This window comes from Punica granatum, chromosome 1 (assembly GCF_007655135.1).
Source record: "Punica granatum isolate Tunisia-2019 chromosome 1, ASM765513v2, whole genome shotgun sequence".
Taxonomy (NCBI): Eukaryota; Viridiplantae; Streptophyta; class Magnoliopsida; order Myrtales; family Lythraceae; genus Punica; species Punica granatum.
In genome coordinates, this window is record NC_045127.1 from 47,444,276 (window position 1) to 47,515,575 (window position 71,300).

At 36.0% G+C, this 71,300-nt stretch overlaps 8 protein-coding genes and 1 pseudogene across 9 annotated transcripts; 5 read left to right on the top strand and 4 right to left on the bottom strand.

The window, feature by feature from the left end:
• Positions 1-4,437: 4,437 nt before the first annotated feature.
• On the top strand, positions 4,438-7,029 carry LOC116193171 (uncharacterized protein At4g22758-like). Its single transcript, XM_031521964.1, has 3 exons — positions 4,438-4,906; positions 5,921-6,128; positions 6,552-7,029. Exons 1-3 carry the CDS (start codon positions 4,568-4,570, stop codon positions 6,794-6,796), a joined length of 792 nt encoding a protein of 263 aa, XP_031377824.1. The 5' UTR covers positions 4,438-4,567; the 3' UTR covers positions 6,797-7,029.
• An 886-nt stretch (positions 7,030-7,915) lies between these two features.
• LOC116210881 (protein cornichon homolog 4) lies at positions 7,916-10,109 on the top strand. The gene is made up of 4 exons (XM_031544998.1): positions 7,916-8,253; positions 8,778-8,959; positions 9,511-9,633; positions 9,727-10,109. The coding sequence occupies exons 1-4, from the start codon at positions 8,182-8,184 to the stop codon at positions 9,764-9,766; spliced, it is 417 nt and encodes a 138-aa protein (XP_031400858.1). The 5' UTR covers positions 7,916-8,181; the 3' UTR covers positions 9,767-10,109.
• A 549-nt stretch (positions 10,110-10,658) lies between these two features.
• Positions 10,659-14,406, top strand: LOC116210888 (general transcription and DNA repair factor IIH subunit TFB5). Of its 2 annotated transcripts, none has more exons than XM_031545020.1 (3): positions 10,659-10,855; positions 13,807-13,869; positions 14,013-14,406. In XM_031545020.1, the coding sequence occupies exons 2-3, from the start codon at positions 13,835-13,837 to the stop codon at positions 14,188-14,190; spliced, it is 213 nt and encodes a 70-aa protein (XP_031400880.1). In that variant the 5' UTR covers positions 10,659-10,855; positions 13,807-13,834; the 3' UTR covers positions 14,191-14,406. The 2 variants fall into 2 exon arrangements, with proteins under 2 accessions (XP_031400880.1, XP_031400870.1); XM_031545010.1 differs by lacking the exon at positions 10,659-10,855 and adding an exon at positions 13,221-13,430.
• LOC116210873 (pentatricopeptide repeat-containing protein At4g22760) lies at positions 10,709-13,429 on the top strand. The gene is made up of 2 exons (XM_031544988.1): positions 10,709-10,855; positions 11,541-13,429. The coding sequence occupies exon 2, from the start codon at positions 11,646-11,648 to the stop codon at positions 13,419-13,421; it is 1,776 nt and encodes a 591-aa protein (XP_031400848.1). The 5' UTR covers positions 10,709-10,855; positions 11,541-11,645; the 3' UTR covers positions 13,422-13,429.
• Positions 14,407-15,568: 1,162 nt separating the features above from the next.
• Positions 15,569-16,983, top strand: LOC116206879 (annotated as a pseudogene).
• A 201-nt stretch (positions 16,984-17,184) lies between these two features.
• On the bottom strand, positions 17,185-17,736 carry LOC116206886 (nonsense-mediated mRNA decay protein 2-like). The gene has a single exon (XM_031539722.1). The coding sequence runs from the start codon at positions 17,734-17,736 to the stop codon at positions 17,185-17,187; it is 552 nt and encodes a 183-aa protein (XP_031395582.1).
• Positions 17,737-19,421: 1,685 nt separating this feature from the next.
• On the bottom strand, positions 19,422-23,466 carry LOC116192358 (AT-hook motif nuclear-localized protein 1-like). The gene is made up of 5 exons (XM_031520894.1): positions 22,677-23,466; positions 21,508-21,575; positions 21,158-21,289; positions 20,462-20,623; positions 19,422-19,935 (listed from the first exon to the last, which is right to left on the bottom strand). Exons 1-5 carry the CDS (start codon positions 23,035-23,037, stop codon positions 19,702-19,704), a joined length of 957 nt encoding a protein of 318 aa, XP_031376754.1. The 5' UTR covers positions 23,038-23,466; the 3' UTR covers positions 19,422-19,701.
• A 28,119-nt stretch (positions 23,467-51,585) lies between these two features.
• Positions 51,586-54,795, bottom strand: LOC116192898 (ACT domain-containing protein ACR8-like). The gene is made up of 7 exons (XM_031521596.1): positions 54,456-54,795; positions 53,902-53,947; positions 53,658-53,772; positions 53,434-53,501; positions 52,760-53,329; positions 52,560-52,664; positions 51,586-52,459 (listed from the first exon to the last, which is right to left on the bottom strand). The coding sequence occupies exons 1-7, from the start codon at positions 54,515-54,517 to the stop codon at positions 52,094-52,096; spliced, it is 1,332 nt and encodes a 443-aa protein (XP_031377456.1). The 5' UTR covers positions 54,518-54,795; the 3' UTR covers positions 51,586-52,093.
• Positions 54,796-65,747: 10,952 nt separating this feature from the next.
• On the bottom strand, positions 65,748-67,585 carry LOC116194581 (protein DETOXIFICATION 56). The gene has a single exon (XM_031523434.1). It carries the CDS (start codon positions 67,313-67,315, stop codon positions 65,834-65,836), a length of 1,482 nt encoding a protein of 493 aa, XP_031379294.1. The 5' UTR covers positions 67,316-67,585; the 3' UTR covers positions 65,748-65,833.
• Positions 67,586-71,300: the final 3,715 nt, after the last annotated feature.

Genomic DNA, 71,300 nt, shown 5'->3' on the forward strand with positions numbered 1-71,300 from the left:
TTTCCTTTATAGTCTTTCCAGTTGGCTGAATCTCTTTAATGGCGAATTCTATTAGAGCCATTTTTGGTCTAAAAAATATACATGGTCATATTCCTCATGTTGCAAGGAAGTTACAGCAACTAGCGGCATGTAATTTTACTTTACAATTTGAGAGATATAGTTCCCTATATTTTCTGCCTTTTGTTATGAAAACCGAACTTCAACCGTAGTTCTCTAGTTGTTTATTCGCTTTTTTACTCGAAATTTGCTTGTAAATGTAGTCCTACATATGATCTTTCCGTTGCATCCAAGAACTTGCAAGTTGGTGATCTAATCGATGAGAACAATCAGCTCAAAGTTGGCCAGATGATTTGTTCGATTATCGTGTCAATGGGAGGGGCCCACACACTCTCCACGTCGGAACCATTACACCCACTAACGGGCCACATTAGATTTTCCTTCACAAAATGGATGGAAATTGAGGGCATGCTATATTTGACAAAGAACCCTAAAGGTTAGACTGCCTCGTGTCAATTTTGAAGGTTGGAATAAATTTGAGAAAACATTAAAAGGATGGGATATATGAGTGTTGTTAACCTTAATATTTATAAATGATGGATATAATGAAATTTTTATTTCCTTGTTTATAAAAAAGAAAAACTCAGTTATTTGTTGGTACAAGCTCACTGAGATCAAGGGAACGATGGTTGTGTGGTAGAGAAACGGTGGCGGGGCGCACCCCCGGTGAGGGAATGAAGAGCAATGGTGGCAGGGCGGACTCCGCCGCCTCTATCATCACAGCCCCTGTCCCCTAGTCACGACGGGTATCGGGTGATACCGCGCTTCGTGTCTTCTTTTGGATCCAAGCCTTTTATTAGCTCTCTGGGCTGTAGCCAGAACTGGGGAAAAAGGATTTGCAATCCCCCGCCTTACCACTTGGCCATGACGCTGCAAAGAGTTAAACGAACTTTACAATGTTACAAAGAACTTCAAGACATCATAGCTATCCTTGGGTTGGACGAATTATCCGAAGAGGATTGCTTAACTGTAGTGAGAGCACGAAAAATTGAGTGTGTCTTATCACAACCCTTTTTCGTCGCCGGTATTTCGAGCCCATCTTGTCATTAAGCCCAGTCCATTTGGGCTCCGTCCATATCACAAACGAGACCTTTATGGCGTGGCAATTCACGTTGCCTAGAGTGCGTTTGGATTTAGAGTTGAATTGAGTTGAGTTTTGATTTTAATTGGTTTGTAATGATTGTATTATTGAATTATAAGAAAAAGTGTGAAAAAGTAATAAATAATTGAGAGAAAGTAATGATTAAGTAATGATTGTATTGTTGAATTGCGAAAAAGTAATGAATAGTTGAGAGAATTTAATATTAAAAATTGAATTGAATGGTTAAAAAAATTTTAAAAATGAAAAAAGTAATGATTGTGATGTTGAATTAAAGATAAGTTGAGTGGAGTTGAGTTGAGTTGAAAATTTTTTTAAAAACAAAGACACCCTAATCATTATCAAGCTTCAGTAACCTAATTTGTCTGAATTATCAACAGAAAAAAAATGCATAACTAGAGAATTCTGAAGTAGCTTTTATTGCAACAAGCTCATTGTTCATTTCCAAATGTTAGCCCTATCCACCAGTAATTTTTTTGGATAATTGATTGCCTCAACCAAAATATGTACAAAGTCCAAGGAAAATTACATCAACTCTTTCAATCGAAAAGAAGTAGCAGAAAGATGGCAACCAACTAATTTAAAACCAAAATTAGGCTCTGATGCAATCCGAAGTCCAACAATTAAGGTCGATAATCTGTTGAGTTAAACTAGCAAAGTAACTACCCTTCCCCCCAGAAAATTCTAAGATTTCGTTCTTTCCATACTAGATCAAGTGAGCAACACTAGTCTGTCTGAGATCAGTATATACCAGACCAATTTCTGCCCATTTGGACTCATGTCCTTGCTCACCATTGAAACTGTTAAAGGAGCTTTGGAATTCCATTCTAAAAAAAAAATATACTTTCTAATTATATGGATGGAATTATTCTGTCCTTATCCCTCTCTCTTTTTTTTTGAGTTGATGATAGAATTATAGATAAATTCTCTATCCATGATTTTCTTTTTTCTTTTTTTATAACAACAAGAAGATGACTCATGCTACGCCCAGATTAAATATAAATAACCAGATTGTACCTGTGAAATACTTCGACTTGTAAATATTTTACGAATAATGAGTATCATTTTGAGGCATATTTTGAGGATAGATATTATTCTTTTTGGTGAGTTATAGATATTATTGTTTCAGTAATGTATATAGTAGTTTCGCTTGAATAATAAAGTTGAACCCGTGTTATGTACAAAAGCTTTCTTTATTTTATATAAATTTTTAAAAAATTTAATTTTAAATTGGAATAATTAAATACAATTACAAAATAATTCTTAGATTTAGTGGCTGTCAGTTTTTAAAATGATTTGACTTAGAATAATTTTTGGAAATAGAAAAGTTTGAAAGAATTCCGGACAGGAATTTTGTCAAAAATTATAGGTGAAATTTCCATGCGTATAACTCCTCCAGAATCTTCCAGTTGAGTCCATCTGTAAGATTTTCTCCACAATAGATAATTCTTGTAGTGATTGGGCCTCGACTAGGTTTTTATGGATGAGAACATTATTAGATTTATGTTTGTAAGATTTCCATTGAAATTACGGTCGTGCAAATTTTATTAGGGATAAGTAAATGAGTCAACCTCCGATTTGAAAGCTCGAACGAATAGATTCTGGTATTTAATTTCTTTTAAATCCAGGGATTTATTTTCAGTTTTTCGACATGAGATAATTGCCTTTTTTTAATGTTATACGAAATAAGTGTTTCCATCTTCTAAGAAGCATCTCAAACAAAATACGAAAAATAATTTTGTATCGTGAAAAACTTAATGTGGTAATTTAATACATCACTATAAATTAATCTTTTTTTGTCTTTTATGATGCAAGCCGTTTCAGATATGAAAAATAAGATGATATCACAATATCTCGTCACTTTGTAGTGTTGTTATTAGCAGTAACACGAAAAGTCCTGACAAGAAAAGCTTCCTTCACTCAACGTGACGCTTCTTAACTCTTCGCCTCGGCTTTTAGTATATTGTATATACGTATAGATACAACTGTAAATTCAGGAACGCGTTGTGGAGACACATGGTCTACTGCAATTTAATTTGTGGAAAATGACATGTTTTACATTTACTTTTTGGATAAGCATGGAAAACGACACGTTAGAAATTAGTGATTGTGGGACCCTTTTGTGAGCTTGTCTCAAGTAGGGTTGATAAAAAAACCGACCGTCTTGAAAATCCGATCCAAACAGCGCCAACCGTCCCGATTTTTCAATTCTTCTAGAGCACATTTTGATTTTAGGGTCGGTTTCTCATCCTTTTATCTGTTCCGATTATGAGTTCGAATTTGAAAATTATTGCTGCGTTTGGTTTCAAAGTAGAATTTTAAAATTATATTTTAATTTTGAAAAATAGTGGTGTAAATGAGGTCCATCATTTGGCTTTGTATGGATTATTTTATTTTATTATTGAAAAGGAGTAGTATAAATGAGATCCAATCTATGACTTTATATGAATTATTTTATTTTATTGTGGATAAAATTAGGTTAAAATTGTGATTTTAAAATCACATTTGCAAACTAAACAAGCCATACATATCTTAATACCGTGACCCTAACTGAGTTTACATAATGTATAAAAAATTTACAAGATGTTATGTTTAACATTTAATATATAATATATAAGCCCAAATTAAGCCCAGCCCAATAGCTCCGTCAACCAAGTCAATCAAAACATCACGAATCACATTTTACTTCAAACTTGCCTTCTCTCTTTCCCTCTGATTGTTGATTGTTCTCAGTTTCATTAAAAACCATACCCTTCTTCGTCTCCTCTTACCTTTACTACTTGACTGGGCCTCACAATTACAAAGGCCGAATGGGACAACTCTCGATCCGTGAAGATCTTTTTCATTTTTTCATTCACTGTTAGATTTTAGTTTTATTCTTATATTATTTTTTTCTCGAGGTAATCCGAGAACCGACTTGTAAGAGTCAATTATTTTCTTAATTTCAATTTCGGTTCTCGAGGACTAGTTTTAAAGTTTCTAAATCGATGAAAGCAGTGCGCGGAAATTTTACCCCAAATTGACCCAAACCAAACGGTGATGACCCCTGGTCTCAACATCGTTTTCGGATCGCTTCTTGTACCTACTGAGGAATCAACGGCCCCTACTCTCCCAAGCAACTGCTAGCAACTACCGGTCAACTCCACAAAACGGTACACAGTAATGTAAACCCGGTGCAAGTAAGCCTGAAGGACTATAAAGTAGGTCCTACATTACAAACATCTTGGGGCTCATATGCTCCGGGCGTTTGTTAACATCGAGGAAAGCTAGTCGGAGCTCCTTTGCTTCCACTTGCCCCTTCTCTAGATTCTCAGGACTGAAGTAGTCCCAAGTTTCCAATAAAACTGTGTTTTGACAGCTCGCCAGTCAACTGTGAAGGCTCCTCAGAATTCTTTCCACAACGACCCTTTCATGCCAGAGAGGACTCATCGTCGCCTGCGCCGGGCCTCCTTCTCTGGGGGCTCGAAGATGCCACGCCGCCGCCTGTCGCCCTCCCTGCCCTCTGCTCGGCAGTCGTCGCCATCATCATCATCGACGCGCCCCGAACCGGGCATTGAGATGCTCAAGAGATGGTCCACCGAGCCCGAGCTGCCCTGTCTACGGGAACATGGGCTTCCCTATAGCGCTATCGGTGCAGAAGATCCGGGCTTGAGCCAAGGAGTGCTGATCAGGCCCCAGACCTGTACGGATATATTCGGTTCCTCTCATTCTCTGTTTGGGATTGGGAGCTCTCCTCAGATCAGCTGTGAGGTAATGGGGAATATCTCCATGCCAATCTAGTGCCACTTTTCTGATTTGTTCAGACCCGATAACTCATCGTTAAGTAGAACTTTGTTAACTGATTATCGGAGAATATCTCTCAAAATCTTTAGTTTATAGATTCGGGGTTTCTAATTAGAGATCTAATGTCCCGATCACATAGCAGTTTTGGCAAAATGGGGGATATACTAATTAGCTGCATAATTCTTTTCCTTAATCGTGCCATAAGATGTAAAATATCCACTTGGGCCTACATGGACTTGAGCCCATCTGTAACCCAAAAGCTTAAACCAATGGGTTGCTAGACCATTATCTCTTATAAACCTATGGATTTCCTCTCAATTTTTCCATATGGGATTACTTCCATCACCCGCCCTCATCATTCTCCATATAGGAGAGAAACCGGCCCAACAATTCCCCCCATTTCTCTCCTATATGGAGAATGGTAAGGGCCTAACAATTGGTATCCGAGTTCGGAAGTAAAAAACCCGGCTCGAAGTCCTCCATATAGTCGAGAATGGGGGGGAATTGTTGGGCCGGTTTCTCTCCTATATGGAGAATGATGAGGGCGGGTGATGAAAGTAATCCCACATGGAAAAATTGAGAGGAAATCCATAGGTTTATAAGAGATAATGGTCTAGCAACCCATTGGCTTAAGCTTTTGGGTTGCGGATGGGCCCGAGTCTCAAGTAAACCCATGGATTTTTCCTCAGTTGGAGGGTCAGGTTCTTTGCTGCGGCAATATCGAGAAGTCGTGCACTAAGCATAGGAATAGGATTGTCCCGTGTCATACTGTTGCAATAATGTCCTGGCAAGCTAATTGGAGTTTTCGAATTTCAGCTGTTTGCCTTTAAAACAAACTATCAAATCTATAATTCCACTGTGGCCCTGTGGGCAACCTCGGAATCGAAGCCGGCTGTAAATTCTATTGATTACTCTGCAGCACTATGAACTTGTCAAAAGTAATCTTCCGAGCTGAACAATGAAAACTAATCTTGATCATAGAGACCCAAGAATGAAACGAAGGTGGTGGTCAATGTGGCAGTCGAAGGAAGTCCTGGGCCCGTGAAGGTTATGCTCAAACTTAGCTCCACCGTGGAGGAGACCATAAAGCTTGTTGTCGGCAAGTACAGTGAAGAGGGCCGATCTCCGAAGCTGGACCCCGATTGCTCATCGGCTTTCAAGTTGCATCACTCCCACTTCAGCCTCCAAAGTAAGCAAAAATTTGTTTTAACTTCTGCCCTTATTTTCCTATTTCCCTGTCTCGAAATCTTTGTTGTGCTTGGCATGCATTCCTTCACCAGCTCTAGACTTGTTCGGCTGTCAATGTCTGGTCAGTTCGGTTCTTCTTTCTACTGAAGTTCTATGCTGCATTAGTCTTTTTAGAAACCCGAAAAGAATATCAAGATGATGCACATTAACTAGAGAATCTGCACCATAAACATTGATGACCTGAAGCTGCAGAAGCATGCTAAGTGAATGTTATTTCTTAGTTCAAAGTCCCTATTACTGCTAAAAATAGGAGTGAGGTCGCTTAGTGAGCTTGTTATCTACAATCCCTTGATAAGCCGATTCCATGATCGTTAAGCTCATCCTGCTATATAGATCTGATCTTTTAACTTGCTGGGTTGAATAGGTCTGGACAAATCCAAAGTTATGGGGGATCTTGGCAGCAGAAAATTCTACTTGCGCACTTGTGGCACGGGAAATGGGCCATCTAGTTCTTTCAGTACAGAAGCTCAATCTCAACCATCGGGACCGAGCTCTCATCCTCGACCCACCCTGGCTCCTCTGCTATTATTCCCATCCTTGATTGCTCAAAAAATCTGTATGTTCATAAGAAGAACCCGCAAGTTCTGGAGAATGTTGGTATGCCTGTAATCAAGAGACGGAGACCGAACTACTGCTTTGGAGTAACCGGCATGTTTTTCGATTTTACTCTAAACCTCCCCAGCGACAATTATCGACGACGGGATTAGTGATGTTGCATTCTTGTAATATTCATGAATGTCAGAGGGCGACAATATGTAGTATGGGACTCAATCACATTTCAATGAGGAAGAGTCAACGTAAAGATTGATCCTAAAGAATAAAGGGATCCCTGTTTTGCAACACATCTCGTGCTTACCCCCCCGTTGTTTGTCGGATGAAAATTTGAATAGCATTGATGAGAGTTCCATTTTTTCGCTCGGATTGGATCATTCATCCGTAATATGTGCCAAGCACCTATGGAGGGCTCCGATGTTATTCGATCCAATCCGGTTGATAGTATTATCGAGGAGTGCTCCCAAGTCCATTATCTGAATTAGAAAAAAATAAAAATAAAATAAATCTACTTCTTTTCCTCTGACAAATTGAGTAAGACATAAGACACATGATCAAGTGCAAAGGCACATCGTCAAGACCAACATTGGTTGATTTAGGTGAGTCGGCGTTTATTTCTAATAAACGATGTCTGATTTAAGTATTGTGAATTAAGAAAATTCACGTTTAGAAGGGAGAACTTTTCTTTAGTCGCTCATACTTGGATTTATCGAAGTCCATTGGACTTTCAAATACCATATGGTATACCTGAAAAGAAAAGCGCAAATCTCGAGTAGAGCAACGTCTCGAGTTCAAGTCTTGTGGGTGGAGAAAATTTAATATTGGAAGAGTTTTTCCTCTAATGAGATTGCCCGGTTTGTACAAGATTTAGTCGGAAAAACAATGGCCTTCCGAATACCAAAAAATATACAATATACGGCGAAAGAAATGGACTAAATTCATAGAGATAACGTGTTATAATTCACGAAATAATGTAATAAGTACAGTAACACTTTCTTAATTAATTTGATTCCAAAAATTTCAGACTCGACTCTTATTTATAACCACATTGGGTCACGTTATTCCCCCTTGTTCTTTACTAGGAAATATAAATTCCTTGCAATTGGAAACCCCTTCCCTTTATTTCATTTACTAGGAAAAAAGATTTTGTTGTAGCTGGAAACAAACGAGAAAGGGAAATTTTTAAAAAGAGCAACTGAGCAACTCCAAGAGAGAGTTACTCACATAAAGCCTGAGGCCGCTGCGCACCCGGCGCATTAAAGCGATGTCCGCTTGTGTTTGCTATTCTACGCCTCCCTCTCTCGGTCACACTCGCTCTCTTGCCCTTCCTCCCCTGTGGACTCTGCGACAGCGTCGAAGAACTGAGCCGAGTCAATCAAAGCAAAGGCCGAGTTTGGAGGAAGAGAGGACGGCATAGAGACTGCGAGCACGAAGCGGAAACCATGGGGGATCTCTACGCGTGGCTCGTCTCTTTCTTCTTCATCGTGGCCCTTCTCGTCATCATCGTCTGGCAGGTCAAACCCCCTCGAACCCTAGCTTTCAGCTACTGCCTCCTAGTTCGCCGTGAGAGGCGTGGGACTTTATTTTACATTGTTTGCGATGTTGAAGCTCAGTCCTCAGTAATGGAGGCCGAAAGCTTAGTTCTTTCCCCGTTTATGAAGTTCTCTGGTGGTGGGCAAGATAAAGATGGGACATTGGATTTGCTGCTGTTACACGTAGAACTAGCCGACAGTTCTGTTTTTTCTGCAAAGCAAGAATCTGATCGACAAATTAACTGGGCTTGCAATTTTCCGGGATTTCCACATTGATTATGAATGTATTCGATTGAACAAAGCAGCCGTGATCGCAGTTTTTGTAGCACGTAGTTGCTTCTAGGACTCATGTTTTTTCGATTGTCGGTGCTGGTTCATGCTGCCTATCAGGTAGTCTTTAGATGGGTTCTGTTGTTATAAGGCATGATTCCGTGGCCTGCTCCTTGATTTCATGCATATACGGGTTATACAAGCAATGCAATTTAGCCGTTTATGGTTTCTTGCAGCTTATGTGTTTGGCGGACCTGGAGTTCGATTACATAAACCCATATGATTCCTCGTCGCGCATAAACAGAGTCATAATGCCGGAGTTCCTCGTACAAGGAGTGCTGTGCTTCTTCTACTTGGTGACTGGTCACTGGGCCATGGCCCTGCTGTCTGTTCCATACCTCTACTACAATGTGGATTTGTAAGTCACCTTACATCATGTTATCCTCCAAAGTAAATCGAGCTAGATCCCATATAAATATGTTTTCCTTATCTAGATTATCAGGCCACTTCAATTGATCCCGCATTGATTTGATTGCCAAAGATGGAGTTTTTATAACTGCTTAGCTAGGATTACGATTTGACAGGTTCAAGTAATCGTGGGATATCATATCTGGTATATTTTCAATAACTTTAGGCGGTACCAAAGCTGTTGCATGAAATATCTTCTCAGGATTATCTTTGACTTGCATTAGCTGTTTCTCTAATAATAATAAAACATGCAATTATTCTTGATTTTGTTGTCCCTGATGTGAGATTTTCAGTTGGCGATATTGTTTCATTCTTAACATTCCAATTCCAATGCTAACGTGTTTATACAAGTCTTTTATTGGGCTTTGATCTTACATCCATCCATCATTTAGATTCCTAATATAGCTTGTTCCTGATTCATCAACATTTTCTTCTTTGATTCGTGATATTTTACTTATAATCATCTAGTGAGTGGCTTTAACTTTTCTGTCTTTATCATAGGTACATGCGACGGCAACATCTCGTGGATGTAACTGAGATATACAACATGCTCAAATGGGAAAAGAAACAAAGGCTGTTCAAGCTAGCCTATCTCATCCTTCTGCTCTTTCTCACTATATTTTGGTATAGTTACCAACCATAGTCATTAACTTTATTTGTTTCAAATTTCCAAGCTGCCGGAATGGCAAAAGTGTAATCCTTGCTCTGCCCTTGTAGGATGATTATGGCTGCTCTGGATGAACACGATCACGAATGATTTGGGGCTGGTGCATCAATATCTGCTTTCTGAATGGCACGAAACAGCTGTCCGACACTGAAACTCAACCCCTCATATGGTGCATTATGTATCAAGATGGAATAGGTAGCAAAGCGGTTAGAGGGAATGCATGAACTTTTTTGGGATCCTCCTGTTTGGATTGTAACTCTTCAAGGAGTGGAGGTTGCTTGATTCGCCCCTAGCCACTCCTCTTTTCTCTGGCCCCGGAACTGTACCTCCACTGTTTATACACGCTTAAAGGTCAATTGTTGCAGTTTTAGAGATTATTGAAGTAAATGGTAGCGGATGGATGAATGGAGCTGTTTTCCTGAAAGAGTTCAAATCATTCGAGTCTCATTCGACATAGCTTCAAGGTGGAATTCGGGTTGGAACAGGTTTCAATGTGTGCTGAGAATAATACTGCGGAGGGCTTAGCCTAATGAACTTGGCCTTGCCGCTTGTAAATTCCACTCACCCTTGGTCTTGAAGTTACATTTGCGAATAATTTATGAATATTGCACCACAGAAAACATCTTGGATTGTTTTGAGCTACAACTCTAAAAAGAGAATTCAGAACAAATCATTTGAAAGAAAGATCGAGAGACTGTAGACAATGCCTTCAAACTCCATGGATGTCGACGGCATAGCATTCGCTTCATTCGGGATGGTATTGCCAATACTCGCCAACGGGAAAAATCCTCGGGGCATGCACATCATCCATTCGAGTAACGAAGTGAGAGCTCCAGTAGACTAAATTACAGGGGGAGGAAGGGAAGGAACATCAGAACTTCTTGGGCTGGGGTTCTTCCTTTGGGCCTATAGTGAGCCCATCTTCACTTTCAGGGTCCGGCCCATTTTCCCTCTGGCTTTAGCCCCTTCCGCTTCCCCTCCCTCCCGTCGATGTCCCATCCGCGACGCAACTGTCCGGCCTCTGAGCGGCTACTTAAGTGACCAAGCCGCCTCCCTCAACTGCTCCTCCCCGTCGGTGGCTCCTCCCTGTCGACGGTCCATACCGTCTCCGCCTCCTACCCGTCGCTGCCTCCTGGCCAAGACCGACTTCTTGCCCCTCTCCTGCTTCTGCCCAATAAGGTATGACTCGTTCTTCCCTCTGTGATTTCGTCACAATTCCCACCAAGCAAGAAAATTAGTGAACCCATCTACTGGGTCTCGAGCGATTAGATGTTCTGCGGGATGAGCTTTCGTGGTTTGGCTGCTCAAGATTCTGTGGTTTTGAGTGGTGGATTTCGTTGGTGGTACTTGCTCCCTCTGTTGTTTCTAGCTGATAATTGTTGAATTGAAATTCAATAGAAAGTGATTCTGAATTGAGATCAAACTCAGGTTCTTGAATTGAGATTCAATAGAAACTGCTCTAGCTGTGTTGTTCTTACTGTTTGTGAATTGAGATCAACTCAGGTTTGATTCTACCTAAATTGCTGATTTGATTCTTTGATTGTGAACGGGTTTTGAGCACCGTAGGCATGTAATGAGAGTTACTCAATTTTATTTCAGGGTGTTTTAGTAAAAGTGACAGGCTTCCCGTTAATCTCTCTTTTAAATTTAAATTTTGTAAATTTCTGGAACAATCAGTGATTAGATTGATTTGCAACTGTTGCCTGATAGTTGGTCTCCAAGAAGGACGGAACTTAGTTGCTGTTGTTAAAATTTAGTATTGGCTGGCAACTGCCCTTATGGTTCCAACTTTCTGTCGGTCTCTGGTGCTTCTATTGTTGCACCCTTGAGGTTTCACTGTCCGTATGTTCACTTGTTTGTGCAGCCTCTGTTGGAAAATGAGCTATGAACCATTCAGGGGTCTAAGTACTGAGGCATAAGAGCTTGGGTCAGAACTTGAAATCCGAAACCGTGCAAAGGTGTCATCTTGATGGTGTCCAAACTGAAATTCCTGTTAAACCAACGGATAACACCAAAGCAGGCCCTGCAAATTCATGCTTGCATTATTGTCAATAGTGTTACCCACCTTGAACCTCTTTTGGTCCGTCAGGTTCTCCTTTCCGTTAGCAATTACTCGGCTAGCATAATTCGATATGTGGAATTAATCCTTCACCATATGCAAGCCCCAGATGCATTTTCATGGGGCTTCACAGTGCGGTTTTTGTCCCAAAATGGTCGATTCAGTGAGGCGTGCTCTCTGTACAGTGAGATGCAGAGGCTAGGACTGTGTCCGAGTAGTTTCGCGGTGTCCTCTGCTTTAAGGGCCTGTGCTAGGAAAGTAGATAAGGTCGGTGGAAGTTTGATTCATGCCCAGGCTCATAAACTTGGCTTCTGTGGCTGTGTCTATGTGCAAACAGCGCTCTTGGATTTGTATTCAAGAGTTGGTGATATGGAAACTGCTCAGAGGATTTTTGATGAGATGCCCGAAAGGAATGTGGTTTCATGGAACTCGGCTTTATCCGGGTACGTGAAAACAGGGAATGTCAAAATGGCCCGGAAGATATTTGATGAGATCCCGGAGAAGGATGTTGTTTCCTGGAACTCGATGATTTCTGGCTATGCGAGAGTAAGGAACATGGAGCAGGCTGCCCTTTTGTTTCAACAGATGCCAGAAAGAGATTCAGCTTCTTGGAATGCTATGCTTAGTGGTTACATAGATTACGGGAACATAGAATCAGCCCGAAGGCTCTTTGATGCAATGCCCCAGCAAAGTAGTGTTTCATGGATCACTATGATTGCTGGGTATTCAAAATGTGGAGATGTCGATTCTGCTCGTATACTCTTTGATCAAATAGCTGTGAAAGATCTTCTTATATATAATGCCATGATAGCATGCTATGCGCAAAATAGTCGGGCTCAGGAAGCCCTTCAGCTATTTAATGATATGATCCAGCCTGATGTAGATATTTTGCCTGATGAAATAACATTCTCAAGTATTATATCTGCTTGTTCACAACTTGGAGATTTGACGTCTGGGTTTTGGATAGAATCTTGCATGCGTAAGCTTGGGATAAGAATGGACGATCATTTAATTACTGCATTAATTGACCTATATGCAAAGTGTGGGAGCATTGATAAGGCGTATGAGCTGTTTAATGACTCGAGAAAGAAAGATGTAGTCTCTTATTCAGCTATGATTCTTGGGCTTGGTATGAACGGTAGGGCAGTGGACGCTATTAGACTGTTCAAGGAGATGGTAGAAGCTGGTATTAACCCTAATTTACACACATTTAGTGGATTGTTAGCAGCTTATAGCCATGCTGGTTTAGTCGAAGAAGGATACCGATGCTTCAAGTCCATGAGAGATTATGGGCTTGTGGCCTCAGTTGACCACTATGGTATAATGGTTGATCTTTTAGGCCGGGCAGGGCTAATAAAAGAAGCATATAATCTAATAGCTTCCATGCCGACTCAACCCCATTCTGGGGTTTGGGGAGCTCTGCTTCTTGCTTGTAGGATGCATAACAATGTTGAGATTGGGGAAATAGCAGGTATGCATTGCTTTGAGCTGGAGCCAGACCGAGCCGGTTATTATTCTCTGCTTGCAAATATTTATGCATCAGCGGGGTTATGGACCAATGTAAAGAAGATAAGAAATATTATGCAGGAGAAGGGATTTACCAAGGTTCCTGGGTGTAGTTGGGTGGAGTCAGGGTCAACTGACTTGACTTCTCAATATGTCAAAGATCAGGAACTGAAAGTTTAGGGGCCTGAGGTACTATTGTGTGGCTCTTCATCTTCTTTCCATGAGGCTATACATCTGATTCTTCAAGTTTGACACTGTTGATTGTGCACAAAAAGTAACCTTGCATGACCTGGTTCAGGTTTAGGAAAAAGAGAGGTTGGGTTCTAATCCGATTCAATTGGAACTAGAACTGTGTGTTGCAGTCCAGACCCAGCTTTGAAAATCCTTATGCTTGTATTGTGAAAATGGTTATATCGGTTACTATACTCATACAAAATGAAGAGATGTCTTATCTTAACATTGTACTCTTTTTCCCTGCATGAAAAGTACGTATTCATGTCTTTGCTTTGAAGAATCTTTGATATTTGTATTCTCTTTGTTGATGTTGGTTTTGATATTTTGTCAGACTAGAAAGTCTGATTTTGTTGGACACAATGGTCAACGCGACAAAGGGACTCTTCATCTCATGGTGAGCACTTTAAATTCTTATCCGAGTTCTGCCCTTTTCACGAGTGGTAAGATCTGATTTTAGCTAGTTCCACATTCTTGTCCAACTTTCAGCATTTTTGCTTTCGTCTTGGTGATGATGAAATATCCTCCATTGTATTGCAGTGACATTCCCATGGCCCAGTTCATCGTCAACTTGAATGCTACCATGCCAGCATCACAGAAATTCATCATACGTGTCCTCGACAGCACTCACCTGTTTGTGCAGCCCAATGTGGCCGATATGATTAAGAATGCCATTGCAGATTTCAGGGAGCAGAACTCTTACGAGAAGCCCACTTGATCAATTGCCACTGCTAGGACCATTGTTTCTGTGTGTAAACAATCTTGAGAATAATAGCAATTAGCCAATTCCTGGGCTTTTAGTCTTGCGAACAATGAAAATATTGTTTTGTAGGGTGAAAGAAGAATGGCATAGTTTCTGCAGTTTTTTATTCGAGAAGAAGCATCGCACTGTTCTCACAAGGAAGTTCGATTCTGTCTTGCTTCTTCCTCCTCAGTAATCAGTATGTTTATGTGAAATGATCTTGATATCCTTCTTGGGTCGTAAAATCTATCAGTCAAAAAGACAACGATCCGAAGGATGTAGAAGCTTTTCCAACCGGGATTCTGATGAGGGCAAATTACTTAGGACTGCATCAGTTCATGAAATTATACACCCGAAGCAATTCCGTAAATAGGTTTGATGGTATAATACAACCTAGACAATCCTGAAAACTATAGTTACTGGCAGTCTCTTCACTCTTAAGCTGATGATCATGAGCCTAACCTCGGGTTACCATCTATTTTGAACCCTCTCCACCTCCCCCCATTGATTGAAAATGGAGCAGACGTTACGTTTAAGTGGTTACTTGTATTCTTCCAGCTGTACGGCCAAGCTTTATTCGGGGCTGAAGGTTCAGTCCGCAAGATTGGTCATTTTCTCACTCTTTGTGCTGAATTTCACTCTTGGAGGACCCATCTTCTCAAAACTGATTCTTTCTTTCGACCTTGTTTGTAATGTTCAGGTCCATTTGCATCAGCAAAAGCCAATGCCAACGTCAAATTTTACGCCAAAGTTAATAAAAGTCCGCACTGCAGGCAGTTGATGTCGGGTATTGGGGCATATTAACTATATTAATCTCTTGATTGGAAATAATGGTGGGTTATTCATCGAAGTGTAATGTTAGGTTAGCCACAATTGCCTTCCCTGGAAGCTTGTTTTCATCAGTTGATCACATCTGTGTAGCGTACGGGGCTTGGTCACTTTAAAAATCTGGTTGTGCACTTCAGTTTGAACTCAAAACCACAGGACTCATTTCGAAAAATATGGTTCTCATCGAAGGTTTGAAGGCAGTCATACTTCGCTGATTGTAATGGATTCGTGTTAGTTCATAGGCTTTACTCCAATCATACAGCATTAGTCGTGTCCTTGTCTGGATGTCACGTCTATGCTTAGAAAAGGAGTGCTGAAAGTTGTAAGGGCATCAAAGAAACCCCTAGATTTTCATGAACTAGACTGGGATCGTCCACTAATATTTTTGGCTGTTGATACGATCGAATTGCTGATTCAGGTGATACTGAGACTTGCTCCACTAGATTTTTCTCTTCCCATAAGTTGCCATCTAAAGATATATATGTACTTTCAATTCCTTATTTAAATTACCAAATTCTGCAATTCCATGCACTCCAGTATAGGTCAAAAGCTGAATACATATCTATCCCGATCTCTTTGGGCAACTAGACATTCCCGGTGCAAGTCTGTTGATGAAGACTTAAATCTTTATAGGAGCTGTATACCAGCTCGTGCACGGGTTGAAGATGATGCCTATATGAACCCCGAGAGTTTCGTACAGAGCGCCTGGTGAGGGAACATAGCAGTGGGTTGATTTGTGGAATGTTCTCATAAGTCATTGCTTCTATATTTGCTTCACGGTTCCATTAGTGCTTAATTGGTTCTGGAATTTGGGGTTAATTTTTACTCGATTTAAAAGCCTGTTAAGTGATGATCTGATGCATTTTTGGTCCACACTGACCTGATTATCTCAATTTTGGATTGCTGATGCATTTACGCCTTGCAACTCATTTTACATTCTGTTTGCAGTAAAGAGAGCGGGTGATTTTCATCGGGCGGAACATAGATGAAGAGTTCAGCAATCAAACTATGTTATCTTGACAGCATTGATGACTCGAATCCATCAATGGCCCCGGTGGAGATGGGAGTTCTTCTGATCTGCAAAACCGACCTCCCTCCTTTCTCTGATTTATGATTGCCATGTTGGCAACCTAATCCTAGCTTGGCAATCTATGACACGACGCAAAATTTGAAGAGTCCGACCGGCTGATAGCTCGCAGCTGGAGAGAAGGTAATCGTTCTCCGCTAGGATAATGTAGATTGATTTGACACAATTATGTGATTAGTAATGGCAGAGTAGGTTATGTTAGTCATATGCACATCCTTTACCATAGAGCTCATTGACAAATACTGCAACTGAACTTCTTCTATCGTCGTTAAGGTGCCATCAATTATACATCGAGTTAGCTATCTTATACATGTACCGCTGTGTACAGGGTAAACGATTTGCAATGAAGCTTTCAAGAATACCTCTGCAATCTCCTGCACCTGCAGGGTCAGCTGGATTGTGGCTTAAACCAAATGTGATTAGTTTCTTCTTAGTGCTTCTCTTCTCTTTCTAGTGATGAAATCCACGCATCTGTTTTTGCATGCTGATGACATTCGCGATGAGGCAAACTAGCTTCTGAGAATAGGAGACTACCTCTTCAACGAGTTGGGGCAAAGAAAACAGGTCAGCCTGCTGAGAAGGTAAGCCTTACGCACAAAAGCAATCATACTCGATATATAATGTAATATCATTCGTTTAGATTCTGTCCTGATCCTTGAAATCAAGGAGTATATCAAGACATTTCCTTTGTAATGTTTATGCAGTTTTACCAGGACCTGAGTCGGGTGAAATGGTTCGACCGTCAGAAGTCCTTGAATACGGTTTCATTAATTGCATCAAGAGCGATGCACTGCAAAAATATAATGGAGCAGGTCTCGGATGGATTTTGGGACGTTAGAATATTTTTCCCAAACCTTGTAACTTGTCTGTTGTTAGCATCTTGACAGATTTTAGCCTGTTTTCTTTAGAATCATTGGCATTACCCGACAGTTCGATCCTGTGAAAACAAGAAAAAGGAACTGTTTTTTGATGACCTGTAATGGATCTGACTGTATCAAGGCTAAATGTGCTGGATCCCGTAAGAGTTGAAACAACAGAAAAATCATGACATAACATCAAACTTCGGTCAAGTTCTCCTTCATCCTTTCTTCCCGCCATCCAGTGATGACCTTGTCGATGAAATCTTCGATTCGTTTCTCCAAATTGCAATCCCCATCTTGCTCTCCTTCATCTTCCCATCCAATCTCGTCCTCGCCTCCACTGTCATCATCGTCCTCATCGTAGCCAGCAGAATCGGCATTTTGATCAGAATCACTACTGTCCTCAACATTTTGATCAGAATCACTACTGTCCTCATCATCACCACCGACACCATCATCATCAGAAAATTGGCCTTTGTAATTATGTCCATCACATTCGCGAACATCTTCTTCATCCGAAGAGAGGATGAAATGGTTTGCGACTTCATATGAACCCAGGTCATGGCTTCCCAGAAGGACCGCGAGAACAACCGTGTTGAAAACTGAAAACATGAAGAGAGGACTAGATAGTAGCCAACCAGCAAGGGTGCAGTCCCGATTGCCGAAAGCTAATCTAGAGCTCACGAGGACGAAAGCAAACGAGATCACTATCACGAACGAAAGAATGGGAACCAACACAAGCTTCATGCCCTGGAATGGAAAGAGTTAGATAATGAAAGTTTGCTTCAATTAGAGTTCTCAACTCTTATATGAGCCAATGGGAAGATCAATTGTCGGGGTTCATATAGTTTCCGTACGAGGACTAGTCTTTTTTTTTTTTTTTCTTTTTCTTGTTGGTTTAATTAATATACAAGGAAAATGAGTTTTCTTAGAATGTTAATTTGGAGTGTCCCGCTTGGAATTGTTTGAATTATGTGAGTAGAGGAGATTGTTGATATTTGGAAGTAATGCAATCTTCAAAGCATAAGTTTCTCGGAAGTTCAGTCTTAACTCCATTTCAATTTCTTCTTTTATTTATAAAATAATCAATACAGATTTTTTGGGGTCAAAATGGGATTTTCATGGAAGTTTTAAATTAGAATTAGAGGGAATGAACCTATCACATTATATTATCTTTCCACGAAATTTACATCTTGTTCTAGTAGGTCTCCTTTCGCAATACAAACATTCTCAATGAGAATGATTAACAATGCATTATTGTGAAAATAAGTCAATAATTTACAAAGATGCTATTTCCCCATTTTTTCCTAAGTTGGCTCCGGGAGTTCAATGTGTGCGAGGGAAAAGCGCACTTGTTGGGAGAGAGAATAACTTTTAATGCTCGATCTCCCGATTGGATTAATCAAAACCCATTAGGCTTCTGAATACTAGGGTACACACCGAAAAAAATAGTAGTAGAGAATTCAAGAACCCTTAAAATCTGGGTAATTTACTTTACATCACGATTTTTTGATTTTTTTCACGACGCAACATAATTTGCTTTAATTTCACCAAATGGTATGAAAATTTGAATTTTCTCACAATATAGCATAGCATTAACCTTTCTTAAACGTGACGGAAGCTAACATGGCACTCCACATGTGCAAAAAGTAACCAATTGCGGATGCCACGTCTATCAAGAGAATTACACTATATAGCACTTTTTCTTTTTTTTAATCCTTTTTTTGTATATTCTATCACAGTTTTTGAAAAATTGTTATCACATAGCACGATTTTACAATTCACGTGTGTAACAGTGTCTAAAGAATGGTGTCACATCATCTTTTTGTCACATTTTTATGGAAACTTGACGTATTATATGGGAAAAAAATCAATTTTTTTTTGTGTTAGCTAGTGAAATTAAAGCAAAATATGTTATATCGTGAAAAAGTCAACAAATCATATTGTACAATGTAATTTACCCTTTAAATTTTATTGGTCGAATAATGTGCATGACCATAATTGCAATATGAAAATGGACCCAAATGAAGGTTTGAAGTGAGCTTAAAATATTGGGTATATATTTTCTTGGTAAAATTAAGGAAGTAATTGTTTTGATGAAATTAGATCGGAAATTTAGATAAGATATCTTCTTCTTTTTTTCTTGGCTTTAAGCCCACGGTAGATGTCAACTATTGTGTGAGTTGCGATTGCGTTGACTCATTGAGCTCAGTCGAAGCAATAATAACAAAAGACGTGCTTAATTATTGAAATAATGTATATATATTGGCAAAAAGAAAAAAAAAACTGAGGACTTTTCATCTCTATAAAAGCCTATATGCTACAGATTAAACACCAGTGGCAGTGGGCCTGGGGGAATTAGTTCAAGATCATAGTGAAATTGCGCAATAGATGAATCTTAACAAGGCAAGAGCAAGAGAAATGACATTCCGAAAAGACAATTCATCACTCTCGAGAGATAAAAATCTGGAACGAATATATTGTGCATCACAACAACAACAGCTGCAGCAGCAGCAGTGACAATCTTATGGAACAAGAACAGCATCCACACATACAAATCAACCACCTACATCTTTCTAACTAATGACGGCAAAAAGGAAGATCCTAAAACACTATCTCAGCTGTGATTGATTAATGAGACTACAGACAACAAGACAAGGAAGTCCCGGACAGGCAACGGAATTGGTAGTAAGTTCTCTCGACCATCACATGTTAGTTGTTCCCATCAAGGAAGGACACGTTAATGTCAGTGGGCTTGTTTCTCGAGTCAGAGGGCAGGGAAGACCAGTTGTCCCCTAGGTAAGACGGTGTGGTCGAGATATTCCCCTTTATATCAGCGGTTGAAATCGGGACTGCAGCAGTTGGTGTGGACATTGACATGAGGTTGGTTTTTGGTTTCTTCTTCGGCTCGTGCTGGTTCCCAGAAAGAAAACTGCCCACTACGACCTGATGATTCAAACAAACACAAGAAAGTTAAAAATATTACCACTGCTTGCTTCATAAGCGCCAGATTGAGAATAAGATCAATTTGTTTTTCTTTTATGTGGAAAAAATAAACTATAGGAAAGGGATTTTATTGCCCTTTTTTATGGAAGAAAACATTATAATCGGATGGCTCTTTAAACTGAGTTTTTCCATAATCCAATTTCCTCATTTACTACTGAAAGGGAGAAATAAATTGAAATTTTCTGAAGTTATTATGTCTCAGTAGTTTCATAATCAAACCACAGAAAGGTGGAATATATATGAATCTATGTGTAAAAATGCACGGAAATATGAATATAGTGAATTAGATACAGCTCCAGAAAAAGCAGGAAATTGGAAAAGGAAAACAAATTTCCAGAAAACTTCCCAAGAAACCAAAACTCTGAAAACTTTTCTAAATCCCAAAGATCTTCACACGACAATTTGCAATTTTTGGAACACATCGTTTTCGGACCATTTCAACTTTCTTCTGAATGAAACCTCATACCTGCACAGGACCTGCTGCTACCAGCAAACCAGCAACTCCCCCACCAACAACACGTCCATCGGGGCTCGCCAGAGAAACACTCATCCCACCTGATCTGCTCCGTGTCCCTCCACTCTCGCTGGGCATGAATGACCCAGACAGGGACAGTATTTCGAAACGGCCCTGTCCAAGAAAATACAATGATGAAAAGAAGCCTACTCATAATCACTTGCTCCTTTTTGTTTTTTCATGGATATTCTTACGTTTGACAAACTCATGGACCACAAACCACTCTCATTGGGCATGAATCATCCAGACAGGGATGATATCTCGACATGGCCCTGTCCCAAAAAAATGCCATGATGAAAAGCAGCATACTTATTTTACTCTCTCCTTTTATTTCTTTCTGGTCATGGAACTTCTTAGGTTTAGACAACCTCTGTCCCACAAACTCACGTATCTAGGTAAAAGTGTAGATCTCATTCATAAACCCCTCATGGGAAGCGACTTTGCAATAAATACCAGGCCAAACATAAGACTGCCGGCATGACTTCATTCACACCTTTAACCACTTCAACGATCCTTATGGTTCAGATTTGAAGGGCTCTACCGGACATATCCGAAAGGGGTAATATGTGGAAACAGGATGATGTCCAATAGCTGAAGCATATGTAGTTCTGAAAATTGCATTAGTACTGAAAGAAATTTCATTAATACCTCATATGTCAGTGTACCACCAGAGGAGTCAGGCTGGCGGAGTGTGACACTTGATATGACGCCGTTTGCTGAGAGAATGCATATTGCTCGGGGTCCTTGTTGAGAAAACGATATGATCTTCATGGTAACATCCTAGACCAAGTACGAGTAATAAATCTTTTACCTTATAAATTTCTACAGCATAACAGGTGAAATGACCAAACAAACTGATCTAAGTAGTACTAATGAAGTCCTTAGTTTTTAAGATTACATCAAAATAGCTGGATCGGTTTCTTAGTCTGAATTGCGTAAAAGATTCAAAAGCATGTCGCATCCTGTAAAGTAAACTGTGGGTTCCATTAGAAACTTACCTCGCCCGCATTAACTGTAATAATATGGGGAGTGAAATTGGCCCCAACAGAGCATGCAACCCATTCACCTACCAAAAAAAGAAAACATTTCAAAGATCGGAATCATAAAACAAATCCCCTGATCTTCAAATAGATATGCTTATTTCACGTTATTAAGTGACAATGGATAATAAAACAAAATTATTAATCAGCTCCTTCTCCACATACCCCTCTAAGCAATGCATGAAAACTAATCTTTCCCTGAGCTCTATCGGAAAACTTTTAAAATGGTTAGTTCGAACTGGCGATGTAGGAGAGAAGTTTAAACAGTACTAAAAGTGAATAAGATCACTACTGAAAACAGATGCAGATAAGCAAAGAGAGATCGCCGAAGAGAACGAAACAACATTCTCGACCGTTATCCACCTTCTCTCATAGTATACCAACAAAAACAGATGGAAGACATAAAGGGGGCCAGAGAAGCAACTTTCCTCCAGCCCCACTTGACAGAGCTATCGCAATAAACACGCAATTTTGCGCATATCATATACGACAACTCAAAAGAACCTTTAGGTCGCAACTTCTACTGTTCTCTGCAGACAAATATCCAATAAATGAGATATGATCTATAAGCTACCTAAATACTGATCTCCGTTGCTAAGCTCTTCACAAACATCTATAGAATCTGCACTTTTAAGGCATTTTCCTCCTGAAAAAGTACGAAATGCCAAATGACAGAAGATTCCTTCGTCCCAAGACCAACCGAATGATAACCACACACTTCCAAGACCTTCAACAGGCATTTCATGCAAAAGATCACCGTATGGAATGCCCAATCGAAGGTCCCACATCACATCTACCCACCAAACACCTGAGTCCACCATTCAAATAGATCGGTTGCTCTATCACAGGATAGCCATCTGCCCCGCCATCAAACTATATCAATATCTCCTGATCCCCGGAAGCAAAGAACGAAACTGACCTTAACGTGTCTGGCACCAAAACACTCTATATCTCCAACTGGATCGTCAAATTGTGGACGGCTACTAATCGAAACTCGTAAATGGTACAATAAAAGATGACTTAACGAGATAGCATACAATCTCATATTTCTCAGCCAAGAAATGATGAAAAGGGCTCAAATCATTCTCCTTTTTGAAGGAAAAAGGTTCAAGGCACTTGGAAATTACCTAAGTTTTCCACCTCAAACTTGGGCTTGCTCACCGATCCAGCGGTCTTCACCTTCCCCCGCTTCTGGGACGAGAAGTCGATCACCGGTGGCGGGGCCGAGGATATTGGCCTCGGAGAGAGTGCTGCTGGGACCGAGCCATCCGGTCTATACTTCCTTGGCCGCCCCCTCTTCTTTTTCACCGGCATCCCGGCCACCGCCGGCCCCAGGCTCGCCGGCTGCCCCGACGCCGGAGACTGACCCGATCCCGGCGTCTGGGTCGGGTTCTCGGACCTCGGAGCCACATGGTAATCCGACGGGGCGTCTGATCCCACCACTGTAACCCCCCCACTGCTACTCACAACTCCATCTCTTCCCTCCATACTTAAAAATCTTTCAAAAAAATTTAAACTTTATGAACTATACATTAAGAAAAACCCATTTTGATTACAAGCTCACATAACCCAAACATACTTTCAAATTCGAAACTAAAAGAAAATCACCGGAAAATTAAAAACAGACAAAACCCAAAAATAAAGGACACCAAAAATGCCTGCTTGAGCTTTACAAAACAGTGAAAGCTGAGAAATTTTTCTGAGAGTGAGATTTTACTGCAAAAACATTAGCTGTCTGTGCTTATTAATTCTGGAGGAAAATTTTAAAAATAAAAAAACAAAAGAAGAAGAAGAAGAAGAAGAAGAAGAAGAAGAAGGAAGAACTCGTATTTGAGAGAAAAGATGAACAGGCGCTCCCTCTGCTTGAAGGGAAGAATTGATTTTCTCTGTAATTTTCAACAAAGAAAAAAAATTTGCAAAGTAAAATATAAAAGGAGAGACTTGTTTTTCTTTGTTTTGCTTCCTAACTTTCCTAATACTGTCCGAAATGAAAATTAATAAAATATTAAATGGGAAAAGGAAAAACACAAATTGGATCGATGTAAATAATTAATTAAAAATATAAAAATATGAATTAAATTTTGCCCAAGGGAAATGAGAAAACAGTTGTTTATGGGGATATTTGGTTGGAATCATCTTGAGAAACAATTAAAAAAATTAAAAATAAAGTTGGCATTAGATTTTTTAATGTGTTAAAATAATAATAATATTATTATTCTTATTATTATTATTATTATTATTATTATTCTAGGAAAGGGAAGATGGAATTTATTGATATTTTAGTTTAATGCTTCACCAAAAGTTTGAAGTAAATCGATATTAAATATAAATACTGATATTACCTGGAGAGGAAGAAATTATCAAGAAAAGGAAAAGGGAGGTTGGCCAAGCAAGCATCAACTTTTTATTAGGACTCCTACAAGCAATACCCAATACAAACAAACATGATAATTACGTAAGGACTTTAGCGAGAAAAAGAAAAAAAAGAAAAAAAATTATAAAAGGAAATTGATGATGTTTTAGATTTTATTTTCCTTCTGTAAGCCCTATAATTTTATGATATAAAAACTATATTTATTTGTCTATAATTTAATATATACGTGTTATATCAAGTATTTTGAAAATAGAAATGCATTTATCACTTTTTAATAAAAAAAATATATATTGTGCTAAATATAATTGTTAAAGATCGTTAAGTTTACATTTTTAATGAGTATATGTATATGCTGAATTTACAAAAAAATGGGAGGTAAATTTAAATCTGATAGGGAGCCAAAAGGATGAAGGCTCGACAAATAAATTTACATTACTGTTTTCCTTTTTAAAATGAGATAGGAATTTAAATTCTCCGAGATAGGATAAGAGAAAGCAATTTAAAAAGAAAAAGAATAAAATTTAAAAAGATAGAGAAGAATTTTTTGAGGATGCAATACAATGAATGTGGCATAGAAAAAAACACTAGGGTTGATTTTGAGAAAGTGCCATACAACTGTGAAAGGGGAAAAAGGGGACGCTATATTTGAATTAACAACTCCAATTTATTAAGTGAATATGTTTAGATATATTGAGGGATACAAAAGAAATCCAAATTTGACGAATATCAAAATGAGCCTTTTATTTTATTTTATTTTTTGCTAGGTAAATGAGCCCTTTTTTATTTATAATTATTACACTGAGATATCAAAATGAGCTTTACCAAAAGAGATACCATATATAGAGGGGTAAATTACACAAATAAATTTCAAATTTTTATTTTTGTTTCAGTTTTAACATCACTTTTCATTTTTTACATAAAAATTATATATTTTTATTTTTATCTCAATTATGGCACGCCACTTGCCTTTCGTCACATTTTCCGTCTGATTGCTAATGTGGATAATAACGATAGTCAAGTGAACCTCGATCGGCTGAAGAGACACATGTAATATTATCTTTTAAAAAATAAAAATGGACCCTTTATTATTCTTAATTTTGCAAACGTATCCAAAATATATCTCTCTCTCTTGCCCTTCTCTTATGCAAAGCTCTCTCTCTTTTTCTGCCTTCTTTCCCCTTTGTTTCCTCCTTGCGCCACCTCATGATTATGAAATTAGTGACCGTGTTACTTCAAGATATGGAATTTTAGATATTCAAATTCTAAACATAGATAAATCTATTAGTAAGGAAGCTCGATAGGCCGAGAGTTCTTCTCGGGTTGAAATTGCTCCCATTGACCATGGAACGGGCAAGAGGAAGGACAAAAAGAGGAACTGTTTTGGATCAGACATCATCACCCTATGAAGATCAATCATGAACTCCAGAAAAGATCCTTGTTCATAGAATGGAAAAGCAGGCTGCCATGGCAGCCATGCTCAGAGGGTCCGAAATTCGCTTAGAGGGGCTAGAGAGGGAGTAGTTGAGGCAAATTTGCAAAATTAAAAATAATAAGGAGTCCATTTTTTATTTTTAACATATAATATTACATGTGTTACTTTTTCATTGGTCAATCGGGATCCACTTGAAAGTGTTATCATCCACATAAACTATATGAAAAATGTGATAGAAGGTAAACGACGTACCATATTTGAGACAAAAACAATAATTTGTGATTTTTTTATGTCAAAATTGATACAAAAGTGAAAACTTGAAATTTTTTTTTTTGTGTAATTCACCCTATACAGAGAGATGCAATATTTTATTAGTAAAAAATTTAATTACACTTCAACGACTACTTCACAGGATTAAGGAATTAAACTTAATTTTATAGATCTAAGTACTAACCATATTTTCAGGTCGAGACTGTTATTATTGTCTCAATTTAATTGAACTTGATGCTTCATAAATATTTATATCATGAAAAAAGTTCTAGAAAGAAGCATTATTGTCTATCATATTAACAAATCACAACGAGGGACTGAGGTGGCTGTTCTTCCCTTGACATGAACATTGCAAAAAATAATAATAATTAGGCTAGTTACTCTTATTAATTTCAATTGACATGGTTCGATGAGTAAAATTTTCACTGTTTTTTATTGGGTTAGACATGAACATCGCAAAAAAAAGAAGTAAAATTGCTAATTTTCCATCATATTTAAGTATTAATCCTTTTCCAGTATTAATTTATAAAATGTTATTTTATGTTATCCGTTACTAATAGAATCTGACCTAACCATGTGCTCAAATGAGTGTTAGTGAAATGCACATGCATTAGCTCCCATCATTATCCTCTCCTTCATGGCCAGTGAAAGCTATTTCATATTATATATTTACACAAATACATATATTATGCAAAAGTTTTATATTATAATCGCTTTTTTACATAATTTGAGCTTCTACATGATATTGTGAAGAGCACCTGGCTTGTGCATTGTAAATTTCCTCGGAAAATTCCCAATTTTTTGGCTCCAAATTTAAACTTCTACATGGGAATGAGAGAATTTTCAAAATTTCCTTAAAATAATATATATTACTTATGAAAAATTTCCTATCATGAATAGTAGTGCAGTGGCTAACACCGTCACCTGGTAACCTAGAGGTTCCGGATTCGATTCTCATCAGTGGGACTATCTGTGCTCCTTTATTTATATTTCCTTTCAATTTTCTTATATTAGGTCATAAGTCTCCTATTGTAACTAAAAAAAAAGTAATTTGCCCCACCAAGAAAAATAAATAAATCAACAAATAATAAATATATAATGATAGTAATTTCCGTCCAACTTTGTGGCCATTGGTCTATTAGTCCTAATTCTAAAGTCGTTTCAGCTTATTAACTAAAGAAATGACAAAGTAATGGGAACTGCGGATCACAGCTATCAATATTTTATACATATTGCACTGTTTATAATAAAACCGCAAAAATTGACCAATGAAAAATATTTGAATTTAAAAAGAAGTTCAAATTTCGAATAAGAGTATCTTTTATAAACTATGGGTCGAAATAATTAAATAATATAAAATACTAATTATTATAGGAAAGAAATAAAGAGAAGAGATAAGAACAAACCAATTTCTTAATTGCTATTGTTTTCATATTTAATTAATAAAAATAAAAAACAAGGTGATAAACCCTATGTGCATCAGCTTCCACAAAATACAATATTTTTTAGTTTTCTTAATTTTATATATGTTTTCATTAGAGAAAGAGAAACGCGGAATAGACCTAATTTAATTATTTCATTAATAAAACAAAACAATTTTTTTTTCTGTGGTCGGTCATCAAACCTAACGTAAATTATGTTTCACTTCTCGAATAATATGTCACTAAAGAGCCTCAATTAATTTTAAATTCATGTTTTGGAAATAAACTAAAAATTCAGCCACTCGGAAAATGGAGAGATTAGTGACTTTATTGCCCATCCATGTCAACATACAGCTCTCTCATAATGAAAGAGAGTGACTTTAATAGCAAATATTGTTTATCATTTTGATCAGTTATTATTTTATAATTTCTAATTGCATGCCTCCCCAGAGAATAATATATGCCTCTCTCTGAAATAAATAAATGGCCCATGGCCTGCGAAAGCAAAAGCTAGCGATGAAATTCAATTATCTTGCTTAATTAAGCTGATTAATTAATTTTTTGGAATATTTCTAGAGCCTCCTTTGTTCGCATAAAATACCCTTTTTTGGTTCTTTGAGATGATAAATCTCTCTCTCTATATGTATATATATGTAGTAGTCTGTGCACATATATTCAGATAAATACCTGCCTAATTAAAATATTAGTAGCTTATAGTGATTTGAATATGCAAAATTCAATTTTTTTTTTCAAACAATTTTTCCTTACACAGCCTTTTTACGTCATCTATATATATATATATATATAAAGTTGACAACACCCTAATAAATAAGGGTAAAATAGTAAATTCAATATATATATATAAAGTTAACAACACCCTAATAAATAAGAGTAAAATAGTAAATACATTATCAATACATAGAAATTAGAAGATAATAGTTAATATTATAATCAATCACAATATATATGAATATAAAGAAAATATTTAAAGAAGAGAATACTTTAAATTTTTGGTCACTTATTGTCATTTCATTAATAAATAAATATATTCATAATTAAGAAAATAAAGAATCATTTATAATTATATAAATTTAAAATCAATTTAAAAATAGTAAGAATTATAGTCTTATAAAAGCTCAACTAAGTAAATTTTTCATTCAAATGATTGGATCATTTTATCTTAAAGTATTTAAATTTATAAAGACTAATAAATTAAATATATGTCATAATAAAGAAAAAGCAAATAATGAAGTTTAAAAGTTTCGATAAGATATAAGAGTATTATTTTTCATCAAATAAAACTAACGATCTAATCTAAAAGTATTCAATTTTTAAATAAAATTTAGAAATTAAATTAATAATTGCAATGATATTATATATATATATATATATTACATGAATTCCTTCCTTAAAACTCTTTTTTATATATATTTGATATATATTATTCTAGTAAGTTTGAATTCACCGCATTAAAGTTCATACAATATTAAAAATAAACTTTTACATCTTGATATAAACTATAAATTTATACAAAATATTGTTTTCATATTTAAATTTTTTATAATAAAATTTTCTTTACAAAATTCGTACAACGCATAAGTCCAATAAATTAATGTATGTATATTACACTAAAAAACAAATTCTAAGGAATCAAAAAATTGAAAAATTGGATCTATGTCCAAAGGGTCACATCTACTAAGAAAAAGTATTTTGTTTTAGTTCGACCCGTAGTGACATATGAAATAGGGGACGGTATAAATTTAGCAACACTCTTTCCCCCGGATTTGTTCCAAGAAAAGGATAATATGCAACTTCGAGTTGTCAATTATATTGTTTACAGAAATGGAAAACCAATTCAGGGAATTTCTGGCACAAGTATTCAATTAGTTCGAACTTGTTTAATTTTGAATTGGGACGAAGACGAAAAAACGATTTAGTGTAACGTGATATATATTTGATTGGATTGAAAATGATAACTTAGTATATATTTTATTTAATTTTTTGGTTACAAAAGAGGCTCATTAATTTAGAAGAAGATAATGAAATGATTACATAGAGTCTTACCGATGGGAATTGAATTAGAGATTTCTTGGTCTCAGATCAAGGACGATATTACTAAACCAAACCCCCTTTCTCAATAACTCAATATTTTGTGCAAAAATTAGAATGAATAATTTATGGTCAGGCAAAATTTGGTCATAAGTTGTACCTAGTCTATCTAATAATTTTCAAAATTTTTTAACAAATAATAAATGACTGAATTTCATTAATGGAGTGCTCATAATTTGGGGTGCTCTCGCTCTCTCACCCCAAACCCTAACCCAGTTACCCCTGCCCCATCCCGTCTCTGCTGCCGGCGCGTCTGGCGACGATTGTCTCTCTCGTACTCTCAAAAACTGTTTCCCCTTTTCAAAAAATTTTAACAAATAATAAATGACTGAATTTATGAACAAGCTTAGCAATTCAATAAATCAAGTAATAGTAGGAAACAAAAATCGATTATAGGGTTCTTTTATAATATATATATATATATCAATATCTGAAAAGTGATGATACCACACATGAATATAACTATATAAAATCTGAGAAACCGATGAAAAAGTCTACAATAGTTTTTAGGTAAACCTTCAACTTCTTATCAATCGACTCTTTAGGTTTCTATCATTCATGTGTTCAGTCTTCATAGTCCACGTCCTTAATATGTCTATGTTCAAAAAATTTTAAAAATTCAATTACAGTTATTTTATCTAGAATATATTTAAAGTTTTTTCTGAAAAATTGAAAGTTCTCTTAATATTATAAAAAATTTATTGAGATACGTAATATTTATCCAAATTGAATATACTAAATATCCCCTAACATTAGAAACATCAAAATTGATTTTCCATGTCATATCTTTTTCTCTCTCTACACCTTACCTCGATCAGTTATCTCTTACTCTCGGTATGCCCTTATATATTTTAAGTTATGAATATATGTGTTATACTTTTTTATGCAAGAAGTTATGCCCTTTATTAATAATGAAACAATCCATATTACATGGACAGAGCCCAAAAATGGGCCCTCGCCCACAAAGACCCAACATCAAGGCCCACCCATACAAAATATTATTAATAATGAAACAATCCATATGTTATACTTTTTAGTCATGTTGTGCATATATTATAATATTTTTAAATATTTATAAATTTTTTTCAGTAATGTTACCTGATAATATCTCATAAAAATTGAGTTAGCTCTTATTACAAATTGTTATTCTTAGTTTCATGTATAATATTTTCTTTCATTATAAATGCAGCAACATACATATATATGCATTACAATATCATTTCTTGTAAATTCAATTTTTGTGGTTATATTTTCCTTTCCCATATTATTTAGGTTAATTACTATTTTTAACTAACTGATATATATAAGAATAATAAAAAAGTACCGGACAACATGTGAGATATCCATCTTGACTATGCTCAGCATTTCAAATTCTCTCAATATTTGATTATTTCATTTATAACGAAAATATGATCTTTAGTTATCATTGTAAATATTATAAATAAATGTCAAAAGTTTTTTAAAAAAGAATTTTCTTTTCCAATTCATGAAAAAAATTACAATTTCCTAAAAAATTTAAAGACCCATAATAAATTAAAAAACTTTCGAAATCGCGCATCACAAGGGCATACATCTAATTTGTATATTTATATATTATGTAATTTAAACTTCTCCCATAAAAACTCACGAGAGCTGTCCATTCGATTGATGATGGCTTTCTATTTGTAACCCTCAGCTCCTGAACGATCAATCATTCGCATTCCCTGTACATTACTATATGCCTAGATTTTTCACATTTTCAATTTTTTTTTCCAAATTTCCATAGTGTATTTATATATTGAAAATTTTCGAGCAGGTTATTTATTTCAATTTTTTTTGTTATTATAAAATTCATAAATACAATAATATCAACATAAAATAAAAACCGCTAAAAAGTCCGCGACGTGCGAGTTAGATGAATAGTTATGTATCATACGAGAAGGTATTTTACTCATTTATTACGTATGCCAGACATACAATACCACTTACAAATATAGGGTAAATTTGCTTTCTACTATTTCCACGAAAAAAAAATGCTTACTACTACATCATCACGCAACAACTCGTTTAAATAAGCATTTAAATAATGTTGCCTCTATTGGTATAGTGAAGACATGAAAATACTGTCGAATTAAAGAACCTGCAGACCTGAGCTAAAGTGTAGTCAAAGGTTAGCATGCGCATGCATGGTCAAAGCTTGAAGACAACTCGCCTGAATAGATGGAGTCAAAATCACACGCTCTTTTGGTCGAAAAGGATTCCCCTCATATTTTTATACCCAATGCCCATTTCCATGCCTGACCAATTCTACTAATTTATTGCCTGACTGATCTTGTCCTCGTTCATATCTTTCAATTAGTCGTATATTAACCTTAAACATATTATTATCTTCTGAATATTAGTTCCAATTTTCAGAAGTAAGGAATATATATGGTAATGAGTTTAAGATCAGCTTTCTATCTCTAAAAAGTAAAAGGAATTTGGTCAGAGAGGTAATTAGTAATTAAATTGTTTCCAATAATACAATTTTCGAAACAATGAAATTTCCCAAACCATTCTAAATACTCTTTTTTTGTCTAAATAGATTGACGTATATGCATATATATATATATATATATATATATTTGGATAAATACTAGATGTAGACCCACATTACGCGCAAAATTTACTAACAATTTTTTTTATCTTTTTTGATGTATTATTTATAATAATTGGTTGTATTCTCACTTAATTTTGAGATCTATTTGTTCTTTATTAATATACTAATATAACTCTGACCAACATTTCCCCGTCGAAATTCATGAAATTTGATCATGAAATTGAAATTCACTAAGGATATTAAATTGGAGTAGAATAAAATTAATGGAGCTATGCACATCATAAGGATTGGGAGAGAGAAAGAGCTGGAGAAATTTTAGGAGAGATAAGTAGGTTGCGAAACAGACTACAATAGAATTCTTACAATTGGTAACAATTAAAGCAATTGATCATATAATTAGCACTTCATTTTATGATTTTGCTGTATTTTCTCAGGCCACATGATTAGAGAAGATCACCAAAGAGTTTTTCATGGCTCCAAATCTACGGTTTTCATTTTTTTAATCAAATTGGATGAGTGAGCTTTCGGAAACCTAATGTTAAACTAATATAAATCTTTTTTTTTCTCGAAATATTATAGATTTTTATATATAGATAAATTATAGCCGGTTGCTTCTTCCACAATTTTACCTTCTAGCATCCTTAGGAGTTAGGACTGTTTGCCAACCTCATCTACCCAGACTCGCCAAAAAAGAGACTACTAGAAGTATATACCGAATCACTTATTTATTTATTTACTTTATAATGAGGGGCGTCCGACCTTATCAAACAAATTTCCCACTAATTCACAACCAACAAAAGTAGTCCACATGAATACCCTATAGTACCATGGGATAGGTTGTCCAATTACAGATTGTATAGGTGACCCAATAAGAAGTATTCTTCTGCATAATTTCAGACAAATTGAACTTCAAATTTCAAGATCATTTTTGGGTTTATATTGTAGCACTTTTAAAAAAAGGTTATACTAAAATTCAATTATATATCAATTACCAACTATATATATATATATATATTTGAAACTATCTACGATGCATTAAATAGGATTAAATATAGGGTTAAAAGGGTAAATGTATAAATATGAATATATATAAACCTGAATACAATGTAATAAATAATAACATAATTGTAAATATTATACAATCATGATTAAATAGGATTAAATTAGTATATGCCTATAAATTAATAAATAAAAAATAAGAACACATAATAATTTACATATATATGCATAAATATATTGGAGGTGAAATATTTTAATTTAGTATATTCTTAAAACTTATGCATAAATATGATAATTAGAAAATCATCCTCAAAATTTATAGTTAATAATTTTTTTTATCAAATTGGAGAAATGATAATTTTGAAAAAAGTTACACCACTACTTCTCCAATATTGTAATAATACATGACGTACTCATTATTCCTTAAGATATTTGGATATAATTATTAGATATTATATATTATAGAAAAAAGAAATACTTCTTTGTGAAGTTTAAATAAAAACTGTTAAGTAAACACAAATATATTTGTAGTGAAAGTTCATGTATAATACATGGCCATAAAACCTAGTACTACATAAAGGTTGACAAGCAATATGTGGTTGTACTAAATAAGTAAAATCATAAAATCCTCAACAACACGTTGATTTACCATCTAATTTCAGTAAAATGAACTTTTTCCATATTTCCTCTGTGTGTTTTATTCAATAAATTTAGGATATTTATTCAAATTATTTATATGTAGTGATAAATAATTATGAGATTTTTAAATTTTTTAAAATTTCCTCTAAATAAATTCAATATACTAAAATATCCTATAAATGGGAGATATAATCTATTTTATACATCACCTTTCTATTTGCTTTGGCTTTTCTTACCCCTTTACTTTGATGCACTATTTCTCTCTTGGGTTGAACTTATACATACATGTGGATTTTCTCTTTGCACGTATGTTATTAGAATTCCCGTCAGGCAAGAATAAAAATTTGTCTGCCATTCAATTCTGTGATCGCTCGATCACAATATATAGTATTTAAAATATATCCTTGGTATGTATCTTTATATATATATATAGATAAGATAGGTATATATTTTCTTCTAATTATATACTCATGTGGCATCTCTTGCTTTTGAAATTGAACACTCGCCACCCTCTTCTTGCACATGTGTCGCTCGTAATATCATAATTTATTTGTAAAAACGAAAATGACAAAGCTGCCATCAAGTCACCTCATAGAGTCTCTCTCTCTCTCTTTTCTGTTTTAGCGGACCCAAGTTCGAAATAGCAACAGTTTTGGCCTAGTGATTGAGGAGAAGCTTATGTATCCACCATATTTCAGATTCGAAACCCCTCATGGCCACCAGAGTTCTTTTCGCATGATTACTCGCTCTGTAGCCGCGGAAAGTTCAAGAGCCCTCAAGTCAGGCGAAACCAAACACCCCGGTCCGAAAAAGAAAAGAAAAGAAAAGTCACCTCATAGTGTCAAAATCACCAAATTGCAAATCTGTGGTAAATTACGAGTTCTTCCTTTATAATTTAAACTTGCTAATTTTTCAGTGTGAACCCTTTATTCGGAATCCTCATTGGGGCCGGACTAATCTAATCAAGTCGGATCAGCCCGTTAAAGGGTATTTTTTTTTGGTTGAAGTAGCTACAACTTTGGTCATAGTCAGCTCAAACACATAAACCCAGTCCACTTGCAGCCATGTTAGTCAAAATGACTAAGGGTGCGTTTGGATTCAGAGTTAAAGTAACTTTGATTTTGATTTTAATTGTGGAAAAGGACAAATGAGATGTGATTATAAATTTGACTTGGGAAATGTGTGTTTTTATTGTGTAGTGTGTTGAGTTAAAGTTAAAGTTAAAATTTTTGACTTGGGAAATGTGTGTTTTTGTTGTGTAGTATGTTAAGTTAAAGTTAAAGTTAAAATTTTTTGTTCCTAAATCCAAACAGGGCCTAAGTTTCTCTCCCAATATTAATTTTTTGCATTCATAAGGACTCGAACCCTAGATCTTACTTAAGTGAAATAAGCGTCGAACCGCTTGAACCAATTCATGTTGGTTAAAACTTTGACTTTTATATAGTACAATACCATTTTAATACTCCCGTGCATTTTTCTCTTAAAATGATACTATACGTAATTTTTATCTATATAGATTTGTGAAACAATAATGGTAAAATATCGCTATTGTATTAGAATATTTTTCATTAGAATGTCTCTGGTTTTAACCGATCCCTCAATGTTTTCATCAGTCTTTTCTTTTTTGTTTAAGTAAAAATTATTATTATTATTAAACCATTATATGTAAAATGAGGTCATAACATCATAACCTTATATTATGTGTCAAAAAGTTATTGGGAGCAAATAAAATAAATTGCAGTGAGAATAAGTTACAATGGTAACATATAAAAAATATGAGATACTTAACGCAGGGAATTTAGCTAGAATTATAAGCTAATAAATATGGTGGCAAGTCTATGTGTAATACAAATAGATATGCTACAGTTATATATCTACAAAATTGTTCAAGTAAAAAATGTTTGACACCAATTCGGCAACGCTTGTGGTGATTTTTAGGTGTGCCAAGAAATGATTCCAAGAATTGATGTGTCACTAGCCGGCTACACCAATATAAAGTGTGGTACTATGGCCTTGAAAGTTTGTGTAATTGAATGGCGGCTAGATTTTAAATCTTCGAGATTAAAGTGTGCCTCAGACGATTTCACGACTCGGAAATTTAGCTATTATGAGTTCTCCACCAATATCTACGCACGAATCCGAATCTGAAAACAATCAAGCGGCTTGTAAGTCCGCTCTCTTGAATCTCGGCTAATACTCAGCCCAAGAAGCCGAGTTTGGAGCGAAGGAAGTCCACTTGACTCAAGTGAACTTGACCTTTCGATAATCTTCAGCAAATGGTGCTGAAGGAAGATAAAGTCTCCACCTTGAAAACCCAAGAGCTCCAAGGACGAATTTTATTGATCCACTTGGAATCGATTAAGGGATAGATGAAACGAGAATTGAAAGGTGCGGTAAAGTAAGGTGTGATGATGGTCAAAGTGCTTGAGGCGTAAAGGTGCAAGGAAAAATAAAGGATAGATAAAGTAAAGCGCGGAAAAAGAATATATGAGTAACTAGGACGATTGATGTGTTGATCGAGCACCTTTACAACGAACTTCAACACACGTATTTATAGGCGCGTACATGAAACCTTAGGAAATCTATCTAAATCAGATACGCCCATAAAATATGACATCGAAATAAAATTCAAATAGAAAATTGACTATATAGCATACCTAAATTGCCTAAATTATTGAAAAGATAGAATATTAAACTATATTGGATAAATATCCGACTTATTTGACTTCCTAAAATCAAAGACAACGAGACAATATCACGAGAATATCGCGTAATTGATCTCTAAGAATATTATCTCGCCTGCCAAGGAAAATAAAATCCACCGCCTCTCTGTTGAATGTGCACGTCCACATGCATATATTTATGTCTTCATCTTAAGCTCCTCATTGCTGGGCTTGAAAATTGGACCTAATTCTATGAAAGTCTTGGTCCTTCTTCTATTATTTGGACCTCAATCCGATCCAGCCCGCATAATGAAGTGTGCGGCTTGTCCCTTCAAGTCCGAATCAACACATCCCAAAAGCTTGGGAAAATTATCATAATCACCGAAAGCACGTTACAACTTGATAATATTCACGAAATACGAAAAATAGGTATAACCATAAATAATAATTAGTATTTTTTATTGTATAAAATTAATTAAAACTCTAACATATATATGATTCTTTATTTTTTATACATAGTTACTATATAATCACTATTTCTAATATTTAAGATAAACTTTTGCCTTTAATATTTTTTTATCATATCATTTAATTAAATTTTTTTCTTTTTTTTCGTTATGGTTGTATGTTCATTAAACTAAGACAATTTCAGCTTTTAAGTGTTATATCAATTTAAAATAAGTCATACAATATTAATTTATTAATATTTTATAATTTCCAACATCACAAACATCGTTTTCGCATTTCGATCGTATGAAAATAATGTTAATTGAGAATCTTTGTTGAAGACCCGTGACATCGTGCGGTCTTTTCTCTAGTTATTATCAACATCATCATCACCATCATCATTATCACTATCAAATCTTTTCGTAACTTTTCCCAAAACGATTATACTTAAGAAATGGAATAATTGCCGGGAAAATTGTCATTCATTGCATGCCAAATGGGATGGGGCTGGGAAGATATTATTATATAAACAACGGTTGATAAGATTAGAGGAAGTTATCAATAGAAAAATTTCTCATACAAAATTAATAACAAATCCCGCGCGATGGGTAGTTTCTTTATAACTTGAAATTTAAATTTTTAAAACGATTACCTATAAATGAGTGATCTGTAGCTAGGGGTTCACTGGTTCAGCATATGACTGCATGTTTAGATAAGTATTAGATGTTAGAAAACGTCATACGGGCGCAATGGAATTTTAAAATCGGTAAAATCAAAATTTTAGCACATGCTTGATCAAATCAAAACCATCTGAGAACATATCCAGAATCAAGGTATCTCCTTCTAACGAAATAGATAATGAAGCCTATCAATTTACAATAAAGTTTCTACTTTTGACTTACCCTGGTAGAAATCGGTTTGATCAATCGATCTGAGGAACCATCCAAGCGTCCGGTCTCTAGCTCGTCCACATGAATGTGTTCTTCGATAAGGATTGCCTCCTCTTGAGCCGTCTACTCCATTCTAGGTCACCCACGTTCGAATAGAATCACCACGAAAGGAAGGGAACACGTCTAGGTGATCTTGGACAATTCTGGGTCAACAATGGAAGTCGAGGAAGACCTCCGATCGACAAGCAAGAGTCGCGGCTATATAGGGACTTAGTTGCAATTATTAATTAATCTATATTAATTAATCAATTACAAATTAGTCCTCACACTTTAAGTCATCTAATGACTTGCCCTCCAAGTAAGAAAGACTATCTTGTCCTCGACTTAAATTTCCACGTATAGACGCTCTATTTATAGAAACTTTAAAATAAGAAAACTCTCATATTTATTTATGAGGATTCACCATCAGTGTTAGATTCGACTTTAGGATGTGCTAACAACCCTACAACTACATTGCAAGTCTCATCCGAGAATTGATTCCTAATTAACTACCTTAATAAGAATCAAATCAATCTCGGCTAAAAAAAGTCCTATTGTGTGTGACTAACTAGGTTCATCACCAAGTGGCAATGGGACTATAAGATCAACTCCCTTGACATTACTGGAAACTTCTTTCCACAATCAAAAGATATAATTCCCAAAATGCCCTTCGATTCCCAAAGTTCATGAGTGACGCCAGCAACATATCATGACAATGTAAATAGTGACGAATGTACGATTGATACATTGTGATGAACTTGTGGCCGCACATAACATGCATACGAGTCCCTTCACTACAAAATCTAGATCTAACAGGGTCATGATAAAAGTCAAACCCTATAGCCGATCATATGGAGTCTCTTGTTTCCATTCTCGAATCGGTATGACTTAAACATAAACTCTTTTCTGTTTAAGCTAAACTGCCTTGGCCAATGACTACTTGATCCAGAATTAAACTCATAGGACCTTTTCTCTATTTACTCAGGTTAGTTAATCCCGTCTTAATCAATCACCTATCTCCATATATAACTAATTAGGATCACCATATGTCGGATACCCATGTTAAGCACAAGTATATAAGCATTATCGAATCCCAATTACTCATATATGATATAACTGTGCTATCTCATGTCTAAAGACTATATGCACTAATATGGCCTATATATCATTCATTGACATTAATAAAATTACCATGTGGATATTATCTATGCGTCACATTCGACCTACTTATTTTATAAGTGTCTATTTGTCTGTCTGACAACAATTGCTGGATAACATGAGACTCACTACTCCTTTTTCATTAGTATCTCATACTAATCATACATACAGACATAGATGACGATCTATCCGGATAAATAATGTTCAATTAATTCTCCTACAATAAAGAACAATTTTAAGATATTTGTACTAAATTATTCCGTCACTTATATTCTTAACTTTTTAAAAATGAAGCATTTATCAAATATCTTATAGATTTATTATAATAAATATAGACAATATATTAATAATATTGTCATAAATAGGAATTATCCAAAATACATATAATAACTCTATCGCATATCACTAATATTAGCTTGGACAAATACCACAAAATACACTTACTGCTATCTCATGAAATCAACATATAACCGCATGCTTGGACCAATCTAAGTAGTACTTTTTTTTTTTACTCCTTGACACAATTGATGTACTTTTGACTAATCTAAAATTACTAATTATAATCAACTCATCGGGTCAATTTTCTTTTTCACATTAAGGATTTAGAGGAAGTAATTACAGCATATAAAATGAAAAAATTTAGGTGATTCTACTTCACTATTTATCATGAGAAAATACCAAGATAGTAGCACTGGGATGAGCTTTTTCATATCTCGGAGGGGGTGTGACTATCCATGTCTGCTTCCCTGCGTTACATTTGTTGGTTATGGACTTATGGTCGATGGTAGACGGTTTCCAGCGGTCAGTGCTCATTTTACGGAAATGCGCTTCAAATGCACATTATTTTTGTTTTATTGAAATTACTAGACATGAAATCCATTTGAAAATTTACTAGATAGATCAATGATCTATGGCAATATGAAAAAGGTTGCTCAGATGGTCAGAGTATTTGTTTTTTTTTGGGTGAATGACGGTCAAAGTATTTGCTCCTTCATTCTTATGGCCTCAGATTGATTTCAAATCATATGAGTGTTTACAAATATAGTAAGTAATTTTTATGATGAATGCTCTAAGTTCAATGTATAAGTTCATGCTTGAACCAATCTAAAGAATATATTTGCTTGGGTGTTTAAGGTCCATAAAATCCTCGTTGCAGAAGGGGGGAACAAAAAGCTAGCAGTTGATGAAATATTTCAATATTGAGATTTTTCTATAAAATACTATTCCAAAGTGATGCCTAAAGTATTAATGAAAAATTCATGTTCTTTGCCGTATTTCAATCAATTTTTAAACTAAAAGAGGCGAAGTGCCTTACTTTGAAGGCAAGTTTCCTGCTAATCTTCTTTGTCTTTTCGTTTCAAGGGTATAGTGTTTTTATATTCTCCTTCTTCTTTCTTAAAGTTTCATCAGGCTTAAAAAAGATTAGCTTCATGTCCAACCAAAAATTTAAACTAATAGGATGATAGATTCATTATCTTATAAATACAATGGTTTCGAGATCCCAAAATTTTTAACACCCGCCTTTACACGCAGCGTGAATACAAATCGGTCTTTTGTCGGACGAGGTGGGAAATTAGCACACTAGCATAAGTGCAGTGGTGCGTAATTCAATATATAGCATGAACTGGTCTATTGCAAGATGAGACGCGAAGTCAGCACACTAGCATAAGCGTAGTCATGCGTAGTTCAATGCATAGCATTAGCACGTGGATGCGAAGTTTCGCATAAACAACACGCTGGTATATTGGGCCTATGCGTATTTTTAATACCATCTTCAAGTTCCATTGGGCTTACAAAGGATTATGGCATGTAGTCTGGGCCTAACTTTGGATTGGACATGGACTCAACCACTTGTAGGTCTGATAAGATTCTTCTTCTTGTATTTCAAAAAAGAATTTGTTAGAATAAAGCAGAGAATGAGAGACATAATAACTGAAAAAAGTGTTATAGTGCAATTGGACATATCCTCATTTAAAACTAAAGAAGTTTTGAATTTGATTCTCATATGTGGAACTTGCGGTACCCTTATTGTCCATTCTTTGATCCCTTTAGTAGGCCCATACACCTCCCAAATAACCAAAGCAGCATAGCTGACCTGACATCCTTGATGAGAATATTAGAGAGGACATCTAACGAGGCAAGAGCATCATTATAATATATATAAATTAAAAAGCGCGATGTGAACGCTCTATATAAACTCGATTTCAAAATCCTTAACTCCATAACTAGTGTCCTTAAAGTTCCATTCAAAGGATTTTGCCACATTTCTCAATTGGATCAATTCAATAGATTGTTTCAAATTAGTTCATATTCTTGGTACATATTAATAGATTATTAAGATTCTCATTTAAACAATGAAAAATTTAACTCAAGAATTGAAAAGGGCACTTCGAAATATAATTTTTTTGTAGGGTTTTCTGTTTATCTACAAAATTAATCTAAGTACCATGCATATTTTAAATGGATATATTTATTTAAAATTAAATTTACCATTTTAAATTTATATTTCTTTGTAATCTAATCTTAATAATATTTTATAATTTTTGAAAATACATTCGACTTTGTATTCCACCAAATATCTGTGCAATGCACGGTTTATCGCCTATTATTTATTTTTATTTTTTTCGGTAGATAGCATTATTAAAATTATAAAAAAGAAGAAAAAAAAAAAGAGCCCAACGATCATTTGAAAATACCGAGTTGAAGCATAGGCCCAGAATCCCATGGGCCTTCTCTTTGTGTATATTCCTAATAGCCATCCTTGGAAGCATTGTTGATGGAGCACAAAGAATCCTCCCTTCTTGCATCTTTTGGGCCGCAGCCGTACAACGAACCTTTGAGTTCAAGTTCAATTTTTGATGTGTCTAACGGGCAGCTCTATGTTAATTGAAGGCAATTAAACACTGGTGAATGGAACTCGCGAAAGGGGTTCGATTGGTTCAGTAGCAACCCTCTTTGGTTTGGAACCAAGATGTCCTAAATCGATTTCCATCAGTGGATTTTTTTTGTACACCTTATATGGTTGCAACCTAGTAAAATGCGACCAGGTGAATGAGACTTTTCTTTTTTCTTTTAAAGAATTCTTAATGGATGACGCTTTTTAGGCCAAGCTGTATATATAACAGCTTTCACTGTGCGACATACGTGACATCCTAATATAAATCGAACTGTTTCGGACAGTTATTACTTCTTGGAATTGTAATAGACAGATCATTGATTCCTCAAATCCTTATATACGGACAGTTCATAGGTTGTTGGACGTACATATTTCCCGATAAGATCTATCGCAATCTGCTGTTCATGTTTATGTAAACCTAACCTTGTTTAGTGATCCCATCGAACAGCTAACAATAATAGACGGGAAAAAGTGGTTTCTTGGACCGTTCTGCTGATAGATACTTCCCAAGTCGGGAAAAGGCCAAATCGGAGCATCAAATAGATCCCTCTCCAAATGCAAGGGGACTCTCTCTATTTATTTTAATTTATTTGTTTTTTTAACTTATTATTTTCTATAAAATGCAGCACTGGACGTATTATTCTTATTTAATTAAGATAAAACCGAAATTGAAAGTTAATAGATTTTAGCTTATGAGCATAATTAATTAAAATAAAAAGATTCCGTATGAAGCACGAATTTTATATTTCCTATATATCCTTAAATTTGTCTGTGTCCTTCTCATGACATGCAGGATTTAATATCTCGGGTGCCTTAGCCAGTTAGTGCTAACTTTTCCTTCGTACATATTAGATAAGATTCATCCATATTCATATATATATATATATATATATCTTTACTTGCCAAACAAATACTGCAATTTATTTTGAACGACGATTATAGACTTTCGTTCATATGATGTTCTTAGTCGATATCAAATTAATTAGTTTTTTTTGTTTGGGTACCATTGGCTTTAGTCGATATCAAAATGCATGTCTAAACATCTTTTGCTAAAATTCAAACATCAAGATGGAAATCTGACAACTCTCTTATGCCAGCTGCTCACTTGACTTAATTTTCGAAAGCGAACTGCCAACACCATCGACATTAATTTCTAAAATAATTGATCTGCTAATTATTATTACATATGTCCACCAACCTTTTCATCTTCATCTGCGACACAAGATATTTTGGATATATCAAGAAGAATGTTATGCCAATATCCAAGAAGTACATTTGTATATGGTCGCTTTTTTTTTTTTTTATCTCGACTATATTTGCATGCCATGCATCTGCACGATCTCCTCCTTTTCCATATAAACATGTAGCTGAGGGAATCTCCGAGTCCAGTCTTAATATATAATCACCACAGTCATCGAACTGATCAAAACACGATATATATAATTGTTTCCCAGTTCCTTCTCGCATTAACATACTTAATGTTCAATATTAAGTTATTTATCGACGCCTCTTTTTTTTTTTTTTTGGGTGAAATATGAACGCCTTATTTAGTATATGTTCCATTGAAGCTCGCATTTTGCAATGTGGATGATGATTGTGAATCAAGAAAAGAATTTAAAATTTCAAAAATAGAAAAGCCAAAGGGGTTAAATATACTATCTGGGCGAATCTCTATATTCCCAAGTTCCATCCCTTTTAGCCAATTCGCAATGAAATGGCGGCTGAGAATCCTTTCCTTTGCTTAAAGACCAAAGGTGTAAATAAATAATTACTTTTTCTTTATAGCCGTCTGATTTATGATGCAGAAAAATGATGCTTTTATGAGATTCTAAACGCATATGTCGAGTACGTTCCTCATCCATTTGCTGAGGAAGAGAGTGGGAGGCAAAAGATTTTGTCTGCAACACCCAATTTTCTAGAAAAAAGGATACTGAGGCATGACAACCCAGAGATTCCAGTTTGATTCAAGGAGACGCCACATACAATTTATAAACAATTAATCCAATTCACAAGCACAATTTTCCTAAATTGAAAAGGGCAGGTCTAGTCGAGACGTAGTAACTCCCACTAGGCATGATAATACATACACTTTTCGCGGTAGATCGTAAGATATAACTGTTGAAAGACTCATTAAGCACTCCCTTTTGATTGATCATTTTCAGTTACAAACCGTACTAAACCGAAAATGCACATGCCCGCAAAAGAATACTCTTTCAGTTTTGCACTATATTTTTGTCTTTAAAATGGGTAAATTCTAGTTCGCTCTTGCAATTTAGTTAAGTTCTTATAATTTTGTGTTGCGCGGATTAATTATTTGTAAGACTATTCCCTTTTGGGAAGAGTAACGAACAAAGTTAAAGCGAATGCAAACCGTTCCCATGCAAATCTCAACTTAGTGAGTTGGATCCTTCTTCTCGTATCCCTTCGCGTAGGGAATATGGGAACTTTATATATACAAATCTAAGATAAAGTTTAATTATTAGAAAGACACCTATGCAAATGCATGTTCTAATTTATTCTCTCTATACGCTAAAGTGTCCACGCCACAAAAGGGAAGAGGACCTTGGTGCATAGGGCATTCGACAAAATTCGACCTAAGTCACTTTTGTCTTGTCATCGTACGGACATTGCATGGCAATTACATAAAAGGCGAGTTACGGAAAATCTTCATGAAAGAGAATATGTCCAATCCTTTTATTGGGTGATCCTGTTATTCCTCTAAATCGTCAAATCTATACTGAAACGGTCCACAATTACTAGTATTGATGATCTGATGGCCGTGAGGAACTAAGGAATCGTGTGAAGATATTAAGATAATACAGTAGAATTTTTTTAAAAAAAACTTTGTCTTGTTTATTTTTTGAAAATGATTTTAACTCTATTGCACTTTAACTCCACTATCTTTAATTCAACAATACAAGTATTACTGTTTCTCAACTATTCATTATCTTTTTACACTTTTTTTCATAATTCAACAGCATAATCATTACAATCCAATTAAAATCAAAACTCAACTATATTTAACTCTAAAACCAAACACAACATAAAATGGTTATGTAATGATTAATATACATGGGGAGGGAATCAATAAAAGAGGAAAGGAATTGTCATTTCATTTCAGTGGGTATTATCACATTATATTCTCATGCTAGCTTCTAGATGCTGTGTACAAGAGGGAGAGGACCATCTGTTTGGATGCTAAATATATGCGGATTCGGATTCTTGTATTTGAATCTCCAGGTTGATATCCCTGCCTTCTCTTCCTTTAGGAATAAATGAATTATTAGTAATTAACAAAGATAAGGTAAAGAAAAAGGAATAATTATCACTGAAACAATCAAGGAAATCAAACTTCAGTAAGATGAAATTCGCCCTTCATAATTCAAAGGGTTTTCCTTGTGGATTTAAACTTTTGAATCTTTTAATAATATATATGGTATGGTTCAAAAACTATGATATATATTACTTTTAAGCTATCCACTTTCCGATATCTTAAATATATTCAAAAGTTTTGTTTTAAAGATATTTTAAGTAAAATTTTGAAAGAAACTTTCAAACTTAGTCAAATCAAAATTTCTTCTATTTGCATATGTCCTTACTAATTCAATACTATATAGTTTTGTTCTAGTAGAAGTAAGTAAAATTTTGAAAGAAACTTTCAAACTTAGTCAAATCAAAATTTCTTCTATTTGCATATGTCCTTACTAATTCAATACTATATAGTTTTGTTCTAGTAGAAGTATTCAAACTTGACCAATGTGGATTGGTTGAAGCGATCAATCACTTAATTTCCCCATTGTAAGGTCTCGGATCTAAGTCTTGTGATTTTGAGAAGTTTATCCCTTAGTGACCGACTTAGTTCGAATTAAATTAGTTGGGGCACATTAAAATTTCGGATGATAAGGTAAAAAGAAAGTATTCAAATTTGGTCAAGTCGAGTTGAGTCCACTGTAAAATCAATTAAAAAGGTTTAATTATTTATTTATTTTTGGATATTTGGAATTTCGTTTTTGGAATGTGAAATTTTCAAAAATAGGAAAGAAATCTCATATAAGCTTGGGGACGGGAATGAATGAACAGGTAGATTCATAGATGTGGTGCCTACCGCCCTCGGTCCAACAAAGAAATTAGGTGACCCCCAACCGTAGAGTCAAAAGACAACAGGACAAAAAAGTCAGCGGAAGACTAGCTTTTTCTGGAGCCCCTAACCAATCAGAATCGAGGAACAGTCGCACCCCATGTGCTGCTTCATAGCAGATTACGAGAGGCCAAAGTCAAAGATAAACAATAGGAAAGCCACATGGAAAACCGAGCCGATCAGATAGACCGGAGACCCGGTCCGGTCCACGTGACTGGTCTTTGGTGTCCTGATCCTGACAGTGATTTGTTCGTTTCTGCATATGGCCAGCTAAGCAAGCCACGATAACCGGCGCAACCGCCGGAGCCAAACCAGCAGCTCCCCGAATCCGTACATTGATTCCGGCCCGGATCCGCCCAATGTGTATATATATATACACATTTCACTTGTCTCTGTAGAAAACCGTGTTACTTGGAATCGGTGATCATGTGATTCTCGACATCATAAAAAATAATCGGTGAAACATGGTCGTGCGAGTGCATGATAAAAGCACAGTTTTGCCAAGGTTGACATTGTATCGTATAACGGTTCCTTGACAGTGATGAACTGATTCGGTCGAGTCGATTCGGGTTCATCTACCTTCTAAGGATTACTTCTGCTGGAACAGAAGATGTGATGGTGCAAGTTTTAAATTAGAGTCCACTGTGACTTGCGGACGCCTCATAAATATTGCTTTTACTCCTGACGGTTCCGTATATGGCGTTGATCGACCTCCTAATCCTACTGGCTTGACATAGCTCAAACAACCGTGAAGTGATACAGCATGGGATGGAGTAATTAATTGGTTGATACTTGATACAAGATGGCTCGTCATCTGGCACGCTTCAATTCTCTGTATTTAATCAACAGAGCTAATCTGTAAGTATTTTTAACGTGTATTTTGATAATGTACATTCATCAAAAAAGTGACTATAAAATCATTTCATCATCATATAAGATGTGCTGGTTAGGTAGAAGCACATAACTTAAGATTCATCGATCGTGATTGCATTAGAGTGAACACGAAATCTTAAAACAGATACTATACGACTATGTGTTCACACTATAGCTCCTTTGACTGAGTTCATAGTGATTGCTTGACTAACTGATCAACCTAAATCAATGAATTGCTTAGAAGACATGAAAATTTATATATACATGTATATATGTATATGTATGATATTTTTATATATATTATATTATAGACCAAAGAAAATGAAAGGAGACGAAATTAAGTAAAAAGCTGTCTAGAAGAATTATGATCAAAGGCATGTCCACGCGGCTTGTAGTCCATGCAAAAGAATGTCCCTTTTGCCTTTTAGACCCTCCCAAGTCAAGACTCTTAGCTGTTAACCCACCAACCTTACCAATCTGCTTACCCAACATCCAACCAAATACATTGCACAATTGCTACCTAATGGTCCACTTAATAATCTCGCTAGTGTTAGCGCAAGTGATATCTATAGCAATTTGCTATTAATTACATTTGGAGAGGTCGTTAGTTCGATACTCAGTTAACATAGAGCTCTTGGAAGTCACGACACTCATATGATTTGCACGCGAGATTAACCAATCGTATCAATAATATGACATTCATGCGACTTGGATTAAACAAAAAGATTTAAGATACAATCAGATGAGTTTTCTCATCATATATGTGTATATATTTGTCAATTGCTTCTTGTAAATAACTTATTTTTTTCTTTTTAATTACCGTGCACCGACTGATATCTAAAAATTCAATGAACCTCGACTAGTGCAGGATTGAGTAGGATCGATCCAATAAGTGGCAAAAATTTCTCAACGTAAACTTTTTTCATTTATAAGATTCGAACTTGAAGGATAAATAATCTCTCTCTTTTTTTCGGTGTGAACCTTTGTATCCGGAAATCTAATCGGGCCCCAACTAATCTAGTCGAGCCTGGTCGGCTTTATAAGGGATAAATCTCTCACAATATGGATTTTTTGCATTCATAATGATTCGAACCCGAGACATTTGTTTAAGCGGAATAAGCGCCGAACCTATTAAACCAAGCCACATTAGTTAAATAATCTAAGTTTGATTGTTAGTTCCTTGAGTTTCCCAGACCAGAATTATATAATGGGGTGACCATTAAATTTCAAAAGAACCAATATAGAAACAAACTAAAGTTACTAACTCTCATATGCCTACTATGTATAGACACATTTCACATATGCGGGATCCAAAAGTCACAACCGTGATTATGATATCTCAATTTAGATCCGTCACCGGAAATTTTGCTTCCTGTCTGATCGAGACGGGACCTAAGTACTATTATTTGCTATTATTGTTAGTTATGAATATTACTATCATTAATTGTTGTATTCGTTTATTTCGTCCTAGACTCCTAGATATTACAAGAGTTATCAATTAAATAAGAAAATCAAAATCAGACAAAACAGAGCTCAGCGAGAAATTTAAAACAAAAGTGGAAAAACCAAAAGTTAAAACAAGGCATAAAAATGGATATTTACTTAAAATGACTCATAATTTGTCCGTTTTGTTAAATCTATCATATATATTTTTTTTATCAAATATATCACATGGTTTACTTTTTATATCAAATCTATCCCGGAGTTATCTTTTCCGTCGACATCTAACGGTCATGTTGACGTGGTGCCCACGTGGCAAGTGTGGCCCACTATCTCTCCATGTGCCACGTTAGCATTGCCGTTAGATGTCGACTGAAAAAATAACGCCGGAATAGATTTAACGCAAAAAGTAAACCATGAAATAGATTTGACAAAAAAAAACATAAGATAGATTTGACAAAACGGACAAATTATGGATTATTTTAAGTAAAAATCCCCATAAAAAAGAGGAGGCGAAACCGAAGCTGCAATTGGGAAAATTTATATAAAAATGTTCTTAACCCCATATTAAGGAAACAAATTGGATGTCGGAAGTCGTGGTCTTTTCCTTTTCGTTGGTCAGATGTACACATCTCTTCTTTCTATTAGTTATTATTAATTGAGCCTCTCATCGTTTGCCACGACATATATAATAATATAATTATAACGCGAAATCAATCTTATTAATTATAAAATCTTAATTTATTTGTCCTTTTTTAGACCATTTTCAAATGCAACTAGTCAGTAACTTGATTTCTTTAATCATTGGCTGCTAAGCATTATTTTAAAACACCTTATAAAGTAAATATCATTATCACCATCTAAAACCTGCAATTTCTTACGTCTATTAATGAGCAATTGGAGCACCAATTGTTTTGAACCTGCAAGGCTTGAATTCTGTAACATTAGTCGGTCCAATTTCCCCTCTTGCGACACTTTTACATCCTAATGATCTTGGTTTGAGTTTTAACGATTGGCTTTATCAGGAGACGTTCTGTTCATCCTCTGAGACGACTTCATAGTTACCATCTGTTGCATCATAATATTAATGACATAATATTTTCCGAGACTTAGGATAGATTGAGGACGCTGTAACTTCCTTAGATGGTGGCCTATAATGTTTGAAATTGAAGGGATGGGGACATCAATTTATGAAGTTAGGGTCTTGACACATGGTGTGCTTGTGAGAATATTAACATGTTCACATCATTGTCGGTGCAGTATATGAATTTCTAGAGAAGTAATGATGATAATGTATTTCGGCCTCACGAGATGGAAACGGTCTGCTTTTAAATCAACTTCACCTACCCTTTCTTCATCCCAATATATATATATATAAAGATATATCCCACCCATTAAATAAGATTAGAAAGGTAAAATTTTTAAATATTATAAGGTTATAAAGGTAAATGTGTAAATAATATTGATGATTAAAAAAATACTATCTCAAGGAAAATAAATTTACATAAATTAAATGCAAATAAAGAGTGACATAATTATAAATATATGTACGATTAATTCACCTATATAACGAAAAATAAAAAAAATTAAAATTATCCTATTTTGATCTCTCATGAAAATAGTTGAGTTATTTTAATTAAAATTATAAAAACTTCAGACAACTTTTTATATATATATATATATATATATATAAACTTGACTATAGTTAATAGATTAGAGTGTATATATGCTTTTACGGTAAATATGTCTCAGTGGAGAGATATTATATATATGTGGAGAGAAATAGATTATGGTCAATAATTTAAATTGTTAAATATGATATTAAAAATATTAATTTTCACCTCCCAACATTAATAAATCGGCTATCAAAGATAAAGTCTACTATTTTTTTGCATTAAATGGTCTCATAATAGTGTTTTTACCATCAACGCCAATGACAATTTAATGTATTACTGCCAATAATTTATAATAAATGGGGTAAATAGTAAATGTACTATAATTCATAGATTAATATGTTAAATAAAACTTAATCAATAGTACATATTATTATATATAATAGTAGCAAATATGAAAATGAAGAAAACATTAATTGGAATCATTATTATTATTTCAATAGTAAATAAATATTCATGATCTTAGAAACATTAAGAAAATTTTATGATTATATGAACTTAAATTTTATTGAATAATGTTTTAAAACTATTACAAATTTTACAAAAGCTCAATTGAGTAAATCTCTCATGGAAATAATTGATTCAATTCAGCTAAAATTATTCAAATTCACCAAATTTAATATATGAGATTAGAGTAGAATAGCACAACAAATAGTGAAATAGTGAGATTTGAGTAAAAATTATCCCAAAAACTTCTCTTTTATAACTCATCAGAAATCTCAATTAAAAAAATATTGTAGAGTACAATAAAGAGATCAAGATCTCGAGACGTTACTCACGACAACAAAAGATAACAGGAAAACAAGTGCAATTGAAAAAAAAATAGTCATTATTTCTTTTTTTGGATTGGAAAATGATAATTTTAAAAATATTACACTACTATTTTTCTTCTACTTGTCCAATATATATGCGATATATGGATATAATTAGTATTATATACTATAGAAAAAAAGGGATATTTTTTCATGAAAATTTTGAAATTTAACTAAAACAATTAAGTTTGAATATGTAAATAAAAATATATTTGTCGTAAACGTCCCTTGCAACGGACGGGCAAAAAATCCTAGTTTGAATATATTAATCAATTGAACCTTTAATTTGGAATGAATAAGATAGAAATCAAGGGTTCCCATTAAACAATTCTATAGGAAGCTGAATATTCTAAATTTTGAAGTCAAATTCGTAACATATTTAACGATATTGCGTGGCATTGGAAATAGTAGAGATCATTTTTAGGTGATAGATATTACAAATGGATTTATGTACATATTTCAACGTAACTTATGAACATATTTGAAAAATAATTATAAAATGAGTTGAGATCCGATATGGTAAAAAATACACGGTCTCTTCCGAAGAGTAGTCAATTACATGCATGCATATGTATGCAGAGTATATAAATGATTAAATACATATCATAATAACTTTATGAAGTTTGAAAGGCCCGCCCACAATTTCCTCCCCTCCATTATTTAAGTGCCCTTCCCTCGGACCACTTTGCGGCGCACATCCATAGTCGATGCTGAAGTCCCCGCATTCATATTAGGATTTTCGAGTATCATATTACTAGAAGGAAGTCCTTGTCGGGCACGCCTCGAACACTTTTTCTGAGATGAAAACAATACATCGTATTTGTACACAAAGCACGCGTAGAATCTAGACATGCAATTCTTCCATGTATGCGGCGAGCAGCCAAATTCATTGTTTCATAACTCGAAAACCGTAATTACATCGCTTATTGGAGATTAAATCTCACTTGAACTTTTCGTATCAGGTAGGCTTCATTCTTCATAAGCTAAGCTTCATTATAATTCACAAAAGGTGACTAATTAAGACAGTCGAAACATAAAGACGAGGGGATGAAAAATCTGGCAGAACCTTGCACTGTTTGAGCACGTTCTAATCCAAGATTCAAATATATAGGAATAATTTATTTGCAAGAAAAAAAAAAGTCCAAAAAAATCTCATAACTTGAGAAAGAGGGCGAAGAGTAAGCATGTGGAAAAATCAAGTCAACCATTATAAACGAATCACTAATAAGAAGTGGCGATATATACAAAGCTATGTGCTGTATCGGACAAATGCCCTTTTCCTGCCTTTTCTTTTAGCCTACCCCATCTTCTCCTTCCTCCCTCCCATTCTTCAACCTTCAACGATATAAAACTTTCATACATGATGACTAACCCTATCTTCATTCAAATCTCCCATTAAAACCTTTGAATTTGAAACGGGGGAACGGGCTATGGAGGGAGGGGACCCACGAAAGGGGTCTCCATCCACTCGGACCAACTCAACCCTATCACAACTACCATCCACCAAATTCCCACCATCCTCCCCTACCCCTATTTACACAATATCCCGACTAACTTTTATACAGCCAACCACAGTTTAGAATTCATTTGGATTTACTTCGACTTCCAATGACTATGTACATCATCCCAATATGCTGCCGCCGTGTCATACCACCGATTTGATACCCCTTCTTGGTGCTCTGCTTTGCCCAGCTTAGGAACAAGACCTGATGAGTCCCAAGTTGTACAAATTCCTCCTCACTAGGCTCCCGATAGATAACAGAACTGCCCCGGCGACCCCGACTGTTTCCTCGTCCTCATTCTCTGGCTTTTGGTGGTATACCAGGGGCAGTTCCTTGACCTTAAGATTACTCAGCCCGATTCTGTGCCTCACTTCCTCGATGAGTTTCGGGTCCGCCTGGTTCCCGAGTGCATCTGTAACATAGAACACGTTCAGAGCCGTATCCATCTTGGTAGATATCTCTGCCCTCGTGACGTTCAGACCGTTCTCCCGAAACGTTCTCGTGACATCCGCTAGAAGACCCTGTTTATCTGTTTTGCATAATTCTAACCTCACACCCTGTGTAATCAAGGATATATACCTGGAATGTTAGAAATAAGGCAAATTGGAAGTTCTTAAAACGAACGCCGAGCAAATTAATTAGATTTATGGACTGTACCTTCGATGCTCTTCTTTCCACCGCAGCTTGTAGGCATTGAATCACCCGCTGTCTCTCAGCTTCAGAGTTAATCGGAGTTCCATCTGAGTGCTTGATGTAGAATTCCTGAACAAGACCAAAGAGACTAGTCTCAATAAAACTCAACATATAACAAGGATTTCAACGTTACATATATTTTATTTCCGACGAACATTACTTACCATAGAAGCCTTGTCAGCTGCCGTCTTTATTGTCCCGTGAAACACGACATACTCCATATCCGTCAACGTGCAGACAAGATCGAACAGAAGCTTTGTCCTGTCCTTGCACTGAACATTGATAACCGAGTATCCCCACTCGACCCAATTCTGCACAGTTACTGTCGGAGAAGAATCAGAAGTGAGCTGCAGGATTGGCTTCCTCTCATAGTCCCTGTCAGCAAACATCATCTGATGTAGCCTCCTTTCTGTGTGCGTAACAGCCAACGATACAGATGTTCTCGCGCTCTTAATATCATTGTCCCCCTTGAGAACGTTTCTCAACCTCCCTTCAATCCTATTAATGTGCTGTGAATCCTGGATAGGGGACCCGGAATTACAGTCCTTCACATAGATAAGGGATGCAATCCTCCCGTTGTGCGTCCACACATTGGCCTCCACCACATTGCACTGCAAGTCGGCCAGAACAGCAAAAACCTCCGATAAGAGACCCACACGGTCCGTTCCTGTTAACTCGAGGGCAGTAAGACCGTTGGAAAAATTGGTCCTTCCGTAGTGAATGGTGCCAAGGGACTGTCAACAACACGCAAGACAGAGGGACACAAAAATCAATTCACCGGGATAGTCGATAGAATCTTTAGGCGTCACGAATCTATTAATGGGCATCCGATAATTACCTGTTCGATGTAGTTGATAACTTTAGTGTCCGTCAATTTATTGCCGAGTTGATCGGTCACATGGAAGACTGTAGCAACAAGGAAATCCAAGGCAAGAAGGGTCAGAGAAGCTTCACGATGCAGTCGAATTCATGGAAAGTGACTAACGAAAACAAACGGTTTCAAGCCCAGCATCAGCCGAAAAAACAAAAATCGAGAAAATAATTATTTATTAAGAAGCTCACCGTCCATGAACCACTTGCCATCAGAGGAGATGTATGCCTTCTTGATGGAGAGGTTGAGATCTGTGAGGACCTGCACCGCCTCCAGAAGGATACCGTGTTTTCTCGCGCTGTCGACCTTCAACCAACAGAAAAATGTACGGTGAGAACCAGTCAATATTTGGGGCACAGAAATGGACAAGGAAATTGAGGGTTCTTGGTGACAAGGGAGGGGTGGGGGGGGAGGAGATTTCGTGGGGGAGCAAACCTTCACGATAGTGGAGGTGGAGCAAACGCTGTTGTCGATTACGACCCTGCGAGTGGAAATGCGTACGGTCAGTTTCAGGGGAGAAATTGCCCTCCTGGGGGGCTTTATCTGAATCAAAAGTCCCAAATGGAGTAGAGTTGGGGAAATTTCCGAGGAAGAAGACAAACTGTGAACAAACACGATACCCCAGCAAAATTCATCTTCGAATATTGTTCGGATAGTTTCTCGATTTTGTGCAAATTCGTGAAGAGAAAACATCGCAGAAGGTGAAGATTTGAAGACGGAATCGACGAAATCACACAAAATTTTTCCAAAAAAAAAAAAAAAAAACATTTCCTGAGCTCAAATTTCCGGAAGAAAATGCAAAAAAACAAAAAAAGTTCTTGAGATTTAGAAAACTCACACATGACAAGCGAAAAACGGAAACGGAAAACATACGAACCAGAGATAACGGAAATGGGAGAGGAGAAGAGGATTCAGAATAATCAAAATACAGAGACGAAATCTGAGGAAAAACCAGAGTAAGAGGAAGGAGAAACCGCCAAAATCCCGACCTCGGAGTGTTGAGCCGGAACACAAGCTTCTCGTATTCATCAGAACAAGCAGACCAATCCATCTCCGCCTCCGTACCTCAGCTCCCCCTGCTCTAAAACGATGCCGCTCGGTGAGAGAACGCTGCTCAACCTCTTTACCTGTATCGTCTTCCCCTCTCTCTCTCTCTCTCTCTCTCTCTCTCTCTCTCCAGAGAAGTAGGGAGGTTCACTGGTTTTTCCTCTGCTCGTTCTTTCTTTCTTCTTCTTCTTCTTCTTCTTCTTCTTCTTCTTCTTCGTATTCTCTCTCTCAGCGCAAAGGACGCCTTAATTGGACTTCAAAACCGAGTCGACTGCCCCTTCGCCGGGGGCAGGCCATATATATCCGGTCTATTATTTTATTTCTATTTATTTATTTGATTTACTTGGAATATCAATCTACTACTTTTCCATGCCGGTATGGAGCGGGTCCCCCGGCCCGGTCCGTATGGCGTGACCCAAGCCGGCCCGGTCTGACCATTTGCCGATGGGAAATGACCTTTGTGAGAATAATAACTAGATACATCTTTCTCATTTTCTTAAGTATATAGTCTTAATTTTTCGAGAATTTCAAACTAACTGAAATTTTTCTTGTTCTATTACATTTTTGCATGCTTAATTCCATAAAATCGAAATTGTAAAACTAAAATAGAATATTCAAGGTCCTTAAATGAATCGTAGATGAGAATATTTATATTGCATTTGGTTTCATAGTAGGATTTTAAAATCAGATTTTGATTTTGAAAAAGAGTGGTATAAATGGAGTCCACCCTTTGATTTTGTATGAATTATGTTATTTTATTGTGGAAAAAAGCGATATAAATAGGGTTCACTCTTTGACTTTGTATGAGTTATTTTGTTTTGTAGTTGGTAGAGTTAAGTTAAAATTGTGATTATAAAATAATACTATGAAACCAAACAGGGCATTAATTACTGAAAATGCATGTTCACGTTGCGATTAATGCCACGATGGATACCAATATGGACTATTTTCTTACCAATTTTACTTTTTATCTCTCGAAATTGCTTAGTTGTTAGCTTCTTGTTACGGCTTATTCATTCATTGTATAAAAAATGTTAAATCTTCCTTTTTTTAGAAGTGAGCTAAATATTCGGAAAAGATGTGTCGAATAATATCATAATAAAATATAAAATATAATGATTTTAGATGTTGATGAAAGTACAATCGATTAGGAGAACTTTTAGAAGGGTAATGTCAATTCCTCTAATATATATGCCAAATCGGTCCTTCAATTCTCTCACTGTGTCAATTTTGTAATTTAAAGATGAGACTAGGATTAAATTTATGTGAGGTGTTTGATTACTCAGTAAGTCGTAGGATCAACATCCTTCTATTTTAAGAAGGATAATCAATAGAATCATAATTAGTAAAATTTAATCAATCTCTTTACTGCATTTACCTATTTTACAGTTCATTAATTAAGTAATCACTGATAATTATAGATTTATTTTCTTTCATAGCCAGTTACAATTATTATTAGTAGTAATTAATTAAGAGTAGCGGCATAGCTACGGCGGAGGCCTCGAAGTCAACCCGTTAACAACTACACGTGCTTGGTCGATGATTCTGATTGGTGGATAAGCTCCAGCTAGGACGACAAGTGTGTCGTGCAGAGGGCACTTTGCGTGCTTCGCACTCCAGATGAATTTGGAAGATTCTTTAAATCGTAACCGGCGAAAAGAAAGGATTCTTCATCCAACGGCAGGGGAGAACCCACGTGACACCTGTCGGGCCCCCCGATGTGATGAAGGAGCCTTCGATGCGAAGCTGTGATTCGCGATGGGGGGAATCATGACGTACGCAAGTGATGACAGCGGCCTGCTCGCTCAGACCGGCTTTTCCTCTGTCATCGCGTTGGGCCGGTTTTCTTGTACTTCCCGGCCCATGCTTTGATATCTGCTCCCGCTTATAACAAACTTTATTCCGTATTTGTCCTCGCCTGGATACGCTTTTGCTTGGGCATATTGGTCAATTCGGTTGGATTCCTCGGGTACTCTATTATGATGACTGGCGCTTTACTTACTTATGTATTTATTTATATTTAAAATATAATGATGTGATATATGAACGAAATCTACTTGAGAAAGGAATCCATTAATTTATTCTCCATGGTTGAGAATCTAAGAATATTCTTCGCTCCAATGTTCGTGGAGAATGCCTCCATAGATCCCGAGAGGGGCAACTCCATAAGTAACTTTTTCGACGTTAATCCCGATATTTAAATGATCAACGTACCCAACTAGTTTAGTTTGAATTGGATTAACTAACTATAAGGTGAAACTATTCAAATAATGAATTTATTTATTCGTAAGATTCGAGTCTCAAATCTCATTTAAAGGAAATAGGTATCGATGTACTCGATTCAATCTATGTTGGTAACTCCATAAGTAATAATCATGCCATCTTTAATTAACCCACGAATAAATGGAAAAATTAAACTGAATTACTGTTTTTACAACTTCTCAAAGAAAAAAAGAGGAAACGGCACGTCCTTTCCGGTGAGCCATGCTGGAGCTAGATGGACTCTAATGGGCAGGGTTGGTGCTAGATTTATTAATTGTAACAAAAGATCAACATTATTTTCCACGGGATGATCCCGAGACTTACTACCATGAGCTAATGCCATCGGAAAGAATATGGCGGATGATGATCTTTAGTCTTGATGATAATATTCATGCATTTCACAAAAAGAGGTTCCAAACTCGAAACTTTGAACATCACCGAAACCTCGACTAGGAGAGGGTAAATATAAATCCAGCAAAGATACAGATACAAGCACAAGAGGGATCTTCTCCTAATTATCCGATTTGTCACGTGGCAGACGGTGCATCAAAATATTTAAATTAAATTAAACTATCTAGATAGAGCGTTGGCCGACAAGGACAGTGCTGCCGGTTCAAGTGGTTTGGCGGGAACGAGGTGGATTCCCGCCAAATCTCGTGGACTTTGCAGAGGATAATCGACCGGCACGGGAGAAAGAAAAAAGCAGCTGGCGGATGGGTCCACCGAGGTCGAAGATGAATATTTTGGAGAAAAAATTTCTTTCGGACAACCTTATAATTATAAAAAAAGTTAAAAACGATGATGATTTCACCCAAAAGTAAATAAATAAATAAAACGAAGACACTGAATAATACTAACTAAAAAAAAAAAGACGACGATTTTGAAGAATGGGATTCGATCCGGATTTGGATTATAGGACCCGAGCTTCGTGAGGGCGAACATGATTGATGAGGCATCGCAACCTTCAAAAATCAAAGGTATGGTGGGGTAAAACCTTCTAGTATCCTAAATTGATTGCACATTGCTTCTTGTGAATCGAAATACTATAAATTGGATTATGTGGCCAGGAGCAAAAGTCTATTAGGTAGCCTTTACTACATTATCATGTAAGATTATTGGTAATTTATGTCCCATTAAAAGAAATTTTCACTTTTTAAATTACTAGTTACATTACATTATCATATTTAGATTGGATTGGTAATATCATATTACTGGTAATCTAATAGTCATCCTCCCCTCTTGTAAAATATATTACCAGTTGAATAGAAAAATAGATTACCTTAACAGTATACTTCAGCCAAACACGGTAATCTTGTGGGTTTTGAAAATTTTAAATCGAAATCCACACTTTGCACTTATCGAGTACAATCAAGCTACTAGTTTTGTTATGTCATTCTCGGACATGTAATATCGACTGATTAGTTAATCCAGTCTCCTCTAAGTGAATATTCTTTGCACTTACCGTGTATCGATCATTCTTGCTTGACAAAGGTCCATGTTATTCAACCCAAATGAATCTCCAAGATCTCTTCATCCATGACATACATAAATTATTATCACTATAATTACCGAAAAAAAGTATTATTATTAATTAATTACAGAAAAGAAACAAAGAAATTTTGAAAACCTGCACTAGAGTTCAATTTGGAAAAATAATAATAATAATTTTTATCCATCATTTATATATGATATAATGATACGTGCTCGCGGGCCCGCTCTAATCGACGGACGGCGACGCGTGCCGCCCAGGCAAGGAGGGGACGGTGTCATTCCCTCATTGGTTGCCATTTTTCTTATCCGTTCTTTCTTCTGGATATTTGCTCTGTAAAAATAAATTGATTGAAGATGTCCTTTTCATTTATGCCTTTTATCTTTCCTCTTTATATATAAAAATTTGGCGCCAAATTCATGCTGCGAGAGAGAGCTCTTGGCGGGGAATTTCTTGTGGACCATGAATTTCATGCCTCGCAGGGACATAGAGAGAGAGAGAGGATAATGTGTATGCAAAAAGAACGTTAAGTGATTTTTGGATTCAAAATTCTACTTACAGTCGTATGGAAAGCTACTCGTGTCATGCGAATTATATACATATGAATTTTAGTCTACATTTGTGCGTTATTTGCAGAACTTTTCATTCCACGATATACATATATGAACCTTATCAGTTTTTACAATTAATGGGTCATTTGTAAATTTGGATTCGGTAGAGATGACTGTCTCGTAGAGGCACTTTCGTATGTTGGGAATTTTTTTCATCAAGATTGATTCAAATGCCATTTTTTTTAATTAGGAGGACCATTGAGAATGATCTCAAAACATCTTAATTATGAGACGAAAATAGAGATCACTACATTATATTCTTTTTCTCAATTAAAAGGATTTTACCTCCAAAATCTTTCCAACGATGACAAATTACCTTTTCAGAAGCAAAAATAACATTATTATATGAATAATACAAAAATTCAATCAATCATCAGTTTACCTGTATTAATAATGAACTCTCCAGTAATCAAAATATTCTAAATTTAATGTTTAAATGTGACAACTCGTGTAAATTTATAAAATATTTAATATTTATATTTTATTATACTTGGTGTATATATTTTTCTTGTAATCAATAAAAAAGAATCAACTCTCACCCAGTTGACGGGGATGTTTTATTTCTCTACCTGCCGGGCAGCCAATGGGATTATGCGTTTGTCAACCCACGTGGCAAAGCAGTCAAAGGAACCGCCGTCAATTGTCAATAGCATGAGAAGTCAAGCGTAAACGTGAAGGGAAAGCAAAGCAAAGCTAAGCAAATGGTTTTTGCTTGCCTTGCAAGGTTGATGTTTTTAATTTCTTGCCCAAAAATTTTAGGTGCGTTAGGATTCAGAGTTAAAATAATTTTGATTTTGATCATAGAAAAGAACAAATGAGATGTGATTATAAATTTGACTTGAGAAATATGTGTTTTTGTTGTGTAGTGTGTTGAGTTAAAGTTAAAGTTAAAATTTTTAACTTGAGAAATGTGTATTTTTGTTGTGTAGTGTATTGAGTTAAAGTTAAAGTTAAAATTAAAATTTTTTATTTGAGAATCCAAATGGGGCTTAAATTCCAGAAGAATATTGGAAAAAATAACAGAAACAAGAAAGATAAGACGTAGCCTGGATAGATATTCCAAAACAGTAAAATAGTTTCTTTTTCTTTTAAAAAAATAGTAATAAATTTTATTTATATAAGCGGAGAATCACATGTTATATTAAGATAATAATTATTTGAATTTTCGAAGATTTTCAAAGATGTATATGATAATTCTCTTGCTACTTGTTCGATCAATATTATAATTATGTTAAGCGAAAAATTGGTGCGAAGTTTGCCATATATACATGTAACTATGCTTGGATTTTCCCAGAAAAAAAAAACAACAAAGAAAAAGCTTGGGCATGGATCGGCTCGCCATCAATCAAAGAGATTACCAACCAGCAAGGTGTCCTTAAGGACGTACATGATCATTCTCCGCGAGTATGCTTCCAGTTTTGTCCACTCCTGGAATATGGGCAAATAAGGACGTACATGATCATGCTATGGTCTTCTCCGTCATTGAACTAGCTAGAAGCTATTACTTCGTGTTAAGTTTGGTTTTCCGCTCGATTCAAGTTCAGCTCTTGCTAATGTTCTTTTTTCTTTTTTATTTTTTCGACTTGCATGTGATTTTCCCAATAATATCATGAGTTTTTTTTTTTTGAAATATGAATCAACCGCATTTCTTGGAATAGTTTCGCTACTAATCATCAATCATGATATACGTAGCTAGGAATGATATAACTCTCTACCATGAGAGCCCCCTTAGCTTAGTCGAGAATTATGTGATAGAGAAGGCAACTCTCGTGGAAATGAAATATAGATCAATAGTATTATAATGTTGATGCTTTCTTTTTCAGTGAATCTCGTATGCTTGCTGAGCAAAATTGGGGATAACAAAAAATGGAAATATATGTAAAAATCCACTGGACCTATAAGCTATTGAGCTCATCTCCAATCCGAAAACTTGAATTGATAGATTGTGGTACATAATCTCTTATAAACTTATGGAATTCCTCTTATATTTTTAATGTGAGACTTAACTCATTATTAACTCTCAACACCCGCCCTCAACAACTGACCACGAGCCATACATTCTCTTTTGTGCTCGGGCGAGGGGGACAAGTAAAACTAACCGTGAGTTCCACACTCAGGCATGACTTAACATGAAGCGCATTCTTCGCTGTCTCGAAACTGGACCTAGCCACACTTGGGCCAACACGGGTGCATTTTTCGGCTACCCTCACAAACAGACCTTAAAACCTAGCGTGGTGTGAGTCCACACACGTGCGCGCGAAAGCATAAACTGCTCTGATACCATGTAAAAATCCACCGAACCTATAAGCTATTGGGCTCATTTCCAATGAAAAAGTTCGAACTAATAGATTGTGGTATCCAATATCTTATAAATTTGTGAAATTTCTCTTATATTTCTAACGTGGGACTTAACCCATTTTTAACTCTCATCAATATGACGTTGTTCCATCCACGACGAGAGGTTGGTGCATAATCCCTTGTAGTGCCGCGCATTGTGTTTTGGTACAAGTGGCTATATTTTATTTATAACATACGAGGCAGAGGAATGAAGCATTCGACTCCAATTTTGAGCAGAACTTTTACTGAAATTAGTGCAGTTAAATTTAAACTTTTGAGTTTGTTTGGCATTGATTTTCCCTTACAGATTTTGAATGCCCCGCTATAGTATATGTCTTTCTCTCATAAACAGCTAAATTATTTAACATTAACTTACTTATTTTTTTTCCGCAGTTGAAGAAGAGAAAAATGCATAGGTATGACACTCTGCAAAATAGTACAAATTTAGTGAGACTTAGTGGAGCAAGTTTAGTACCAGTATGTTTGCTCTGGTTGTAACGAAACATGGACTTCTAGCTAATATGTAGTGGTTTTCTTCTTTGAATTTTTTTTTTGTATTTAATAAATTCTCGTATATCCTAAAATTTCCGTAATTCAAAAAACGTTAGCTAACTTAATTGTGGTGATATTGAAATTGCTTAAAGGCCATTGAACATGAAACTACAATCTGTCTCACATTGGCTTATTGAAATATATTGCAATTTCAACTCCACTTTTTTTCGTGATTTGTTGATTAAGCATATCGTTTGATATATAATTCGTACTTGTCCTCTGTTATGGATATTTGGAGACACTTGGTTTTTTGGTTTTGGAATCTTAGGTTAATTACTTGAATGCTTTTACATTCTTTTATCAAGATTATTTCTTTCCCCAATACTAGAAATACCATTATGGTTTCTTCCGATGCGCAATTAAGGCATCTATGGGTAGGCAGGTTGATCTTTGTGGATATCATTGACAATTAATCTTTTAATTGTCTCTTCATACTTCATTTTCGCTCTAATTAACCAACAGTTAAACTTAATCATATTAAGACATTATGTTAAATTAGACATATTTTAGCGTTAAAATAATGTTTTGACTATTCTACTTCAGGTTCATATGATTTTCTAGAGCCATACTAATCAAACAATCATTTAAATGGATATTATTGTGATCTCTGGGACATGTTCTCATTAGAGAGGGATGCATCGTATGAAGTTATGACTACGAATATATCTCAAGGGGCAGTTCAGAAAAGAAAATGGATAATGAGGAACTGGAAAACTAACATGCAAGCGACTAAGCAAATTCTATTACGTAAATGGTGGGACCAATTTAAAGTAAATTAAAGCAACACATCGCATGGAAATCCTTATGCATAAATAAATAAATAAATAATCAAAGCTTACATTGTAAGGCGCTTTGAATAACTAATAAGCATATACTTAATCTTGAACAACTTATCTATGTTGTACATGCTTATTAGTTATTTATTTATTTATTTATTCATAAGGATTTTCATGCGACTTTTTACTTTAATTTACTTTAAATTGGTCCCACCATTTATGTAATAAAATCACACACTCAAAATTCTGAATGGAAAAATGTACCTTAAATTATTTAAATTTATTAATATATATCGAAGTAACGTTCTAAATTCTAATCATTAAAGAAAATATAGATATGAACAACTACAGAACTGGAAACCACGTTCAATGCACGTGGCATTCTGACTGGTAAGAGTAAAATTGATTGAAGGCTAAATTTATAGGACCAAAATTATCTTTTTTCCCTTTTCATTACATTCATTACATCGGTCTATCGTGAAAATGCAAACAATGTTTTCTTGTATATACATATAAATTATAATTTAATTATAAGTCCGAACATGTAATATAAGACCTATTCTTGATTGTCTAAATTACAGGCCATGCCTCATACAACATATGGATGCATGTTGTGTCGAACAAATTGCGATGTATCAATCTATAAATTAAAAAGAAAAACAGGAGAGAATCAAGAATGATCGTAGTGATAAAGACACTTGTGATACTTCGAGTATATCCTCTATCTATCACGTTCGTTCTGAATGCATATCGAAGTTTCAAAATTTCCTGAAATTAATTTAATATTACAATATTCTCACGTACCATGAAAGGGACCAATTACCTGTATATTGCTTTTCTACTCCTAGGCAATGCATTTATATTGTTGTAAGCGATGAAAGTCATCTTTATTGCATTGAGTATATAAATACATATATGCATTTCCCGTTTGCTTTGCTAATCATTTTTTTTTTCTTGCTGAGGCAAGTCATTGAAAGAGTAAACACACTTATCCATTGTTACGATAAGCCTATTCCATTGGCTATATATTCTAGTTAGGCTTTCCCCGTCCCGCAACCCCAATAATTAATCGAATACATTCATAAAAGTATATTTTATTTTTTTGTCGGGGCTGCGGGAGGCCAAGAAAGAAAAAAAGAAAAAAAAACATATGATATATAGATAAATAGAATTTATGCCAATTGGCAGTGTCCTGTTTCAGCGTGAAAGAGATATATGTGCCATGCAATGCAAGCTCTTGACCTGCTTATTGATATTGCAGTACATACATAACTTCAAGGGAAGTCAAAGATTAATGGATACGTCTCGTGATACAATAAATACAGTTGTGTATATAATGAATTCGCACTCGCCTTAACTTGATGTATGTACGGGGGCTTTGCTATAAACTCGAGATCCATTCGAGTAGTTCAATCTAGATTGGTGAGAAAAACTGAGATATATAATTATATATAATGCATCCGAACGAAACATATTTATCTGATTAAACAGATTTATCGTAACGTTGAAAAGTAAAACCTTAAATGGTATGATACGTCAACATACATGTCCCAGGCTACCTCGTACTGTGTCCTGCGCATGCGACTGCTGAGACCTCAGGATTGTGACAGGGGCCTTTGGGCCATTTAGCCCATATATATATACACACATACATACAAACATAAAGGAAGCGTTTGGTTTCAAGTTAAAATAACTTTAATTTTGATTTTGATTGTGGAAAAAAATAAATGAAATGGTATTATAAATAAGGCTTGGAAAACGTATATTTTTATTATTTAGTGAGTAGAGTTAAAATCAAAATTATAATTCTAAAATCATTTCATGAAACCAAATAAGTCCGCATAATTTTAAAGACAAGGATAAATTCATCAGTTTGACCATTCAGCATGTCATTTTTCTGTATGACTGACTGACCCATCCCTCTTCTCAGTCAATGCCCCAACGGAAGAGGAAGCTGATTTGCAGAAAACTGCATTTCCTGTCCGCTCGGTTTTGTCGTAGGTTTGAACTCCTCTGCTCATAATTGCGCATAGGTGCAGTCAACGGGCTTACTTTTTAAAAAATGCCAAGGTGTGCAATGTAATTGATTTATGTTGCCAAAGATAGATTGGATTTGCCGATAAATGATCAATGTCCGGCAACTGAATTAGGTACAGTTTTGTACGAGCTACCGAAGAGTCTATATCTTCGGTTTTGAATTTTCTTAATGATGGATTGCGGTAGAGCTAAAGATTACCCTGCTAGTTTATCCTAGCCAGTACCACTGCATTTAATATGTGTCCAACTATCGATTCCAAATTTGCTGGGGGGACAACTAAGATTCCTAACGTGCCAAGAGAATCTCATGACTCGTCATGAAAACTTCCATGCAAGCAGTCAATGGCACATTAAAAGCTGGGTTCTCCCATCTGCCAAACTATATAAAATAAAGAGAAATTAAAGGAAAGAGACAAATTATTCTCTGGTAAAAGCTTCGCAACTGCACATGTAATGTAAGAGGTGGTTTAATTTTTGGTATGCCTAACCACATGGGGAGATGGACTTATTTTTCCAGATTGTTCCTGTCTTTTTGCTGGATCCTAGGTGATTCCCAGAAACGGCCTTTGCTATCGATCGAAGTATAGTAAACTGACATTTAAGGCATGCAGGCAGAACTCAAATTTCAACGATCATGACATATGAAATAAGGTAGCTTTAAGATGGTGCATACTGTCGAAATACATATCCCCCCGGAACCATCGTGATTGCTGCCGTATTTAGCAGGGGGCCAGCCACCCTTACAATCGATATGTCCCCCAGGTGGGTTGTTTTACTGAATTCATCATTTTGACTAAGGCTTAATCATGCTTCCAGTTCCATGATTAATGGCTGTGTCCATTTGATAGTGGCCAAGGCCTTATGTATATACAAAACATCTGGCCATGGGCCTTCTAATTCTGTTTCTTCTTCTGTAGGCCCAATATTAATCGTCCCAATTTATAATTGTTCTTTCACTATGATGGATTGCAGTTGCCATAGAATGATTTCGGGGTATCGAACACGTGCTGATTACCCCGGTCTGCAGCTGTGACTGATGAATGTTAACATGTTACATTAGAGAATCTCACTTCGTCAGTTCGTAGGCCTCCGTTCGGGTTTGTGCTGTTCCGGAAGTATATGATATTTGTCTATGCAATTGAGATTGTCAAATGTAAATGAAACCCGATGTGTTTTGGGATTCTTAACATTCTGTTAGTGATACAATCATGGACTCGTTTACAATGGACAAGCAACGAAATGATTCAATTGGTGAATCACGTTCTTGCCACAATTTTTTGGCTGGTATTATCTTCAACATCGGCAACTTTGACGTCCTCATTCGAGGCAAGGACTTGCGCTTTCTGGGCTTCCTTGTCCCAATTGATCCTTGCGGTGAATACCACCAGCAATCCCAAGCACACTGTCATCCCAATCAAGAAGCCCACAAGCAGCCCACCGAGCCCCAGCCCGGCCCTGAAAGCTAGAAGGACCCCAACAGGCAGCGCCACAAGGTAGAATCCGCCTAGGTTTGCGTACATGGCGAGCCACGGCCTAGCAGTCCCTCGCACGATTCCTCCACACACCGCCAACGGGAAGTTGACCACTTCTACTATGGCCATCAGCGGGAGCATCTTCTTGACGCAGTTGATGGTCCCCTTGTCATGGCTGAACAACGGGCCCCATAGCCCACGGGCTAAGACCATGGTGGAGGCACCGATGAGGCCCGAGAGAATGCTCAGGCCTATAGAGACATATGCAGACTGGTATGCTTCATGGGCCCTATCCGCTCCAAGAGAGTTGGACACGCGGATGGAGGCGCACGTCGAGAGGGAGAGCATGACGGAGTAGAGGAGGTAGTCAAAGTTGAGAACGATCGCAAGCACTCCCACGGCCTGCTTGGCGTCCTCGAGGTGGCCCGTGAGGAGGACGAGGATCTCATAGCACCACCACTCGAGGCAGGTGGTGAGGCAGCACGGCCCGCTGAGCTTCAGCAACCGGGCCCATTCATGGATCCCCCACTGGTCTGAGGCCCACCACCATCCTCCCACCTCCTTCCTCCTGTTCTCGACTATCACCACGTACAGGCCCAGCACGATCACGACGATCAGGTCGGTGGCCCAAATGGCCATCGAGACACCTTCGAGGCCCTTCGCCTTCACCAGCATGATGTTTACAGGTACGTGAATGGCCAGGGCTAGGGCCGAGGCGAGCATTGTCGGGACCGTGATCCCCTGGGAGCTCAAGTAGGCCTTGAGAGGGCAGAGGAAGGAGGAGACCGCTAAGTCTGGGATGAGATAGAAGAGGTATCGCTTTGCTACAAGTGATAACTCCTTCTGCTGCCCGAAACGGATTAAAATCTTATCGACATAAAGCCACAGGAAACATATCGGGACTGAGGCCGCCAGCAGGAGAATGATTGCCATGAGGAGGGTCTTGCGGAGGAGCTTGAAGTTCTTGGCACCATATGCCTGGCCGCAGATGGGCTCCATAGCCCCACAGAGGCCGCTCAGGACCGAGAAGCCTGTGACATTAGCGAAGGTGAAGCCAAGTGTCCCACCAGCCAGCTGGAGCTCCCCAAGCCGCCCCAGGAATGCGGTCGTGATGGCCAGCTTCGTAAACCACATCAGGTTCATAGCCACGAGTGGCACTGCAATTCCGCGTTGCAGTTTTAACTCCAAGGCTGCCGCCCGAATTAAGTCGGAGGGCCATTTCCAGGCTTGACGGTTTGGTTCCGATGTCCGTGGTGTTGATGGCATCACTAATTGTATCCTTTCAAGGGCTGTTAAGGGAGAAGATTGCTTGTTTTGGGTTATGATTAGTGCAGGAGTTCCGCAAGGGTGTCTGTAAAGAAATGTAAGAAGGGCGCAAAGAAGGGCTTTTTTTGTAACAGCCAATTAAGGGTGAGAGAAAGGTTGATGTGGTGGGACTTGTGTATGAAGTGCGGGATGAGAATGCGGGGGCACGATGATGCTCGGCTTTACGTATCCCGACCTTATTCGCCACACCTCGTGGAGGCCTATTTCATGTACGATGAACGAGCGATTTTAGAAAGTTAAAAAAATGACGCATATTTCAATAATTAATTGAAACGCTTTAAAAATATATTTCAGATATGAATTTTATTTTTAAAAAAATAAAAGGGAAAACGAGAACAACGAGGAACCTCCACCTTTTGGATTCCTGAAGATATTGTTTCGAGTTGGCCATCGTGCAAATTCTTCACCTTTATGAAAAAAGAAGGTCGGTCTTCTTTGGTGCAAAAGCTATGTAATCACTCTTTTAAATGAAGACATAGTAATATGCTCAATTCTTTGTGTCCACGATTTGATTTGTCACTCGTACATGGAAATATGAGGATTGAAACCACGGCATTGAAATTCAGAAGATATGGTACATGTGATTATATATATCTTGAGGTAGAATGCATATTATTTTGAATGATGGACGCTATATTAGTGACTAAGTAAATAAACAACTCTTCCTACCCAAAAAAAAAAGAAAACAACACTGTAATTAGTAAAGTTAATATTCTAAAATAGATGATTGTTGTGGTTTTTTTTTTGTTTACATAAGAGGCTCATGTCCTACTATAATGAAATAAAAATCTTAAATAAGTAAGAAACGGGTACGAATAGTCTCACGACAAGAATTGAACTTGAAATCTCTTGATTATTAGGTGAAAACACGTGTCACTGCATTACATCCCCTTTAATAATGAGAAAATGCCTTTTATTAGGGTATAAATGTAAAATTGTACCAACAATTAATCAGAAACAACACCTTTTTTTTTTCGTGGATCAAAGGATATTTTTCTTTTTTTCTCTTTTAAAGACCAAAATTTACATTCAATTTAATTCTTTTCTGATTAGTCCAAACATATTAGATATACCATCCCAACATATTTATTTCCTTACTTCCCATAGCCTTGCAATGAGATTTGAACTTGTGAGACCAAAAGATGATTGGACCTAAATGAAAGATCATTGCTAAAATCAAGTTGATGTTCGAACGGAATTAATTTCAACCAATAAACTGAGAATAAACGTGATTTCACTTAAAAAGAACAAAATGGGAGCAATCAAAGCCGTGGGGCCTGAAAGAACCTCTCATTACAGGCAAGGTAGTAAGCTAGAAGGATGAAAAGGGATCCAAACTATAGTTCCACTACCACCACGCAGATAGGCTTTTTCTTCCACAATTATAAAGCCCTTCTTAAAATATAATTTCTTTTTAGTATGATGATTTGGGAATTATTGCATCTCTAGCGTTTCCCAATTGCTGCCTTCTTTCAACTTATCTTGCCACTTGCCAGGGACTCCTGTGGGAAGAGATAACGACAAAATGGATAAGTATTAATGATCTCGCAACAAATTAATTGTATGTATATATGTTCTCGAGTACTTAGCATCACCACTATTATGTGCTTATCGTCCTCTTGGTGTAAACACTACAACATAAATATGCCTATTTTGTATTACCTATTTTTGAGAAAAATCATTTCCGAGGAATTTTCACTCAAAAATACATCAAAAAAGTTTTTTTCACGGAATTTTGAGGGAATTCTGAGAAAACTCCCTCGGAAATCATTTTCAATGGTCCACCAGTAGTTTAATTTCAAATGATTTATGAGTTCATCACGAGTTCAGGATACAATTTATTTGATTGTGTAGGACACTATAATTCTTTATATCGTATGATATAAAACATTATCATAATTAAAAGATTGAGAAAATAATACACTATACATAATACATGACAAAATTGTTAAGAATATAGAATGCACCTGGGGTCGCTCTATCATGGATTTTTTTTTCTTTTTCTGATTACAAAAAGTGTTCATGAACGTAATTGAGAATAGAAGAAAATAAATGAGTATGAAAATTTTATTAATAATAATAACAAATAAAACGTTATTATTTTGTATTGAAATTATATTAATGCACTAAATCTCTTTCTGAGTCATGAATGCTTTTTGCCGTTGTGGATACCAGCACTTTGCTTTTCGATCCAATTAATTTTGCAATTCATAAAAAAACAACTAAGCACACCTGCCCGAATGCTAGTGGAGTGCTGTTTATATATTCATTGCCTGAATGATTTGTTTTACTTTTATATTCTGTTTGAATTTGAGACGTATATATGTAAAGAGCAGTTGGAGATTCACTTGATCGATAAACCAAATCAAGCAGATCCGCGTCGGAATGTATCATGTCTCCTGTCCACTTCAGGAATTTGGACCAATTTCTTTTCCTCTAAATATATATTTTAGATTATTTAGAATCGTCTGATTTAAAATATTAATATTTACATTAATCTTTTGGAGAGTTTCGATCTGTATAACGTTTGGAATTAAGATTAATAATCATATGTTTGGAAATCCATGAAAGAATTATATACATAAAAAAGAATAATAATGAAAGAATTATAAGTATGTAAGACGGTCGGATTCTATTGCATACTAGTTTAAATTTCCAGGTTTAATACGTTGAACGTTTAAATTTTCAGGCAAGGATTGTGAGATTTGGATGCTATGGGTTGTCTGTCCTTTCATTGTGCAATCACATTTAGGACTTCCGATCATGTAAAATTGGCTTCGCATGAATATGAGCTTCAGCTAAGAGCGGTATCAATGTCCATTTTGCTGATTTAATTAGTGGAAAATTTTAGAGTGATACGGATTCACCAATTCAGACTTAAGAAGAGACATTTGATCGATAAAATAAGAGAATACAAGAGTATCAAAAGATTAAAAGAAAAAACAAGAAGGAAAAAAAAAAGAAAAACAGAAAAGAAAGTCATATGTGTGTATTTAATGCTACTGCCAAGGAAGTTCCCTAGCGTTGAACTTCAAGGAAGATCATCAATGAGCTACGTAATGATTCGCACGAATCTTTACAACTGAATGGCCAATTAATTCAAATCAATTTCTTAAATTGCTGCAGGTCAATAACATTTATGACCTCCCTCCCTTCGTCTTCACGTCCTTCAAGTCCAAGAGGTTACTGTCAACCATTTATGAGCTTTTAATTGCTCAATTTTATCCTTTGGATTTCAACCCCTAGCCTTTCCTCTTTCTCATTCCTAGCACATAAAATTTACTTCTTCAATTTCAACCCCAAAGGTATGAGCTAACTTCGGGATTTCATCTTGAATCAAATAGGAACAAATAGGCCTTCACATGCAAGCAGATTAATGAACTAATTCATGGGCCTTTAGAAAACAGGTCATTCAAAATAAGTCGAAAATCATGAAATAACGTCAAGACTTTCATGGGGCAAGACTCAAGAGTGTGCGGAAAGTGATATTTTTCGAGATTATATATAATTTTAGAAACTTCTAGTAATTAGGTGCGAACACCTTCTTAAAAGATAAACTATTTTTAGTATGATTTGTGAATTATTGCATCTTTAGGTTTTCCAAAGTTCTGCCTTCTTTGCCGAGGACTTCTGTGGGTAGAGATAAAGATATCATGGATAAATATTAAAGATTTTGTAACATATTAATTACATATCATTCATATGAATTTAGCATACCCACTAGTATGTGCTTATCGTCCTCTTGATGTAACCAATAGTTTCAAATTGTTTTATGGGTTAGTCACGAGCTTAGAATACTGTTTATTTCATTATGTAGTACAATATATTTTATGTTGCAAAACATGATCACAATTGTAAGACTGATGGAAAAAAAAAAAAACGTTGAGATTTAGGCTCGCGCGCAGTATACACACACACACACACA

Bases quoted from the DNA above. Each gene is read 5' to 3' on its own strand.
- LOC116193171 (XM_031521964.1), top strand. From the start codon at position 4,568: ATGCCAGAGAGGACTCATCGTCGCCTGCGCCGGGCCTCCTTCTCTGGG. The intron at 4,907-5,920 runs GTAATGGGGAAT...TCTTGATCATAG, and splicing joins CTCCTCAGATCAGCTGTGAG to AGACCCAAGAATGAAACGAA. The intron at 6,129-6,551 runs GTAAGCAAAAAT...TGGGTTGAATAG, and splicing joins CTCCCACTTCAGCCTCCAAA to GTCTGGACAAATCCAAAGTT.
- LOC116210881 (XM_031544998.1), top strand. From the start codon at position 8,182: ATGGGGGATCTCTACGCGTGGCTCGTCTCTTTCTTCTTCATCGTGGCC. The intron at 8,254-8,777 runs GTCAAACCCCCT...GGTTTCTTGCAG, and splicing joins TCGTCATCATCGTCTGGCAG to CTTATGTGTTTGGCGGACCT. The intron at 8,960-9,510 runs GTAAGTCACCTT...TCTTTATCATAG, and splicing joins CTCTACTACAATGTGGATTT to GTACATGCGACGGCAACATC.
- LOC116210873 (XM_031544988.1), top strand. From the start codon at position 11,646: ATGGTGTCCAAACTGAAATTCCTGTTAAACCAACGGATAACACCAAAG.
- LOC116210888 (XM_031545020.1), top strand. From the start codon at position 13,835: ATGGTCAACGCGACAAAGGGACTCTTCATCTCATG. The intron at 13,870-14,012 runs GTGAGCACTTTA...ATTGTATTGCAG, and splicing joins AAGGGACTCTTCATCTCATG to TGACATTCCCATGGCCCAGT.
- LOC116206886 (XM_031539722.1), bottom strand. From the start codon at position 17,736: ATGAAGCTTGTGTTGGTTCCCATTCTTTCGTTCGTGATAGTGATCTCG.
- LOC116192358 (XM_031520894.1), bottom strand. From the start codon at position 23,037: ATGGAGGGAAGAGATGGAGTTGTGAGTAGCAGTGGGGGGGTTACAGTG. The intron at 21,576-22,676 runs GTAATTTCCAAG...TTTTTTTGGTAG, and splicing joins GTTTGAGGTGGAAAACTTAG to GTGAATGGGTTGCATGCTCT. The intron at 20,624-21,157 runs GTATTAATGAAA...TTTCTTGGACAG, and splicing joins GTGGTACACTGACATATGAG to GGCCGTTTCGAAATACTGTC.
- LOC116192898 (XM_031521596.1), bottom strand. From the start codon at position 54,517: ATGGATTGGTCTGCTTGTTCTGATGAATACGAGAAGCTTGTGTTCCGG. The intron at 53,773-53,901 runs GTTTGCTCCCCC...TGTTGGTTGAAG, and splicing joins CCACCTCCACTATCGTGAAG to GTCGACAGCGCGAGAAAACA. The intron at 53,330-53,433 runs GTAATTATCGGA...TGTTGTTGACAG, and splicing joins TTATCAACTACATCGAACAG to TCCCTTGGCACCATTCACTA.
- LOC116194581 (XM_031523434.1), bottom strand. From the start codon at position 67,315: ATGCCATCAACACCACGGACATCGGAACCAAACCGTCAAGCCTGGAAA.